The sequence below is a fragment of the Onychomys torridus genome, chromosome 5 (assembly GCF_903995425.1).
Source record: "Onychomys torridus chromosome 5, mOncTor1.1, whole genome shotgun sequence".
Taxonomy (NCBI): domain Eukaryota; kingdom Metazoa; phylum Chordata; class Mammalia; order Rodentia; family Cricetidae; genus Onychomys; species Onychomys torridus.
The window spans coordinates 32,632,254-32,698,647 of NC_050447.1; the positions used below are offsets into that span (position 1 = coordinate 32,632,254).

At 44.2% G+C, this 66,394-nt stretch overlaps 2 protein-coding genes and 2 pseudogenes across 3 annotated transcripts in view; 3 read left to right on the forward strand and 1 right to left on the reverse strand.

Moving 5' to 3' along the window:
- The first annotated feature begins 5,881 nt into the window (after positions 1-5,881).
- On the forward strand, positions 5,882-10,812 carry LOC118584556 (annotated as a pseudogene).
- A 7,081-nt stretch (positions 10,813-17,893) lies between these two features.
- LOC118583954 (acylcarnitine hydrolase-like) lies at positions 17,894-25,302 on the forward strand. Of its 2 annotated transcripts, XM_036187795.1 has the most exons (12): positions 17,894-17,966; positions 18,685-18,895; positions 20,296-20,437; positions 21,088-21,221; positions 21,303-21,561; positions 22,289-22,387; positions 22,648-22,788; positions 22,909-22,989; positions 23,743-23,887; positions 24,118-24,255; positions 24,632-24,704; positions 25,116-25,302. In XM_036187795.1, exons 1-12 carry the CDS (start codon positions 17,894-17,896, stop codon positions 25,300-25,302), a joined length of 1,683 nt encoding a protein of 560 aa, XP_036043688.1. The 2 variants fall into 2 exon arrangements, with proteins under 2 accessions (XP_036043688.1, XP_036043689.1); XM_036187796.1 differs by lacking the exons at positions 21,088-21,221; positions 21,303-21,561.
- Positions 25,303-32,826: 7,524 nt separating this feature from the next.
- On the forward strand, positions 32,827-37,310 carry LOC118584557 (annotated as a pseudogene).
- Positions 37,311-60,996: 23,686 nt separating this feature from the next.
- Positions 60,997-66,394, reverse strand: part of LOC118584558 (pyrethroid hydrolase Ces2e-like) — a 5,949-nt gene continuing 551 nt past the window's right edge. Inside the window, exons 2-9 of the mRNA XM_036188852.1 lie at positions 66,055-66,265; positions 64,311-64,452; positions 63,531-63,664; positions 63,191-63,449; positions 62,406-62,472; positions 62,044-62,181; positions 61,618-61,690; positions 60,997-61,183 (exon numbers count right to left, since the gene is read on the reverse strand). Of these exons, the coding sequence (XP_036044745.1) occupies positions 60,997-61,183; positions 61,618-61,690; positions 62,044-62,181; positions 62,406-62,472; positions 63,191-63,449; positions 63,531-63,664; positions 64,311-64,452; positions 66,055-66,265 (1,211 nt within the window). The remainder of the gene's footprint in view (positions 61,184-61,617; positions 61,691-62,043; positions 62,182-62,405; positions 62,473-63,190; positions 63,450-63,530; positions 63,665-64,310; positions 64,453-66,054; positions 66,266-66,394) is intronic.

A 66,394-nucleotide genomic window follows, 5' to 3' on the forward strand; every position in this document is an offset into this window, starting at 1 on the left:
CACCACTTGGGAAAGACACAGATGAATGAATTGATTGACTTGAATGCCAATCATAGGTGTTATCTAAGTTGCCTCATGTATTGAAACCCAATGTGAAATTAAGAGTTGGGGCTGTTATTAGCTTGAAGTATCATGAGCACCATTGTTTATCTTGAGAACAGAAGGTAAAATCTTTAGTCTAGAGAGCTAGGCTTTGTTATCCAGTAAATCTACTGGCATCTTGACTCTGGACTTCTTTATCTCCAAAACTGAACACATTTCATTTGTTTATTAGCTACATAGTTTAACACACACACACACACACACACACACACACACACACACACACACACACATACTTACATATGTAATATCTATTATTGAGATGCAGTGCCCCTGTTACCAAATGGGTTATTTTTTTTTAATTAAATTTTTTTTCATTTTACATCCTATCCCCAGTTCCCCCTCCCTCCCCTTCTCTCATCTCCCCACCTCCTCCACATCCCACCCCCATGTACTCCTCAGAGTGGATAAGGCCTCCCTTGAGTAGTCAACAAAGTCTGGCATACCAAATTGAGACAGGGCCTAGCCCCTCCCCCCTGCATCAAGGCTGAGCAAGGTATCCCATTATAGGGAGTGGGCTCCCAAAAGCCAGTTCATGCACCCAGGATAAATCCTGGTTCCCCTGCCAGGGTCCCACAACAGATCAAGCCTCACAACTGTCACCCACATTCAGAGGGCCTAGTTCAGTCCCATGCAGATTTTATAGGTGTCAGTCCAAAGTCTGTGAGTTCCTACTAGCTCAGGTCAGCTGTCTCTGTGGTTTTCCCCATCATGCTCTTGACACACCTCACTATCTTCAACTGCTCTCCAGGAGCTCAGCCCAGTGCTTGGCTTTGGATCACTGCATCTGCTTCCATCAGTTAGTTACTGGAGAAGGTTCTGTAATGACAATTAGGGTAGTCACTAATCTGATTACAGTGAAGGCCAGTTCAGGCACCCTCCCCACTATTGCTAGGAGTCTTAGCTGGGGGCATCCTTGTGGAATCCTGGGAATTTCCCTAGCATCAGGTTTCTCCCTTGCCCAAAATGGCTCCCTCTATCAAGATATCTCTTTCATTGCTCTCTCTCTCTCTGTCCCTTCCCCAACTCAGCCTTCTCTATTCCTCATGTTCCTAGCCACCATCCCCTCCCTTTTACCTCCCCTCCCAGTTTACCCAGGAGATCTTAACTATTTTACTTTCTGGGACCCTCCATGCATGTCTCTTAGGGTCTTCCTTTTTACCTAGCTTCTCTGGGGTTGTGGATTGTATCCTGGTTACCTAGCTTCTCTGGAGCTGTGGATTGTAGTTTGGTTATCCTTGGCTTCATATCTAGTATCCACAATGAGTGAGTACATACCATATCTGTCTTTCTGAGTCTAGGTTACCTCACTCAGGATGATTTTTTCTAGTTCCATCCATTTGCCTATAAATTTCATGACGTCATTGTTTTTTACCTTTGAGTAATACTCCATTTTGTAAATGTACCACGTTTTCCTTATCTATTCTTCAGTTGAGGGGCATTAGGTTGTTTTCAGGTTCTGGCTATTATGAATAATGCTACTATGAACGTAGTTGAGCAAGCATCCTTGTGGTATGATTGAGCATCTTTTGGGTATATGCCCAAAAGTTATATTGCTGGGTCTTGAGATAGGTTGATTCCAATTTTTCTGATAACCTGCCATAGTGATTTCTAGAGTGGCTGTACAAGTTTGCATACCCACCAGCAGTGGAGGAGGGTTCCCCTTGCTCTACATCCTCTCCAACATAAACTGTCATCAGTGTTTTTGATCTTAGCCATTCTGACAGGTGTAAGATGGTATTTCAGTGTTGTTTTGGTTTGCATTTCCCTGATGGCTAAGGATGTTAAGCCTTAAATGTCTTTTGGTTATTTGAGATTCTTCTGTTGAGAATTCTCTTAGTTCTGTAACTCATTTAAAAAAAAAAACTGGATTCTTTGGTATTTTGATATCTAGTTTCTTGAATTCTTTATATATTTTGGAGATTAGCCTTCTGTCAGATGTGGGGTTGGTGAAGATCCCAACCTAAAGAAGGACATGCCTATGAAGGTACAAGAAGCTTACAGAACACCAAGTAGACTGGACCCTCTCCCTCCAAAGAATGTCCCTGTACCACATAATAATCAAAACAGTAAACATACAGAATAAAGAAGGAATATTAAGAGCTTCAAAGGAAAAAGGCCAAGTAACATATAAAGACAGACCCATCAGAATTACACCTGACTTCTCAATGGAAACTCTGAAATCCAGAAGGTCCTCGACAGATGTTCTGCAGAAACTAACAGACCACAGATGCTAGCCTAGACTACTATATCCAGCAAAACTTTCAATCACTATAGTCAGAAAAAAACAAGATATTCCATGACAAAACCATATTTAAACAATGCCTGTCCAAAAATCCAGCCATTCCAATATCCATTCCAATATAATATCTTCCCTCTGCATCAAAATACCTGTGGGGGAATGTCTGGAGGGGAATATGACAAGAATGCATTTAAGTTCTGGATCCACACGATCCACATATGTTTCTCGAATTGTCTTTTCTACTAGAGCCAATTCCTTCTCAGCTTCGGCTGATAATGTTCTAGGACTATTTAATTCTTTGTCCCATTTTAGAGTATTAGCTAAATTTTGTAGTCCATCTTTGGGTATTCCCAGGATACCCAATAAGTTGGAAATGCTTCCTAACAACTTTTGAAAATCATTAAGAGTCTTTAATCGAACTCTCCTCAGTTGTACCTTTTGGGGTCTAATTTTTTGTAACTCTATCTTATATCCTAAGTAATTAATAGAATCTCCTCTTTGTATTTTTTCAGGAGCAATTTGCAGTCCCTAGTGAGGCAAAACTTTTTTTTACTTCTTTAAACATGCTTTCTAATGTGTCTAACTTTGGATCAGCTAATAGATTATCATCCATATAGTGATAAATTATGGATTGTGGAAGCTTTACATGAATTATCTCCAATGGTTTTTGCACAGAGTATTGGCATAAGGTAGGGCTGTTTAACATTCCCTGTGGGAGGACCTTCCATTGATATCTCTTGACTGGCTGAGAATTGTTATAATTAGGAACTGTGAAGGCAAACTTTTCTCTATCATTTTCTTGTAAGGGTATGGTAAAGAAACAGTTTTTTTTAAGTCAATAACTATTATAGGCCATTCTTTGGGTAGCTGAAAGGGCAAGGGCATCCCAGTCTGTAGGGAACCCATTGGCTGAATTACTTTATTAATAGCTCTCAGATCTGTCAGCATTCTCCAATTACCAGACTTTTTTTTAATAACAAATACAGGAGAATTCCAAGGGCTGGTAGATTCTTCAATGTGTTGAGCATTTAACTGTTCTTGAACCAGCTGTTCTAAAGCTTGTAGCTTCTCTTTTGTCAAAGGCCACTGTCCAACCCAGACAGGTTTATTAGTTAGCCATTTTAAAGGTAAGGGAGTTGGTACTTCTGAGAGTTCAACAGCAGTTGTGATCTGTTTGTGTACAGCCTGAATGGTTGGTGACTGTTTTTTATAGCATGTTATGATATTATTCCTAGAAACATGCATTGGCCTGTATTCCTTTTCTGAGAGTGTAGGAATTTTAATCTGGGTATTCCACTGTTGTAACAGATCTTGGCCCCATAGATTTACTGCTACATTTGCTACATATGGCTTCAGCCTTCCTCTCTGTCCTATCTACTACACTCCAGTTTAATCTTCTCAGGGCTCCTTCTTCCCTCTGACTTGGAGAACTCATTTAAAGAAATGTCATGGATTAACATTGGCCCTCTCTCATTTGAGGGAGTCAGGGAGGGGACAGGTAGAAAGACCACAGGCTAGACTGGGAAGGATTTGGATTCTAACACTAGCGTGAGCTTTCAAGCTGTAAAATGGCTATAAGAGGCTCTTTAAGAGCCTCAGTTTTCTTAACTGGGCAATGGGCCCATTAAACCCTCAAGTACTCATTTGGGTTCCCATCTGGCTCATGAAAAGAAGACTCACATTTGGTGTCCCAGAAGGAGAATCCAAAGACAAAGATGATTTCCCATCACAGTTGGCCTTCACATGATGTTGTCTAATGTCTCTGGGGAGTTTGGCATAGAAGCAGACAGGGGCATGTGAACTGGGAGTGTGGACACATGGTGACATAGTGGCCTCTCACATGGAGCTGTCTTGCCTCACCTATTGTACAAGTGATACCTTGGCCTATATTTGTCAGGAATCACAATGGTTGGAGGGCTGTGGTGTTGAGGGAAAGCATGAATTTCAAGGCTGGACCAAAAGCCTGGGGAAAGGCTTGGGTTCAATCATGACCCTGGCTTTTGCACCTGAGTAGTTTGGGCAGTCATAGAGCATCTTTATCTCACTTTCCTCATCTTTAACTAGAGAGGACACCACTCTTTTGCACTAGACATAGGATGTACTTAGATGAGAGAGCCATCAGGGTCGTGATAAAAACATAGGCAGGGTACCACAGGACTCAACTAGTATCCACAACTCTGAGATGCCTCCTAGGAATCAGGTCTCTTTTTTATTTTTCCTTTCAGTATGGGGTATTCAATCTATGATATCATGCATGGAGAAGAATTTCTAATACTGAGCGAGAGCCCTAATCTGGTTCTCTTTACAGATGGAGTCACATTGCAAATGTACTGCTTGCAGAGCAGGGATCATGGACATGAAGTCTGGCACCACCTCCTGGAACTTAACTTGGAGAGCATTGGAGTCCTCAGTGTCTTTTCTATACTTCTCCATGAGCAAGTCACTACACCCAGCAGGCAACATCTATGTCAGGGGAATCAGACAAGGTTAGTCAGATCCAGAGCAGGAGAAAGCAGCCTAGGTTTGGAAGATTGAGTATGGGATGGCACAAGTCCAAGGGAGCCATGGTAATCCTACCCAGGAACACACACTAGGCTTTATTTCTGCACGTTTCTCTCTGAGCAGGATATGTGGGAGACCCTGTCTATTGGAGTACCTCAAGAAATCTCATTGTCAGTGCTGCTGTGCACTACAGAGCAGCCTGTGGATCCCTCCAATTCTTTCCTTTATGGTGTGAACAAAGTCTATGATCTGGGAAGCTAGGAAGAGCCTTGAATGTGTGGTGGATTGAACCTGGACCAATAAATCTCTGAGCTCCTACCACCCACTGGATGAGTTTTCAGGCCTAAAGAAACACATCTCATCATGGGGATGGTGCAGCCTTACTCACTAACATTGACACCAATGATGCTTGGGAGGGGGTGAAAATCAGCAAAGACCAACAGCTCCTGGGGGTCATGGATAGGAAATCCTCACCCACCACACCAGGGGTGATAGTGAAAATGTGAAAGGCATTCAAGATCAGTGTGGAAGGTCAAACAAGAACATATTTCCATGTACTCAGGTTCCTCAGCTCCTGCTAATTCATTCCAGTACCAATTAAGTTAATTAAAACATAGTTACATGTTTCTCCTCTGTTTCCTCTCTCCTATGCCTCTCCTGAAACATTACCCAAATTTGTGACCTCCTCTTCTTTAACTATTATTGTTAAGTATACACATAAATGAATGAAGATATAAATCCAACCTGCCAAGTCTGTTCAGTGTGGCCTGCTGTGTTCCTCAGACTAGGAAGCAACTGAAGAGCCTTCTACCTCCTCTACCTTACCAACAGTGCTATGTTTACCAGTTTGTGACAACACCCCCAGATTAAACCTCTCTTTTTTGATATTTATTTATTTTTAATTTTTATTATTCATTGTGATTTTTACATCAGGTACTTGCATCCCACTTATCTCCCCATTCCCTTACATCCCCTTGCAACCTCCTCCCCTCGTGTAGTGTTGATGCCTCATGGAATTTACCTATCCACTTCAGTATGTCTATTGATGCCGTCCTTATTCAGCTCATGTTCAGGCTTCGGTGTTGATGAGACTTTATGGGTATGTTTTCTGGTATTACTAAGAGATATAGGTTTTGATCTCTGAACATCTCTTGGGATCAACATCTATTATTGTCCACAGGTGTCTACAAAATGATGATATAATGAATTTAGAGGGTCTGAAGAGGATAAAGCTGATCATGCCTCCCATCTCTGTGTCTGAGGACTGCCTGTATCTCAACATCTACACACCAGCTCATGCCCATGAAGGCTCTAACCTGCCTGTGAGAGTTGGGCCATAGTCAACTGGTTGGGGGTGGAGATTTCTTTTCAGGAAAATTAGAAAGGACAGAATCACCTTGAGTTCCATTGCAGTGTAGACCCTGATGAGATGACTTTCCCTAGTGGGTCCAAGAAGGTTTCTTTTCAGTCATGGTGAACAACCTAAGCTACAGGTACAAAACACAGAGTGCTGGAACTTTGAGAGTTCAGGGACTGTGGTTTATGGACTAAGGAAGGACTCACTCTGTGATCGTGATCCCTAGACACCCAGGCAGTTGTCCGGGGGATGAACATTGAGATAAGCCAAATTTCCAGCTTGGGAATATTGGTTATTTCAATGAGATTTGCCGACCCTTTAGATTCATAATCAGGAAAAACTCTTATGGAGACACCTTTTCCACTTTTGAGGAGTCTGGTAGTGAGAGTGACATTACTCTGTACTTAAATCCATTAATCCAAACTGAGACTCCTGGTGTGACAGTGGGACTTGGAAATATGCTGATGAGACTATGTTCCTCACAGTCTGGGTCTGAGATGCTGGGGAGTCCTGATGTGTTTAGCTGCACAGATAGGAAGCAGTCCATAATCTGGGAGGCAGCCCCACCTGAGCTTGTGCCCAATAGAAGCCTCCTGACATCTCTCTTGATTTCTCCAGGTGATGGTGTGGATCCATGGTGGTGCTCTGGTTATAGGCATGGCTTCCTGGTATGATGGATCTATGCTGGCAGCCACTGAGGATGTGGTGGTGGTCAATATTCAGTACTGTCTGGGTGTCCTGGGCTTCTTCAGGTGAGACTAGGGCTGTGCTGTGCAATGGCAGTGGAGAAGAACCTAGTCAGCCCTGTGATCCATTTGCCTTCCACTTCTCAGCACCGGAGACGAGCATGCCAGAGGCAACTGGGGCTTCTTAGACCAAGTGGCTGCTCTATTCTGGGTCCAGCAGAACATCGCCTACTTTGGAGGCAACCCTGACCAGGTCACCATTTTTGGCGAGTCTGCAGGAGGCACAAGTGTGTCTTTCCATGTTGTGACCCCCAATGTCCCAAGGACTCTTCCACAGAGCCATCATGCAGAGTGGGGTGGCCCTGCTGCCTTGCCTTATCTCTAACACCTCTGAGATGGTCTTCATGGTGAGTGTCCTCCATCACCCCAGTCCTGGCTTTCTGCCTTAGGCCCGAGCCTCTGATACTCTGGTATTCTGTTCAGTGGTAAACAAGGGCCATGGGAAATAGCTTCTTTCCAATAATTTCTAAGAAGTTCAAGGATTAGAATCTACTTCCCTCTACTTTATGCATGCTGAATAAATTATATGGCTAGCAAAGCTGCTCCCAGCAGCTTCCATCTTTGGCAAAAAAAAAAAAAAGAAAGTATGCATGGTTTTGGGAGATGACTTAGTGGGTGAGAAAGCCTCCTGTGCCAGTGTAAGGACTTGAATTCAAATCCCAAAAAAAAATACATAAGACTAGATATGGCAGTACTTATTTGCAATCCCAATGTTCCTATGGTGAGGTGGATGGCAGAGACAAGAGTGCACTAAAGGTCAGCTCCATTGGTGTAGGCAGCAGCAAACAATAAGAGACCCTGTCTCACAAGGAGGAAGATGGCAAATTATATCCAAGGTCATCCTCTGGCTTTCATAGGCAAAATGTGCCACACAAAAGACATTGTCACACAGGAACACACACACACACACACACACACACACACACACACACACACACACACCAAAAAAAACCATGCAGATTGAATGCTCCCTTTCTCAATTGTCAACTCTGAGCAAGAGGAAAATGGGAACAATTTCACATTGTACTGTAACCTGTGCAAAACACACAATACGGTGTTATATTTAAGGACAGTGGTACCCACTTGGAACTGCTAAGATACTGCTCCCTGCCAGGGAGGATACGTCAACTCACACCTGCTCCCATTACAGACAGTGGCAAATCTATCTGGCTGTGCAACTTTGAACTCAGAGGCCCTGGTGCACTGCCTTCGAGGCAAGAGTGAAGCAGAAATTCTGGCAATTAACAAGGTTGGTAGAATTGTGTGGCTGGCAAGATAGGAGACAACAGGGTGTGTGACAACAAGTCCTTACTACTCTGGACAAATTACCCTTTCTACATGGCTTGGTATCCTTTTAGTCTTGAGTACAAAATGAACACCTACATAAGCTAATTTAAGTGTAGGTTTCTCTTCAAGGGTGAGATGGGAGAGGTGTGGTGGGGATGACGATCTTGAGACAAATTAGGAAATAGGAAAATGATGGAGAACATTCAATGCCCATCATATATATAAGATAAATCTTCAATACTGACCTTGCATGTCCCTCAGGCCTTCAGGATCATCCCTGGTGTGGTAGATGGGATGTTCCTATCCAGGCATCCTCAGGAGTTGTTGGTCTCTGCTGATTTTCATCCTGTCCCCAGCATCATTGGTGTCAACAATGATGGGTACGGCTGGATTCTCCCACTGGTAAGGCCCAGTTCTAATCTCCCATGTGCCTGGGGTCTTATATGGTGGTCAGTGGGAGCTCAAAGATTCATTGATCCATATCCAGCCCACTTCTAACTCAAAACATTCTCCACATTCCAGATGTTCAACTCTTCTCAAACATTAAAGAAAATAACATGAAAGACAGTGCAGGATATTCTGAAGAGCACAACAGCAGAACAGTTGGTGAGAATCTAAGACCTGTCCCCAATGAGAAGACCTCTCAATATCCTGCTCAGAAAGCATCCCTAGAAGTGTGTGTGTGTGTGTGTGTGTGTGTGTGTGTGTGTGTGTGTGTGTTTGGCTGGTTGGGGTCACTCAGAGATTTCCCCCTATACCAAACGTCATCTGTATTCCCCTACCCTAAGGATGTTGCCTGGCTACCCTAGTGCCTATGTTACCTCATTCTTCTGATCCCCTTGGTGTAGATGCTGCCTTCTGAGTGTAGTGACCTGATAATGGAAGAGTACATGGGGGACACTGAGGACCCACAGACCCTCCAAATACAGTTAACAGAGATGATGGGAGACTTCATGTTTGTGATCCCTGCACTCCAAGTAGCACATTTTCAGCGTGAGTACATCTATAACAAGGTTGAGGAAGGAAGCTCAGAGCTGTGGGTCCCAGGTGAGCTCTGTAGTGTCCAGGCTTGACCTGGATCTGAATCAGATCTCTGGTTCCAGACAACTGAGAGCCTTTATCTAGTCAATAGTTACACTGAGTGTGAGATAATGACAACTTATTTGGGTATAGCTGAGGAAACAGCTGAATGACACTCTATTCCCCTGGGGAGGGTAGAGTCAAGCCTTTGACATCAGGCTTTCCCACAGCCAATGCTCCAGGCTGGGACTCCACACTCAATTGTTGTGATTCCAGATAACGTGAGACCAAGTTCTCTTGTCACCAAATGTGGATCAGCACTGTATGAGGCAAGCTGTGCTGATATCACAATGTGTTCTTGTCCTCAGGTTTCCATGCCCCTGTCTACTTCTATGAGTTTCAGCATCGCCCCAACTTTCTCAAGGATTTTAAGCCTCAGCACGTAAAGGCTGACCACGGTGATGAGGTTTTCCTTATCTTTGGATCCTTCTTCTGGGGAGTCAAATGTGAGTCTCCCTTGTTTTCCATGAACAGAATGGAGAACCAAGTTTGTACCTGAAGGATGTCTGAGCTTCAAGTCCAGTTTAGGAATTCAAGGCTCTGGGGAAAAACAGGATCAAATGTGTACTATCTCACAGCTCTAAAACCTCCTCTGGGTCTTGATCTTTCTTAGTTTTGCTTGTGCTAGAGGAAATGAGGATTCGCTGGCTCAGGACTAAGCCTTGGGGCATTTACTTAGAGAACTAAATGGATCTTGGATGCTGGGTTGTAAGGGAGGGAGGGAATGAAGCCTGGAATTGAGTTTTAGACTGCAGCTGGCATGGTGAGTATGAAGCATGTGTTGAGCAGCTACACTAAATGCCTGGGATCTGACACTTGCTCTCTCACCTGCAGTTGACCTCACTGGAAAGGAGAAGCAGGAGAATGATGAAGTACTGGGCCAACTTTGCACGATATGGGTAAGGAGATGCCCTTCCCTCAGCCTCCAAGGGTTAAGTCTCCATCTAGGGATCCATTTGTGATTGGTGATCTCATTAGCATGCATAGATCCTACATATGATTGAGTCCTCGTACCCAAGATACACTGAGATAGACACTTTGTAGGTGCTGGCTACTGGTCATCTCACAGTGAGCTGTGGGTGGGTCACAGTACTATAGTACTGTTCTTTAGATCTTGCCTTTGAGAAGAAGGCACAAAACAGGCCAAGTAGCCTTCCCCCACATCGAGTAGAAACTAGCAGGTCACACTTGTATCCCTAAATTGTGACATCTGCCTCATCAGTCCCCTGGTCTGTTTAGTCCACTGCCCTGAGTCAATTGGAAGATTGAAAGTGACCTCATACTTCCTTGCTGGTTGGCATATCCACAGGAACCCCAACAGTGAGGGTCTACCCTACTGGCCAGTGTCAGACCAAAATGAACAGTACCTGCAGCTGGACATCCAGCCTGCTGTGGGCCGAGCCCTGAAGGCCAGAAGACAACAGTTCCGGACCAAGACTCTGCCTCAGAAGATTCAGGAGCTAAAAGGGGCTCATGGCAAAAACAAGAATGTGTAATCCCCAATGTAAGGAAAGGTACGTGAACTTCAGTAAAGTTGAGGTTAGCCTGAGGTTCTCACAGGCCATTTAGAAGCCTACATTGATTCCAACATTCATGTAACCATAACTGACCTTTATAGTTGTCCATTTTGCCAACATGTATGACAAACACTATACCTATCATTCCTTACTCAAAATGCTAGACAAATTTTTACTAGACATAATCCATAAAGGGTCTCATAAAAGTGTGGGTGAGTAAGTTCCAAAGTGCATCCATCTTCTTTCACACTCCTCTTGTACTAGGCTCCTTTCTCCTCTCCTCCCCTTATCTCCTTTCCATCCTCTTCTCTTCCCCAAGAACAAAACCCAGAAAGTTTGGGCAATGTTGACCACACAGGATGGACTTTATTAAAACCCCACCCTTCTCTCAGTAAGTTCCATGTTTCCACATATTTAAACGTGGCAAGTAGAAAATCTGATTACCCTAAGTCCTATTATCTTCATAAGTCCAAGCTTCTGTTCCATTCAGATCATGAACTGACTCAGATATTGTGATTGGCCTCTATGGGCCCAGCTACTCAGAACCTAAGACAGGAATATTGCATGAGCCCAGGAGTTCCAGACCAGCTTGGGCAACAGAGCAAGACCTACATCTCATAAACAAAAACAATCATAAGCTGTGTAATTTGTAAACAGCAGAAGTGTATGTGGAATTCTGTGGACCATGAAATACAGGGTCAGGTTGCCAGCACATCTACTGTGAGGCAAGAACTAGTTGTTTGGCCCAAACACTACACCCTGTTTACTCCCCTTGTAGAATGTGCAAACTATGGCCCTCTGGGCCTTCTATAGGTCCCAACTCTTAATATCAACATATTAGCAATTAGGTTTCTGCAAATGAATTTCAGCCACACAGGCTTTCAGAGCTCAACTCCTGGACCTCTCTGACATCAGCCACTGAGCATGTCAGCTTCTGAAAAACTCTGTGCAGATTGTCTCTATGAAGAAAATTTCATCTATTTCCTTCTCAATTTGCAAATGGTCCACTTTTATGAGAACCTGATTTGACATGTTCATAAATACCTCAAGCTGGGCCAGGAGTGGGGCTTGGCTGGCAGGTCCAGGTGGGCTTCCTCTAACAATAAATTTGCTCTTATTCCCAGTGTGTATTTGCAGGCACTGTGAAGCCCACACTTATATGAGCATGTGACATATGTGAAGATCTTCTGCTATAGTGTGTGGCATGGATGTGAGATGGGAGAGGTAGGAATGTGCACACATGTCTAGCAGAAGAGATTCCTGACCCTGGCAACCTGACCGGAAGTGTCGACATGTATGGGAGTGTCTTCCTGTTTTTAGGAAATCCTCCTGTAGCATCCTAGCTCTTCTTAGTAGTCCATGTGACTAGTTTTCATTCTTGCGTTAGTGTTGTCCTTAAAATTTTCAACCCCAGCAACTCAAGGTCTCTTGTGTATTATACCATTTACAGTGGTGCCACACTGTGCCTTTTCTTTCCCCAAAATCATCTCTGTCATTGAGAGAGTGTGTCCTGTTGTCCTATTGATTCTTGAATCTCTCATCCCTCTACCTCTGGCCAATTTACCTTCCTTGGGCACCAGTTTTCCCAAGACAAAGTTCCTTTTCATTCACAGCACCTTTGGATGAAAGTGAAGATTCCTATGTTGTCTGTTCTGGACACCAAGGCACAGATGAGGGGAGTACTAAGCCCTGGCACAGTGGCTGAGCCCATGGACACTTTTTCTTCACCCCAAGAATCCCCCATGCCATCACGCACCACTTTCTGTTGCTGTAGCTTGCACCTGGACGTGGCTTGGCAACACTGGAGCTCTTCCTGTCGTGTCCTGTAAGAAGAATCACTGTGTTTAGCTGCCATCCAGCATAATGCCCTTGAGATGAGATAAATGCTTCCATGTGTTATTAAAGAGTTCTAATCCATGTATAACATCCTCAGTTCCTTTTATCCTCCCAGCAGCTGCACATCTGAGTCACTTCCATGTTAAGACGCTTCTTTGGTTGGGAGAGGTCATGTTTTTTGGGACAAGGCTCTTATTATGTAGCCCAGGCTGGGATCACATTCACCATTCTCTTACCTCGACCTCTTCAGTGTGGGATTGCAGGCAAGCATCACCAGGTTGTTTCTAAGCAATCCATTATGGACAATTCCAAACATAACTTTGTGAGACCACAGGCTTTCAATTCTTTTGGTGAAAACAGATATGAACTTGTGTATGTTTAACTTTAAAAGATGCTGGGTAATTGGATCATTCAGTGGGAGTAAAGGCCCTTGCTATCAAACATGGTGACCTGAGTTCAATTCCTGGGACCCACATGATAGAAGAAAAGAACTGTCTCCCAGAAAGATTGTACCGAAGTGTCTTCCAAAATGACTGTATCATATTTCAACCCCTTTAGAAATGTGTGAGGTGCCAGTTGCTGCATATCTTGACCTACACTGGGACCTGGGAATCATCAATATGGCTGCATTGGATGACTGTGTATCTATGTATCTATGTCTCAGTGTAGATATTTTTCTGGCCTTTGTCTTTCCTTTTATTATCATTGCCATCATTTTGCTGTTCTTTCCTTGGAGAGACATGGGGCCTTGATGTGCATTCCAGGCTGTCATTAAACTCAAGATCACCAGCCTCTGCTTCTCAATTGCTAGTACTTGAGTTTGCCAACATTCCCACTTTCCTGAGACTTTTAGCCTCTGCCTTCATCTTCCTCTTTGTTCCTATCTCGGTCTTTCTCCACTCTGACTCTGCTTCCATTTCTTTCTCTGACTCTGTCTGACTCTGTCTGCCCTCACCTTCTCTCCTGCATATGTATTTTTCCTTCAGTTGTAGTGTGGCACACTCCTGTAAACCCCAGCACTACAGAGGCTGAGGCATGGATTTATTGAATATGATTACTATATTGTGCGTAATATTAATCAGATACTAAATCATGTGCAGACAAATTGATGAAATAAGAAAATATACTGAGTGAAGTAACCCAGACCCCAAAACACAATGTGCTTCCTTGTTTGTGGGCCATAGCTCTGAATCTTTAAATGTGATTATAATAATGTAAGAATATAAATATTGGAGGTGTAAATAGTATCAGAAGGTCCAGAAATGTCCAGCAGAACAGATGCCTGTTCCTTGTCCCTGAGCAAATCTGCCCACGGTTAAAGGGACACATCTGCCTCCTGAGACCTTATAGATCCTCATGGAACTACTACTATTTCATCTCCTGTGGTTTCATTTTCATTCTTACCTTATTGCTGTCCCTAAACCCTCATTTATATTTTATGCCATATTTTCCCTCTGTCATTAAGAGGCTGGTTCCTTCGTTCACTAGACCCTGATATTCCCATAGATGCCTACCTATGACCAACTTGCCCCTCCAGAGTACAAGTATTCAATCCTGGGTTGTCAAATTCCTTCTTCTTCCATTTATTTTGTTGAAGACCAACCACAGAAACTTTATCATCAGTGAGGACTCTTACATTGCCCATCCCAAACACCAGAGGGCAGAAGAGATGATACATTTAGCCTTGACTCTGTAGCTGGGCCAGGAAGAATGCTTGAGTCCTTGAGTGCAGGACTGTCTGATACTTGTACTGGGGCCTCAAGGCATTGTTGTTGATCTCCTGTTGCATACATGTATCTGTAAGGTCCCTGTTTGTGCTGACATACAGGACACTTCACCAAATGACCTTTAAAATGTCAGAATCTGTATTATTTCTTTAAAACTTTGATGTCAAATGATTCCTTTGGAACCAAATTTGCCAACATAGATGGGTAAATTTTATGTAAAATATGAGCTATGTAACCACATGCACCTAAGTATGAGACTACTTCTTTCCCTGGAAAAAGTTCCCTTGAGATCCTTTATGTCAATCATTGCCTGTCTCTGCTCCAGGGCAACCACTTTCTGATGCTACAGTTTGGAAACTGCATATAATTTAGAAACATCAGAGCTCTGGTTATCTTGTCTCAGAAAAGGAATTGTTTGTGACTGATCCTGTTACTAAGTACAACACCTTTGAGAGTCAAGTGTGCTGTATTTGTTTAACAGTGTCACTTTATATGTGCATACGACACATGTTACCCAACCCTGGTTAATGCACATCTATATGGCCTGTTTTTGACTACTTTAAATTAAACTCTTATAAACTTGTTGAAGTATGAGTTTTTGTAATTGGTGTTTTCAATTCCTTGAACTAAAGACCTGGGAGAATTACTCACACAGGACAAATATGTTTAACTTTAAAGAAACTGTCTAACTGTCATCTATAATGACTATATCATTTTGCATCTCCTCCAGCCATGTATGAGTGTGCCAGTGGATCCATGTCTTAGCCAACACTTGGCTTTATGGGTCTTAAACCTGGTTATATTGAACAAGTGTATAGTGGTATCTCGCTGCAAGTATTTTCACGGAGTTGAGCCTCTAATTTCCTTCCTTCCTTCCTTCCATCCTTCCTTCCTTCCTTCCTTCCTTCCTTCCTTTCTTCCTTTCTTTCCTTCTTTCTTACTTTCTTTCTTTCTTTCTTTCTATCTATCTTTCTTTCTATCTACCTACCTATATATCTATTACACACATTGTCTCTCTCTCTTTCTCTCTCTCTCTCTCTTTGTCTCTGCCTCTCTGTCTTTAACTCTCACGGTCTCCCTACTCACTCCCTGCCTCCCTTGACAGGACAGAACCTGAGTGTCTTCCTCATTTCACATTTTTACTGTGGCCACGGCCATCATTAACATGGGGACCCTGAGTGATGGTGCAGTGAGCAGCAGAGCACAGGGATTTCCCTAGCTGAGCTACAAACATGTCTGGGATTGAGAAGCACAGGGATGCCCATTTGGTTCTTCCTTTCCAAGACTGAAGGAACTTGGAACTTCTGAGCCCTCATGGTCCAGCAGTTGCTTTGGTTGGGAACTTAGAGTGGAGAGAACATCTGCCAAGAAAGACTAGGACCAGAGATAGGAGAAAAGTGCATTGGAGAGGTGACATGGAATCAAAGGAGCCCTTGTTTATCAGAGGAGGCAGGAAAAGCCTAGCTGTGCTGTGCCAGGGAAACAGCCAGTGAGACACCAAGGCAGAAGTCCTACAGTGCCATGCTGTGGTTCTCTAGTCTACTATTTAGATGATAATGAAGATAATTTGGAGCCAAGGTCAGTTCTCAGGTGGCAGTAAAGGCTGTCTGACACTGATCCCCACACCACTCCCTTCAGGAAGTCAGTCTGGACTGAGTATGGACTCCAGATCCTGCCTTCATTAATTTATCCTGTGAGGGTTCTTTGTGATTCCGAGACTCTTATCAATTTGTATCTCAGCTTTATCATAAGTTCTAAGAGTCCAGATTGACCCCAGTGTTGGAGCCAGCAAGACTCCATTAAATGCTTGTCATATAGCTACATATGATACTGATGAGAAGGTGGTAAGAGAACTTTCCCCCGATCCTGAGGACCTGAATTCCTCTTTGGGATCTAAACAATGGAAGGAAAATATGGACTTAAACAAGTTGTCCTTTCACCTCCATATGTGAGCCATGGCCTGGGAATGCGTGCATGCACGCGTGCGCACACGCGCACACACACACACACACGTATATGAGCACAAATACATATAAACAATTAAAAATATTTGTTAAATGGCTAAATGACTGTAAAGTTGATCTTAGTAGGAGCTGGCCACTAGAAGAGACACATCACAAGCATGGAGTGAATAGGGACTGTGGACTTTAAAAGCAACAGAATTGCACTCTGTTTTGATGAAACAACTGTGACCTACCAGGAAAATGTCCATGTAGATCCTAAGATTATTGCAGGGACTAAGGACTCTGGAAGCAGGCTCAGTAAACTGAGTCTTCAAAGCACAGAGGAGTCTTGCGGATGAAGATCACACTCAGAGTTCCTGCATTTACCTGTCTCTCCTGTGACATCTTGAGTAAGTACCTACTCACAGAAGCCCTGTCTCTCCTGTGACATTGTGAGTGTGTACCTACTCACAGATGTCCTCTGTCTCTCCTGTGACATTGTGAGTGTGTACCTACTCACAGATGTCCTCTGTCTCTCCTGTGACATCTTGAGTAAGTCCCTGCTCACAGAAGTCCTCTATCTCTTCTGTGACATCTTGAGTAAGTCCCTGCTCACAGAAGCCCTCTGTCTCTCCTGTGACATTGTGTGTACCTACTCACAAATGTCCTCTGTCTCTCCTTTGACATTGTGGGTATGTACCTACTCACAGAAGCGCCTCTGCCTTCTTCTGTTACAGCTTTCTGTCTAGGAGTGAGGACAGGGTTCCTGGTATCTCAGAAGAGCTTTAGAATCCATGCTGTGTCTTTCCAGAAGGCAAAGAGGGAACAGAAACAGCAGAAGTATCAGTGATGGCTAGTCTTGGCTGTCAACTTGACTACATCTAAAATTACCTGAAATCCAGAAATGATGGGCACATCTATGAGGGGTTTTATGCTTGGTTTGAAGTGGGTGAATTTACTTCTTCTCCAGACATTTCAGGCAGGAAATAACATGCCTTTTATCCAGATCTTAAGGTAGGAAGACATACCTTTAATATGGGCCAAGCTGCTAGAAGCCTATATAAGGTCATGGGAGACAGAGGATTTGGCTCTTTGCCTGCTGGGTCTTACCTTGATAGCAAGTCCATTCCTTCACTGGCATTAGAGCCTACTTCGTTGGGATTCCAGCATGTACAGATGAGACATCCAACCTCATGGACTGAGCAGCTTCTGGATTCTTGGACTTTGTATTCATAGCCAGCCACTGTTCAATTAAGCCGAACCTTTAACTTATTCTAATAAACCCCATTTCTCTGTATTTATATACATATAAATCCTGCTACTCCAGAGAACCCAGATTAATACAGTGATTTTGCCCTGCCTCCAGGCTATTGGCTCCTGTCATTTCTGACTAATCAGTTCTCCTACAGTGAGAACTTTGCCCCACCACACCAAGTTCCCACCTACATCCTTTTGATTTAAATTCCTGCCTGGGCACACTGCACAGTTTCTGCTTCCTGTTTGTGAAACGTGGGTGTCCTATGTAGCAGCACAGACTCAGGCCTGAGATCTGTCATGTCACTGAATCAACTTCATAGCTGGCTGAATGCTGTGGTCTTTGGGCTCCTGCTTCTCCTCCACGTGCAGGGTGAGGCTCACTAAATTGGCAATGGGGATTGACTAGAGTCAGAGCTGCCAAATTCTGCATGTCAGAGGCTGAGCCTGTGGGAGGGATGGCCCAGGGATGGGGCTGATGGAAATGATAGAATCTAGCAGTTAGATACAAGTGTGGGAAACGTGTGCCTCCCAATCCCCTGGCCACAGATTTTGTGGACCCACAAATGGTCAGAGATGTCTAAGATCATACCATATTGAGAAGACAGTTCAGTGTAAGGAGCTCTGGACAAGGAAAAGTGGGCGGAAGGTATTTTTCCCTCCTCAGTATATGGCTATGACTGTAGCTACTATTGACCTTTGGATGAGAACTACAATAATCATCTCTGTGAGTTCGAGGCCAACCTAGTCTTCAGAGTAAGTTCCAGGACATCTGGGTCTACACAATGAAACCTTATCTCAAAATAATAATAATAATAATAATGGCAATGATCATAAATTCTTGTGGCCAAGTGGCTATGAGTGTGTGACATCTTTGGCCAGAGAAATGCTCTGACACCATTCAAAGGGGCAATAGGAAAGGTCCCTGGCCCTAAGAGATAGGGAAGCTCACACACTCACACCCAACAGCTGAACTAGGAGGACCTGGGTTCCCTTCCTGTGTGCCCTGGTAACAATGAGGTGGGAACTCCCAAAATCAGCTGTGGGAGTTGATTGCACCAAGCTAACCTTGATGGCATCTCTCCACCCAGGTCAAGACTCATCAAAGGCCAGCCCCATCAGAAACACGCACACAGGCAAAGTCAGAGGCAGCCTCATCCAAGTGAATGACACCAAAGCTGGTGTTCACAGATTCCTGGGAATCCCCTTTGCCAAGCCACCTGTGGGACCACTGCGCTTTGCACCCCCTGAAGCCCCTGAACCATGGAGCGGTGTGAGAGATGGGACCTCATATCCAGCCATGTAAGTTCTGGATGCAGAGGATGTCTGGCCCTGTGGTGAACAGTTGTTCTGAGCTCTGAGCCATGCTGAAGTCTTTCCTCCATCTCAGCTCCATAGCAGTTTTCTCTCATTGTGGAGAAGCCTGCCATGCATTTTTCTGATGCATGTGCTAAGGTTGAGTAGAACGACCTTGCCAGTCTCCTGGGTCAGATTTCGGCAACCACAGGTTGTTAGGTGCAGATACTATAGAGAGGAACAAAGGTAAAATTGTTCACAGATTCAAACTGAGCCCAGTGTTCTCTGCCATGATGGGAGGGATCTCTAAGCATGAGTTGTGTGACCTATTAAATAGAGAGGGCCCCTGAATCCAATAGCATACACTTCAATATCTATGATGGATGCCTGCTAAGCCCACCCTCACAGTCACTGTGACAACCTATAGGGCCAGGCACCATTGATCAAAAAACAGGGATAGGTAACTAATTCCTTTTAGAGACACTGTAGGAAAAAGAAGTTCCCTGAGAGCCTATACATGAGATAAAGAATTTCTCACCATCCTTTGGGGCAGTATCAGCCCTGATTCCTTTAGTACCTGTGGATACAACTCTACAAATGTGCAATCTTAGTTTGTTTTCTGTTGCTGTAATAAAATATCAACAAAAGCAACTTAGGGGAGAAAGCTACTATTTTAGGCTCCAGATTACAATCCATCATGTGGGGGAATTCACAGTGAAAAAGAATTACAAGAACTGGTCACATCACATCCACAGCCAGGAACAGAGAGTAGAAAAAGCTTGCATGCAGCTAGCTAATGCATAGTTCACTTTTCTATTCTTATGCAATTCAGTGAATGTGACCACATACAGCCAGTCATTCCAGAGATACCTGAAAGTGTCTATATACTAGACTCAGAAAGAATAACATCCAGGCCCTACCCAACTGGAGCATAAATCTAATTAGTCTTATCAATAAAAACCAGGAGCCAGATATTGGGGTAAAAACCTGAAAGATTGGAGAAACAGGGGAGCAGCCACCAGTGACTTCCTATCTCTTCTGTTCCTCTGAAGGAAAGATCCTGTCTCAGCCCCTCTTTACCATGTCCTTTCCTTCTCTCTACAATCCTCCAAACCTCTAAGGTTAACTAGAGGTTAGCTTCGCCCTCTGACTCCAAGCAAGTTTTATTTGTCAGAACACAATCAAAATATCACACAGCATTAAGGACTCTCTAGAATTCTGGCTCCATCCCAGCTTTCAAGGAGCCTGTGGCCATTACCTTGGTGGGAAGGTACTTTAGAGGGGAATATGTTTTAACAAGGCATCATGTGGAGCAGGAACTGAAGGTGGCTGAGAAAAGATCCACACTCACATTTGGTTTTGACCACCATACATCTCTTGGAATAACTGTCTCCCTTTTTCACCAGTTGCCTGCAAAATGTTGATATGATGAATTCAGAGGGCCTGAAGAAGCTAAAAATGATGATGCCCCCCATCTCTGTGTCTGAGGACTGCCTGCATCTCAACATCTACACTCCATCACATGCCCATGAGGGCTCTAACCTGCCTGTGAGTGTCAGGCCATGGTCAGCTTAGGGACAGGGCATGTTTTTATAGATGATTAGAAGGGGCAAAAGCAGCCTGAGCTCCATTGCACTGTGGGCTCTGTTGAAAAGCCTTACACTATTTGGGTCAAAAGAGGCCTTCTCAGCCACATTATGCACCTGAAACCTGGGTAAGCAACACAAAGCGCTGGAGCACTGTGTTCTAGCTATTTGATAAAACCAGGACTCATTCTACAACCTGAGCCTGCAGAACCACTTGTCTGCTCAAGACCAAAATGTTGAGGTCACACATTCACACTTTTAGGTTATCTGTTGTGCTAGTGACAGTTGATGATCCTTTTCTTTTTCAATCTGAAGAAATATCCATGGAGACACCCCTCTTTCTTCCACTATGAAGAGCCTGAGTGATGATGACATTACTCTGTACATAGCATCATTAATTCAAAGTGAGATACATGATGAGGATAGGGACTACAAACAACCTGATGGGGCTGCTACAGGACCCTGGCCATGACCAAGGAGGGGCCTGAATTGCTGAGGATTTGGATGTATTTGTGGAGCTGCACAGAGGCATAGAAGTTGATACTCCAGTAAGCAGTCCTGCAGTGCTTGGGCTGGTTAGCAGCTTCCTGGCATCTCCCTTGACTTCTCCAGGTAATGGTGTGGATCCATGGTGGTGCACTGGTTGTAGGAACAGCTTCCATGTATGATGGATCCATGCTGACAGCCATTGAGGATGTGGTGATTGTCACTATCCAGTACCGCCTGGGTGTCCTGGGCTTCTTCAGGTGAGACTAGGGTTGAGCAGTGCAATAGCAGCTGAGAAAAACCTAGACAGCCCTGTGATCCATGTTCCTTCCACTTCTCAGCACTGGAGACCAGCATGCCAGAGGCAACTGGGGCTACCTGGACCAAGTGGCCGCCCTACGCTGGGTCCAGCAGAACATCGCCCACTTTGGAGGCAACCCAGACCAGGTCACCATTTTTGGTGAGTCAGCAGGTGGCACAAGTGTGTCTTCACTTGTTTTGTCCCCATTGTCCAAAGGACTCTTCCATGGTGCCATCATGCAGAGTGGAGTAGCCCTGTTGCCTGGTCTCATCTCCAGCTCTTCTGAGGTGGTTTACCAAGTGAGTGCCTCCAACTACTTCAGCCCTGTATCTACTGCCACAGCACTATCCTCTGGCACTTTGGGGTAAACAAGGATCTGGGGAAAGGACCTATCTTCATTTTCTCTGAAAGACTCAAGGGTTAGAATCCACACCTCTGCTTCCTACAGGCTGAATATGTTATGTGGACAGCAAAGCTTCCCTTAGAAGCTTCAATCACTGACAAAATTGAATATGTAAGGAATAGGGAGATGGTTCAGTGGGTTTTCTTAAAGTGCTCAGAGTACAAGCTGAGGGCCTACATTATAATCCCCAGAACCTACAGAGGGCTGGAGATAGTAACATGTATCTGTAATTCCAATGTCCCTGTGGTCAGGTAGAAGGCAAAGACCAGGAATCCCTGGATGTCCACAGAGCAGCTCAGCTAGTGCAGGCGGCAGCAGCAAACTAAGAAGACATCTTGTCTCAAATACAGGGAACGGTGAAGTCTGAGACTTTGTCCTCGAACCTTCATAACAAACTTTGTAAACTTGCTCCTTCTCTCATACATGAAGCACAGAAAGATGAGTGGAGGGAAAAATTACCCTAAAGAAAAAGAGCAAGTATGCAGCTATAAAGGATAGTGCTTGCTATCTGTCACCTATGAGCAATAGGACTTGGGAAATTTTTCAGATTTATTCCAATCCACACACAACACACTTGGAGTTGGAATTGAGAAAACTCTTCTCCCTGCTTGTTCCCTTCATAGACGGTTGCCAACCTATCTGGATGTGAAGCCATGGACTCAGAGGCCCTGGTACACTGTCTGAGAGGCAAGAGTGAAGCAGAGATTCTGGACATTAACAAGGTTGGGAGAATTGTGTGTCTGGAAGGACCTGGTCAACAGGATGTGGGACTCTGAACTAAATGCCTCATCTCTGTGACTTTGCGTCCTTTAGTTCTGTGTGCAGTATGAACACCAAGATAGGCTAATCTAAGTGTAGGTTCTCTTCCAGAATGAGCAGACCACCCTGAGGCTAGTAACTACTGAGAAAATGGTGAAAGTAACTCAGTGGATCAGCATGTGTATTTCAATGACCTTCAGCATTGACTTTTAATGCCCCTCAGGTCTTCCAGGTCATCCCTGCTGTGGTGGATGGGGAGTTCCTACCCAGGCATCCACAAGAGTTGTTGGCTTCTGTGGATTTTCACCCTGTTCCCAGCATCATAGGTGTCAACAATGATGAGTATGGTTGGATCATACCAACGGTAAGGCGCACTTCCAATATTCTGGGGGCCTGGAGACTCATACGTTAAGCATGGGAACTCAATACATCTTTAATCCAAGTCCATCAGATCCACACTTAAGACCTAACTTCTGCCTCCCAGGTCATAGGCTCTGCTCAGACAATAAAGGAAATAACGAGAGAGAACCTGCAGGATGTTCTGAAGAATACAGCAGCTCAAATGGTGAGACACCTCTGGTCTTGTCCATATAGAGAGTTCCCTCATATTTCCTCCTCAGACAACATCCCTGTTAATAAAGGACCACATACATGTGTGGTTCTGTGTAGTGTCACCTTGGAGTGTAGCAGGCTTTTCTTTTTGGAGGTCACCAACCAGCTCCCAAATCATGACATGGAGACTTCTTATTAGTTATGAATGTTAGGGCTTATCTTATGCTTGTCTCACTAGCTATTATAGTATAACATAACCTGTTTCTTAACACTTAACCTGTTTCTGGTCCTCTATATTTTGCCTCAGAGATTTTTACCTTTCCCTCCTTCTGTAGATCTTCCACTGCTCCTCGTGTCTGTCTGTTGTCTGTCTGGCTTCTGGCCCCTGGCGTGTCCTTCTCTTTCTCCTCATTCTCTTCTCCTTCTTCTCTTCTTTTTCCTGGGCCTAATTTTTCCTCTTACTTATTCTCTCTGCCCACCAGCCCTGCCTATCCCTCTCCTGCCTAGCTATTGTCTGTTCAGCTTTTATTAGACAAATCAGAAGCCTTAGGCAGTCAAGGTGAAACAACAACACATCTTTATTATATAAACAAATGCAGCAGAAACAAATGTAACACATCTTTACACAGGTAAAGTAATATTCCACAGCATAAACAAATGTAACACATCTTTGCCCAATTAAAGTAATAGTCTACAAGATTGGAGGTTGAACCTTTTTGAACCAAGAACATGCCTAACCTCATTCTTCCTGATCTCCTTGGTGTAGATGCTGCCTCCTGAGTATAGTGACCTGCTAATGGAAGAGTACATGGGGAACACTGAGGACCCCCAAGCCCTCCAAATACAGTTCACAGAGATGATGGGAGACTTCATGTTTGTTATCCCTGCACTCCAAGTAGCACATTTTCAGCGTGAGTACATCTATAACAAGGCTTAGGGGAGCATCTCAGAGAAGTGGGTCATGGGTGAGCACTGTGGAACAATGTGGTATCCAGGTCTCCTCATGTCTACTTTAACAGAGTGATATCTAAGTACAGAGTGGGAAATGAGTTGCTAGTAACTCTATGAACTTGACACCAAACATGTATCAGAAAAGCTCCAGATATGGGACCAATAATTCACCATCTGTCCTTACCTCCAGGTTCCCATGCTCCTGTCTACTTCTATGAGTTCCAACATCGGTCCAGCTTCTTCAAGGATATCAAGCCATCCCACGTGAAGGCTGACCATGGTGATGTGGTTCCTTTTGTCTTTGGATCCTTCTTCTGGAGTACAAAATGTGAGTCTTCCTTATTTTCCTTGAGCTGAATGAGGTCTCAGATGGCTCTCTGAGGATCTCCTGAGCTCTCAGTCCATTTGAGGAAACCTGTAGGTAGATAGATAGATAGATAGATAGATAGATAGATAGATAGATAGATAGAGCCAGTTTAGAATCTGGACCCTCCCCAGTCTAGCCTGTAATGTGGGAAATGTCAGCATATTGGGTCAAGAATTCAATTAGAGGATTACATGGATCTTGGATACTGTATTTAGTGAAGAAGGAAGGTAGCAAAGCCCATAGTTTGGGGTCAGACAACAGCTGTGAGTCTGAATCATGTGTTGGCAGTTGCATGATGTGTCATATACTTGGACCTTTGTTTTCCTATTGACTCCAGTTGACCTCACTGAAGAGGAAGAGCTGCTCAACAGGAGGATGATGAAGTACTGGGCCAATTTTGCAAGACATGGGTGAGAATATACCTCCCTCTATCTCAATCTTCCAGGTATGGGTCCCTATCTAGGACTCCCTTTTGGATGGTGGCCTTCTTGTCATGCATTGACATTTCATAAAGTCTCCTTACCCCATAGCACATTTATACAGATACTTTGTAATTATCAGTTACTGGTCACCTCACAGTGACCTGGATCAGAAGTGCTAAGGTACTGTTCTTTAGATCTTGCCTCTCTGATGGAAACATAAAACAAGTGAGGTTTGGAGTAGAAACTAGTTGGTGAAACTTGTATGACTATATCAAGACACCTGACCCATCAGCCCCCTTAACCAATGTCCTAATCTTTCTACTGTGCTGACCCAAATCAGAGGGTCAGACTTTGGATCAGAGTGACCTCACACTTTCCCAATGTCTGGCATATCCACAGGAACCCCAACAGCGAGGGTCTACCCTACTGGCCCATGTTGGACCATGATGAGCAATACCTGCAGCTGGACATCAAGCCTACTGTGGGCCGAGCCCTGAAGGCCAGAAGGCTGAAATTCTGGACCAAGACTCTGCCCCAGAAGATCCAGGAGCTAAAGAGATCTCAGAACATGCATAAAGAGCTCTAGTTCCCTGTGTGAAGAATGGTGTGTAGCATTAGCTGCTGTTGTGTTTAGCTTGAGGTTCAAAAAAAACACATTGAGGACACTGAGTTGATTCTAACATTCACATAACCTCTGTACTTGTCTATTCCTCTACATTTATCACAAATCCTCTGCATGTGACTCTTTATCCTGCTGGGTCATCTTTTGCTACACCCACTCAATAAATGCTCCAATAACAGTGTGGATTTGTGAGCCTCGAAGTACCCATCTCTTTTCACACTCCACTGGGACTAGGTCCCTTCTTTCTTTCCTTGCCCCATCTCTCATCTTCACTGTCCTCTTCTCTAAGACCAAAAACGCCTTTAAGTGAAGCAGAAGCTTTGGAAAAGGTTGATATGGGTTCTTTGGAGAGAATGGTGGACTATATCAAAAATACATGACCTTTCTCATCAAGTTCATACTTTTGGAGACCTTGAAGTCAAAGGTTAAGATACCAACAGGTGTGCTGTATTTTGATGGCTAGCTATCTGACCCAAAGATGATACCTTATATGTGATGGGATAATTAATAGTTCTCATGACCCAAGCCTCAAATAGGCCTAACTCTTAACATCATCATATTGGAGTCTAAGTTTCAATATAGAAATCTGATTCATAGATATTTTCAAAACGCACCACATAAAGATTCCCAAGTCAGTCTCTGGATTTGAAAACATCTGAAAGTATCTCTATCTATTGTGTTTGTAGATAAAATGTCAACTACAAATTATTTTAAGATTATCTGTTCATTTATCAATATTGATGTCTTTTTTCTTCCTCTTCCCAACATTCAACCCCATTCATCTATTTCCATCCCAAAGAAGCTAGTGGCACAATTTTATATTTATATGAGACATAGGTTTCAGTATATATTATCTCAAATCTGGGAGAGTGTGTGTGTATGTGTGTGTGTGTGTGTGTGTGTGTGTGTGTGTGTGTGTTTGTCCAGAACTAGGTTGGTTACATATAGTGTGTCTACTGAGGTTTGTCTTGATTTCCAAGGGTTCTATAGAGATGGCAATGCCCTCATTTGGATGATCACAGCACATCTGTGAATATGTACGATTATTGGGTTAGTCCTAGTAGCGGGCTACATGGGGTGGTGCCAGAGGGTCTACACATGTACAATAGAGGTTCTGTCCCCTCTCCCCCTGAGCACTTGTCCATGTATAGGGGTGTCATCCTGACTTCTGGTTCCCCTGCAACCTTCTGGTCTGTATGACAACTCTCTTCCCCTTGATTGTCCATATGCACGGCTTTTATTCTTACCTCTTTACTGTTGCTAAACATTTTGGCCTTTCTAATAAATAACCTCTCTTTTACTTTATGTCATTATACAAAGCTGCCAAATTCTGCTGAAGCTACCTGAATTCTCCAAAAACATTTTCTCTCTGTCATTAAGAACCTGGATCTGCTGGGTAGAAGTGGTGCATGCCTTTATACCCAGCACTCGGCGGGGCAGAGGCAGGTGGATCTTTGTGAGTTCGAGGCCAGCCTGGTCTATAGAGCAAGAGCCAGGACAGGCACCAAAGCTACACAGAGAAACCCTGTCTCGGAAAAAAAAAAAAAAAAGCCTGGATCCTTCATGCTAGAGACACTGACATATCATATCCCCTTATCTCTGATCAGCTTGCCCTACAAATCAAGTTGTCCTAAGTTGGCAAACACCCCCTTTTAAAATCCAGTGCAAGGAATACCAACTCCAGGACAGCATGACCTTTGGGGTCAAAGTGAAGATTATTGGTTGTCCATCTTGGGCAATGAAGGATGTCCTCCAGGAGGGTTGCTGCCAGATTCTACCACTATGTCCTGAGCTCATTATTGGGCTCCTGCTGCTGACAATTAAGACACATCAGGCTGTTCAGGTAACACAAAAATCTAGTTCCATGTCTTTGTTCTTAGAAGAGCTGAGACAGTCCATATCCCAAAGCCCAGCTGTTACTTCAGAGGGGAAGTTGAGGGAAGAGAGAACATCTGCCTAGGTCAGGACTAGGAGCACAGATAATCTGAAGGGAGACACTGAATTGACATCATGCCTTGCTTACTGGGGGGGATGGGTGCAGCCATGGTTGTACCATGCCCTTGGAAACATTCAGAAAAGTATTGAGGAGAAAGACCTTCTGTGCCAGGCTTTGAGTACTCTAGATTTTTGAAGGCTGGAGATATGGAACCAGATTCTCAAGTGGCATTGATGGTTGTCTGAAGTAAACACTCATACAGTTTCCTCCATGAAGTCTGCCTTAGCCAGATCCTGTACTTCTGATCCTGTATTCATTGGTGAATCCTGACATGGTTCTCTGGGATTCTTAGACTTCTGTTCATTGCCTAGTATCTCAGTTTTATCATAGGCTCTGAGAATCCAGAGAGTCTCAATGTTGGAAACAACAGGGCCTAAAACTGTTTGTCAGGTGGATAAATGACTCTAAACCTGTTCTCAGTAGGAATTGCCACCACACTAGCCACAATATAAAGAAGAAATGAATAGGGGAAAGGCACTTAAAATGCCACACTAAAACAGAGTAACATCTAAATTAAAGATATTATAGATCTAGCAGAATTCATAGACACCCACAGAACACTCCATTAAACACTACAAAATACACCTTCTTCTTGGAAATCCATGAGAATTTTCTACAAAAAAGTTGTGTATTGGGACACAAAAGAAGTTTTAAGAAATACAGGAAAATTGGAATATTTGATTATAATAGAATAAAACTCTCAGTCCACAGTAAAAGAAACTATAGAACACATACAGTCTTGTGGGGTATATAACATGCTACTGAACAATGATTACATAATTGAGTGAAATCAAGAAGAAAATTTAAAAATTTTTAGAATCAAATGAAAAAGAAAAGGCAATGCCAAACCCTAGAGGACACACTCAAGGCAGTGCCAAGCCTTAATGACTAAATTAAATACTCAAATGTCTGCCCCTTCTTCATCTGAGTGATGATCTTCAACACACATCTCTTTTTATAGCTTTCTGCACCCTGCTCTCCACTACAAAATCAACATTTGACCTGTGAATCTCAGGATCATAAACACAGTGACTCTAGGTCGGGGATAATGGTTGCTGGTATCTAGAATGGCTCCAGAGGCGATGCTGTGCCTTCCCAGGGAACCAAAGAGTGAGAAAATCCAGCAGATATGGTTCCACCATCTGCTAAATACTGGCTCTCCAACACTGGTCTCCTGTCTAGTCAGTGCAGCCCTCCTGCAGCTGCCACTTTGCCCTTCCCCCAACAAGCTGCTTGCCTACACCTCTGTGAGTGCAAATTCCTGCATGGACAAGGCCTGAACTATCTTCCTGTTGGGAAACATGGTACATCCATTGCAACTCAGACTGAGACTGTGAGGAGGAGATGTAAACTGGGGTCTAGGAGAGACTGAGAAGGCTGGTGGCAAGGAACAAGGGAGGAGTAAACTAGCAGAGATAACAGATGGCAGTGAGGAAAAGTGGGTGTCTTAGTTAGGGTTTTCATTGCTGTGAAGTGACACCACAGCAACTCTCACAAAGAAAACATTTATTTGGGGTGGCTCACTTACAGCGTCAGAGGTTCAGTCCATTATAATCATGACAGGCAGCATGGTGGCATGCAGGACGATACGGTGCTGGAGCTGAGAGAGCTACATCTTGCAGGCACCAGGAAGTCAACTGACACACTGGGTGGTATCCTGAACAGGAGAAACCTCAAAGCCCAGCCCCACAGTGACACACTTCCTCAACAAGACCATAGCCACTCCAAAAATGCCACACCTCCTGATAATGCTACTCTCTATGAGATTATGGGGGCCAATTTCATTCAAACTACCACAGTGCCCTCCCTACCCAGTGCCCACACCATGGGGTGATCTCTGTGGCACACTAAGGAGTCAGTGATGAGTGAGAACACTCAACACTAAGGAACCTGCCCAGTAGAGGTGTTTTCAGGAGCTGCACCTGCAAGTCAAAGGCAGAAAGTTGGAACAGAAGAACATATGTGACACTCCCTCCTCTGGGCTTGATTGTGGCTATGTCTGTCTCGGGTGTGCTCTTAAGTTGCTAGTATGAGATTTCTTCAATTTTTTTTATTATTTTTAAGAAATTTTCTATTCATTTTACATACCAACCACAGACCCTCCTCCTCTCATTCCTCCCAGCCCTCATCCTCCCCCCCACAACCCACCCACACCCATTCCTACCTCCTCCAAGGCAAGGCCTCCTATGGGGCGTCAACAGAGCCTGATACACTCAGTTGAGGCGGATACAAGCCCCTTCCCCTGCACCAAGGCTATGTAAGATGTCCCAGCATAGGCAGTGGGCTCCAAAAGGTCTGTTCATGCACCAGGGATGCATGATCTCACGGTGAGGGGCCCCTTAAGCAGATCAAACCACAGAACTATCTTGCCTATGCAGAGGGCCTAGTCCAGCCCATGGAAGCTAGACAGCTATTGGTCTACAGCTCATGAGTTCCCACGAGTTTGGTTTCGTTGTCTTTGTACATTTCCCCATCATAGAGATCTCTCCGATTTTCTTATGTAGGCACTTATTGCTGTGATCTTTCCTATTAGCACCACTTTGATTTTGTCTCATAAGTTTGGGTATGCTGTGTATTCATTTTCATTGAATTTCAAAATGTTTTTTATTTCTATCTTTATTACTGTCTTTACCCACTTTTCATTCAGTAGAGAGTTGTTTGGTTTCCATGAGTTTGTAAGCTTTCTCTTGTTTCTGCTCTTGTTGACATCTTGCTTCAATTTATGATTATCTAATATGATGCATGGAATTGTTTCAGTTTTCTTGTATCAACTGAGACTTGCTTTGTGACCAAGTATGTGGTCAGTTTTGGAAAAAGTTCTATGAAGTGTTGAGAAGAATATATGTTAGGTTCATTTAGTTTATAAAGGCAGTTAGTGCCAGTATTTCTCTGATTAGTTTTGTTTGGATAACCTGTCCATTGATGAGAGTAGGGTATTGAAGTCTCCCACTATCGGTGTGTGAGGGTCAATAGGTGGTTTAAGGTATTAGTGCTTCTTTTACTAAAGTGGGTACCCTTGTGCTGTGGATGATTGATTGGTAAATAAAACACTGACTGGCCAGTAGCCAGGCAGGAAATACAGACAGGACTAACAAAGAGGAGGATTGTGAGAACAGGAAGGCAGGAGGGGACACTGCCAGTGGCTGTCAGGAAAACATAAGGTACTGGTAAGCCACAAGCCACGTGGCAAGGTATAGATTAATAGAAATGGGCTGAATATAAGAGTAAGAGCTAGACAATGGTAGGCCTGAGCTAATGGCCAAAGCATTTTAAATAATATAAACATCTGTGTGTTTATTTTATAAGTAGGTTGTCGGACTGACAGGGCTTGGCAGGGGCTGGAGAGAAGGTCTCCAGCTACCCCCTGTGTTTGGGGCATAGATGCTAATCATTGAAATGTCATCTTGGTGGATTTTTTTTTGATGAATATGTAGTATCCTTCCCACCCTTTTTGATTAATTTGTTAGATATTAAAATGCCTACACCACATTGCTTCTTAGGTCCGTTTGCTTAGAATATCTTTTCAACCCTTTACCCTGAGGTAATGTTGACCCCAATGCTGAGGTGTGTTTCTTGTATGCAGCAGAAGGATGGATCCTGTTTTTGCATCCATTCTGTTAATCTGTATCTTTTTATTGAATAATCAAGTCCATTGATATAGAGAGATACCAATGAACAATGATCGTTAATTCCTGTAATTTGTTGTTGTTGTTGTTGTTGTCATCGTTGTCAGTGGTGGTGGTGGTGTGTGAACTTCCCTTCTTTTGGTTTTGTTGGTGTGAGATTTTTTATTTCCTGTGTTTTCAAGTGTATAGATAATGTCCTTGGTTTGGAATTTTCCTTCTAGCTCCTTCTGTGGGACTGACTCGTATATAGATATTGCTTAAATTTCACTTGATCAAGGAATATCTTATTTTCTCCATCTATGGTGAGTGAAAGTTTTGCTGGGTATCGTAATCTGGACTAGCATCTATGGTCTCTTAGAGTCTGCAGCACATCTGTCTAAGACCTTCTGTCTTTTAGAATCTCCATTAGGTAATCAGGTGTGATTCTAATAGGTCTACCTTTATATGTTACTTGGGCTTTTTCCCCTTGCAGCTTTTAATATTCTTTCTTTGTTCTGTATGTTTAGTGTTTGATTATTATGTGGTGAGGGGACTTTTCTTGTCCAATCTATTTGGTGCTCTGTATGCTTCTTGTACCTAGCTAGGCATTTCCTTCTTTAAGTTAGGAAAGTTTTCTTCTGTGATTTTGCTGAAGATATTTTCTAGGCCTTTGAACTGTTTTGTATTTTCCTCCTTCCTCTATTCCTATTAGTCATAAACTGGGTCTTTTCACAGTGTTCCAGATTTCTTAGATGTTTTGTGTCAGGAATTTTTTAGATTTGACAGTTTCTTTGACCAGTGTATCCATATCTTCAATTTCTGAGATCCTCTCTTCCATCTCTTGTATTCTGTTGGTGAAGCTTGCCTCTGTAGTTCCTGTTTGCATTCCTAAATTTTTCGTTTTCAGGATTCCCTCAGTCCATGTTTTCTTTATTATTTATATTTCCTTGAAGTGATTTATTCATTTCCTCTTTAAGGACCTCTATCATCTCCATATAGTTAGTTTCAAGGTATTTTTTCAGCTATGTTGGAATATTCAGAGCCTGCTGTGGTAATATACCAGGTCTCTGCTGGAGACATGTTGCCCTGGCTCTTTCGATTGTGTTTTTATGCTGGCATCTTGGCATCTGGGTTTGGGGTTATTATAGGTCTAGGTGTTTATTTCTGGGTTTACCTTTGTTTGGTATGTGTTTTGTTCCTTAGTTCCTGTTTCCTCTCTGGATTTTCAGAGAGTGTATTTGCTGTGTGCTACCTGTTTTTCTGACCTGCTCAGCAGGTGTGTTAACCAGGAATGCTTGCTGGTGTTGGAGGCTGGAGGAGGGGATACAAGAGGGGAGATGATCTGTTGTGGTGCTAGGGATGACTCTGAGAATTGAGTCTAGGGGAGTGTAGGGAGTGAAGATGATCCACAACAGTCTACTGGGTCATCTAGCAGGGGTGGCCTGTGGTTGAACAGGGGCTATCTGACCAAGTGGGGGGTTGAGACACAGTGACAAGGTTAGAATGGAAGGCCTGGAGGTGGTACGAAGGATCCACAGGAGTAATGGACAGGTTGGGGGGAAGCTGCAGCTGGTGTCCTCTTGTAGTTTGAGGGGAACCCTGAGAATCTGGTCTGGAGTAATGGAGAGTGGGGAAAGTCCACAGGCAGCCTACCTGGTCCCAGAGTTCTGGTATTAAAGGCATATACCACCATGACCAGCTATGTGCCAATGAGTTTTTGTTAATAATCAGGAGAGTCACTGATGAAAATACTCCCTTTTCATTCCATTTCAGAGGAGTCTGAGAGTAAGGGTGTCATTACTACAGATTTAGAGCCATTAACCCAGGCATGGTTCCTTAGAGAAGTAGAGAGACTAGCAAGTATAATGATGGTACTAGGGCCCTGTCATGGTCCAGGTGAGGATGTCCTGAGGAGCTTTATCTGTGTGTCTAAGTACACTGAGGCAAAGCATTAGGTAAAGGAGAAGATACCCCACGTGAAGCTTGAGCTGGGTGGGAACCTCCTAGCATCTGACTTGATTTCCACAGGTGATAGTATGGATCCATAGTGGTGCATTTGTTATGGGCATAGCTTCCATTTATGATAGATCCAGGCTGGCAGCCATTGAAGATGTGGTAGTGGTCACTGTCCTGTACCGCCTGGGTATCCTGGGCTTCTTCAGGTGATTCTGGGACTAGCATGTGCTATGCAGTAGGGTATGAATAGAAATAAGAGAGCCTTGTGATTTCTTCTCTGCTACTTCTCAGCACTGGAGATGAGCATGCCAGAGGTAACTGGGGCTACCTGGACTAAGTGGCTGCCCTACGCTGGGTCCAGCACAACATTGCCCACTTTGGTGGCAATCCTGACCAAGTCACTATTTTTGAACAGTCTGCAGGAGGCACAAGTGTGTCTTCACATGTTGTGTCCCCCATGTCCCAAGGACTTTTCCACAGAGCCATCATGGAGAGTGGGGTGGTCCTGCTGTCTTGACACTATCTCCAACACATCTAAGGCGGTCTACACAGTGAGTCACTTCAGACATCCTATTGATGATCCTGCAACCTCAGCCCCCACTCTCTGATATTCTGGGAGTTTTCTCAGTTGGGGAAACAAGGAGCATGGGAAATAGCTTGTTTCAGTAATTTCTGAAAGATTCAAGGGTTAAAATCCACTTCTCTCTACTTTATGCAAGCTGGGAGTAATAAGCATGCATAAGTAACTTATAGGGCCCATCATTTTCAGAAACAAACATGTGGGATAAAGATATGGCTCAATAAGTAAAAGCATAAGGGCCTGAGTTCAAATTCCCCAGACACCACAAAAAGCTGCATGTGATAACAAGTTTGTAATCCTAATATTCCAGTGGTGAGATTGGAGGCAGAGACCAGAGAAAGGTCTCTGAAAGGTCACAAATAAAATGGACTCTTGTAGGCAAGAAGAAATAATAAAAGATCATTTCTCAAACAAGATGGAAAGTAAAGACTAGCAACCAAATGTTGTCCTCTAATCTTTGCACACAAACCATGGTACAGGCACTCCTGAAGTCATGTGCACTCACAGACATACACACATAGCTTATTGTTTTAAGTGTTGAGGTAGATGACCCCTCTGGCTGTCACATGTGAGCAACACGAAAGTGGTAATTTCATACTTATTGTAATCTGCCAGCACAAAGTGTGATGTGATATTTGGGCACGATGCCTTTCAACTGGAATTGGGAAAACTCTTCTGCTTGCCTGAAAGGATGAATCAAGTCCTGCCTGGTCCCTTTACAGATGGTGGACAACTCATCTGGTTGTGAGGCTGTGGACTCAGAGACCCTGGTGCACTGTCTGAGAAACAAGAGTGAAGAGGAGATTCTGGCTATTAACAAGGTTGGGAGGATTATGTGGCTTGGAGGACTTGGTCAAAGGGATGTGGGAGAGTCAGTCCTTACTATTATAAACAAATTACTTCTGCTCCATGGTTTGGTACACTTTTAATCATGTGTGTAAAGTGAAATCCAAGATATCCTAATATATGAAGAATTTCTGTCATGGGTGGAGGAGCATCCTGAGACAGTAAAATGGGGGTGGTGGTGGAAATGGTTAGGGTTTCTCAGTGGACATCAGAATATGTATAGAATTGACCTTCACCACTGACCTTGGATGTCCCTCAGGTCTTCAAGATTATCCCCACTGTGGTAGATGGGGAGTTCCTACCCAAGCATCCCCAAGAGTTGTTGGCTTCTGTGGATTTTCACCCTGTTCCCAGCATCATAGGTGTCAACAATGTTGAATATGGTTGGCTTCTCCCCATGGTGAGGCACAGTTTCAGTTCTCTGAAAGCCTGGGGACTCATAAGGTGAGTAGCGGAAACTTGATCCATATCAATCCCACCTTACACTTAAAACTGTCCTCTGTCTCCCAGGTCTTAGGCTCTGATCAAACAATAAAGAATATAACCAGAGAGACCCTGCAGGCTGTTCTGAAGAGCACAGCAACACAGATGGTGAGTATTTTGAGTACTTGAGTACTGACTCCAATAGAAAGGACCCCTATATATCCTTCTCAGGCAGCATGCCTAGACACAAAGGTTTGTGTATGTGTAGCTTGGGGTGAGCTCACCCCAGGACTTATACCTTTCTCTCTATACCATATCTATCTTATCCCTGGCCACATTCTTCACACTGAGGCTGCTTCCTGTCAAAACAAGAGCCTGCCTAACCCAACTCTTGCTGTCCCCCTGGTATAGCTGCTGCCTCCTGAGTGTAGTGACCTGCTAATGGAAGAATACATGGGGGACACTGAAGATGCCCAGACCCTCCAAATACAGTTCAAAGAAATGATGGAGGACTTCTTGTTCATTATCCCTGCACTCCAAGTAGCAAATTTTCAGTGTGAGTACATCTATAATGAGGCCAAGTTTCAGGTAGCTCAGAACCATGTGTCCCAGATGAGTTTTATAGTGTCTAGTCCCCTCCCATGTCTGGGCCATGTCTCTGGTACCAAATACTTGAGGACTGTTACATCGATATTTATTCCATTCTAGTGTAAGAGAGTGGAGTGACATCTTATCCAAATATAGATAAGAAAACACATTGCTAATACTCTATTGATTTGCCAAAACAACTCAGCTGGTAAGGACATGGTCATTGTTCAGCCAAAGGCTTTCTCATAACTAGTGCTCCAACCTGGATCCACACAATTGATAATTATAACACCAGATAACGTTATATCAACACATCTTATGAACAAGGGTTAGGCAGGAATGCTCCAGGTGAGAGAATACTATGTCACCAGGTGTCCTCACTTCTAGGTTCCCACCCCCCTGTCTACTTTTATGAGTTCTGTCATGAGGTCAACTTCTTCAAAGATGTCAGGCCACCCCAGGTGAAAGCTGACCATGGTGATGAGGTTCCCTTTGTCTTTGGGTCCTTCTACTGGGGTGTGAAACGTGAGTTTTTCTTGTTTTTCATGCACTATATGGGGCCCAAGGTTGGTACCTGATGGGCAACTGAGCTCCCAGTCCAGCTGAGAAAAATAAAGGTTCTGGGAGAGGATATGATCAAGTATGTACTTTTTCCCTACTCAAAAAGCTACACCCAGATTAGAATTTGAACCCTTCAAGTATAATCTATTGTCTTAGTTACTTTTCCATTGCTGTGATGAGATAATGACCACGTCAATTAGTAGAAGAAAGAATTTGTTGAGACTTACAGTTTCAAAGGGTTAGTTAGAGGCCAAGACCATCACAGATAGGAGAATAGCAGCATTGAGGCAGACATGGGATTGGAACCATAGCTAAATAAAAGCCTACATGCTGATCTACAAGCACAAAGCAGAGAGAGCTAACTAGAATAGACTGGACTTTTAAACCCCAAAGCCAACTTCTAGTCATACACCTCCTTCAACAAGGCCATATCTACTAATTCTTTGCAAACAGTTCCACTAACTGGGAACCAAGCATTCAAATATATGAGTCCATAGGAGTCCTATCATTTGAGCCACCACACCTATGCTAGATAGAATGAGGACACACTGGAGCAGAACTGAACCTGGAGGCATGCAATGAGAGGTGTAGGTGGCTCTCAGATCCTGAGTGGTGAAGGGGGTAGGGAAAGAGACCTAGTGTCCAAGATCAGGCTGCAAGAAGAATGGTGATTGTAGAGCATAAGTAGGCAGCTGCATTAGGTGGTTGGGACCTGGACCTTTGTCTTCTTCATGGTTACAGTTGACCTTACTGAGGAGGAGGAGCTGCTAAGCAGGAGGATGATGAAGTACTGGGCCAACTTTGCACGACATGGGTGAGAGCACACCCCTCCCTCAACCTCCTCAGTGGTGGGTCCCTATCTAGAATTCTAAATTGTGGTTGATGACTTCATTAGTATGCATGGATAACCCATCACATAATAGAGTTCTCCTTACCCCAGGGCACACTTAGATACATTATACATATTGGATACTGGTCATACTGCAGTGACCTGGACGGTGCTATGGTATTGTTCGTTAGATATTGTCTCTGAGAGGGAGATATGAAATTGCCCAGATAATCTTGCCCCACATGGAGCAGACACTAGTTGGTGATACTTGTATCACTATACCAGAGCATGTGTTCCATCAGCCTCCTCAACCATTGGCCCAATTGATCCACTGCCTTGACACAAATTGGGATATGATAAGAGTAACCTACACACTTACCTGCTGGGTGGTATATTTACAGGAACCCCAACAGTGAGGACCTACCCAACTGGCCTGTGTTTGACCATGATGAGCAGTACCTGCAGCTGGACATTCAGCCTACTGTAGGACGAGCCCTGAAGGCCAGAAGGCTGCAGTTCTGGTCCAAGACTCTGCCCCAGAAGATCCAGGAGCTAAAGTGGTCTCGGGAGAATCACAAAGAGTTGTAGTACCCTGTGAGAGAAATGGTGTAGAGGGTTGAGTATACATGGAGTCAGCCTAACATTCTTAGAAAATCCTGGTTAGAAGCTAACAGTCATGTAACCACCCCTTATCTCTACAGTCATCCATTTGACCCACATGTATGACAAACCCTTAGTGTGTCACTTACTACTCAACATGCTGAGACCCACTCAGTAAATGCTCCCATGACTATGTAGTGTCCCAGTCTTCTTTCACAGTCTACTGGGGTCAGGCTCCTTCCTTCCTTCCTTTAATCTTCTCTCATCATCTCCTCTTCTCCAAGCCCCAGATTCTCTTCAAATGGAACAGACGCTTTGGAAATAGTGACTCTATGGAAGTGAGCTATGTCAAAATCCTACATTCTCTCAGCAAGTCTCATGGCTTTCTTATTTGTAAGCAGCTAATAAAGAAACCTAATAACTGGAAGTCCTATTGTTTTCATGTGTTCAGTCAGGCTGTGGTTCCAAAAGTTCAAAAATTGCAAGCTGAGCTCTATTGTAGCTTTCTGTGGCCCCTGCTATTCAGAGACCTAGACGGAAAGATTAGTTGATTCCAGCAGTTTCAGGTAAGCCTCAGCAATGCAATAAGACCAACATCTCTAAACAAAGTATGATCTGGATAACATACAAATAGCAAAAAGTTTGTATACATGTTTATAAAGCAAGAAATCCAAGGTCAAATGCCATCAGATTTGCTGTGTGTGAGAGTTATGTCTCTGGCTCAAAAGATTTCACATTGCACCCTCACTTAATAGAATGAGCAAACATTGACACTCTTGGATCTTCCCAGAGTCACAACTCTTAATAGCATTGGATTAGATATTAAATTCCAGCGAATAAATTTGATCCCATGGCTTTCAGACCGCAGCTCATAGAAGTGTTTGACATCAGCCACAAAGGATGCCAAGTGATGAAAAAAATCTCTACATATTGTCCCTGTATATGAAATTTTACAAATACCTGCAGAAGCAGAACTAGGCATTTTCATGAGACTTTCAATCTGGGTAAGGAGTTAGGGAGTTGACCAGAACTACATGGGTTACTCAGTGCCCCATTTTCTGAAGTTTGCTCTTCAGATCTGGAGTTCTGCAGACAGTATGTAGCCCACACTTGCTTAATTCTACTGCCTCTCTGAAAATGTTTGTCTATGGGGTGTGTCCTGGAAATGGGATGATGTCAGAAGAGATTCCTCTCCCTAGAACCCTGAGCAAGCTTCTCCTTGTATCGAAGTATCTTTCTGCCCTTCATGAATCCTCCCTGAAGCCTCTTGACTCCTTGGTCATCCCATAATGTTCTTGGTAATCCACATGACTGATTTCCTTAAATGTTTCAACCTCAGCAGTACAAAGTCTCTTGCACTTTACAATTAACAAAGGTGCCAAATTCTGCTCTGTCTGTACTTTTGCTCCCCCAAAGCACTTTCTCTGTTATTAAGGGTTAGTGCCTTGTGTTCTGCAGGCCCCAGGACCTCCCCCATCCCTCTACCTCTTACCATCTTGCTCTACTTGGACCAGTTTTCCCAGAGCAAAGTCCCCCTTTCCCAACCACTGCACTTAATCATAATGCACTGCCCCGGCCATCGGGGTTTCAACAGGGGCAACCCACCTGTGGGAGAGAATGAAAGGGAAGGGCGACACAAGAGAGGATAGCAAGACAGAATTCTGGTCAAGCTGCCAATCTTTATTTTTTTCTGCATGGCTTATATAGCATGAGAGGGGAAGGAGCAGGAAGGAGGGAAAGGGAAAAGGGGCGTGTAGAACATGGAAGGGGTGCAAGACGTGTGAGTCAGATCGTGCAACTGTGAGATGTCAGCTAAGTCACTGCTCAGGGGCAGTTTATTCTGTTGCTAGGCTACCTGACCATGGAATGCTCTTTATGTTCTGTTGTCAGGGCACCTGACTGTGGGATGTTCTCTTATCTTTGGGGGCCTCTGGTTACTGCTCTGGGAAAGGGCTTATGACTTGTTCTCTGGTCTAGTTAGTACTTTACATGGTTCATGTTTGGTTCCTGACATCTTGGTCCCTAACAATGCACCATGACCTTTGGGTTGAAAATGAAGATTTCTGTGTGGCCTACCCAGAACACTAGGGAACAGATGAGGTTAATGTTGAGCCTTGGTTAAGAAGATGAGCAGGAGGATACTCTCTCACTGGGGTCTTACTGCATTGTTGAGACCCTGGTGAGACCAGTAGTTGGCTGCACCCCACCAGGCACTCAGGTTGAGGCTTCATCCCTGAAGGCTTTCATCGTTGAGAGCTTGGTGTCTGCTAACAACCACTTGCCCAATGCAGCTGAAGACTTTCCTGGTTCCTAGAAAAAAAATCAGAGGCAGACAGACAACAGTGTGCTGTCTGGCAGCTCTTGCTTCTTGCCCTGCACCCCCTCCTCTTTGCAAGCTCCTTTTATACTGTAAGCAAAAACAGCACAGTGTGAACCAATCTTTGGGCCCTTCTGTTGGGGGGAGCCCTGGCAACCTGAGTTTGTTCAAAGTCAGGGACCTTTGTGCCAATTGCACTCTCAGGCCTCTCCTTCCCTGGTGATAAACTGTAACTTTCACCCTCACTCAGTGTCTGTGGGGTTTCATTTGGCACCTTTGTGAGACATGAGCCAGCCTGGGCCTCTGGCGTCGGGAGCTTATGTGACTGATTGTCCAGCACCTTTGTTCCAACAGCAACCCTTCAGAGTGTTCTGAGGAGACTCTGCTGCAGTGAAGGGATGACTGAGTCTCACTACTGTAAACCCGCTACCATGTGGCTTTCATTTCTCCAAATACACATGATATTTCACCAACAGCAGTCTCAGGGTACTTCTTAGACTTTCCGTAGTTACTCTGGTTTGATTTAAAATGTGACCTACTCATGTTTGAGTGCCTAGCCATAGCTGGAGAACTATATTGAAGTGTGTGGATCCTTTAGAAGGTAGGGCCTAACTGGAAGAATTTTTAGAGGCAAGTGTGCACCTATATTGTATTGCAGATATTTGCCTAGACTTTTATTTGTGTTATTGTTGTTGTTGTTGTTGTTGTTACTGCTATTATTTGCTTATTTGTATTTTGTTGGTTGATACACAGTGTTCCTGTATAACCCATGCTGTAATCAAACTCAGGAACCACCTGCTTCAATCTCCCAAGTTCTGGAAGTACTTATGTTAGTCAACATACCTGCTCTTCCTAAACATCTTTTTTATTTTATTCTCTCTCTCTCTCTCTCTCTCTCTCTCTCTCTCTCTCTCTCTCTCTCTCTCTGTGTGTGTGTGTGTGTGTGTGTGTGTGTGTGTGTGTGTGTGTGTGTCTGGGGAGCGGCACATACACACGTGCACATTGTGCACACATGCCATGTTACACAGGTGGTAGGCAGAGGAAAACTTTTGAAAGCCAGTTCTCCCCTCCTTCCATGAGGATTATAGGGATCAAACTCAACTCATCCGTCTTGGTGGCAGGCATCCTTACCCACTAAGCCATCTCCATAGACTCTTTTTTTTTTTCCTTTTCAAGACAGGGTTTCTCTGTGTAGTTTTGGTGCCTGTCCTGGATCTTGCTCTGTAGCTGGCCTCGAACTCACCAAGGTCTGCCTGGCTCTGTATCCCAAGTGCTGGGATTAAAGGAGTGTGCCACCACTGCCCTCCTTAGACTCTGAAATTTGGCCTCCATCTTCTTTTCCATTTCCATCTCAGTCTTTCTATACTCTGACTCTGCGTGTGTGTTTCTGTTTCTCTATTTCTCCAGGTTTCTATGGCTGTGAGTTTTCCATCACCCTGCCAATATACACATAAATAATCTTGAGTTTCTTCATTCAATAATGTATTTATATATGTTTGTGCATGTGTGTGGAGGGGTGTGTGTGTGTGTTTGTAGACACACATACAGAAATGTCCATGAGACCAAAGAAGAATCCATACAGATTATCGGACCATGACTATGAGGATTAAGGGACCTGGGCAGAGAACAAAGTAAATCGTGAGTCCAGAAACTAAGGAAGAGTTTTCCGAATTAAGGGAAAAGTTGTAACCTCATGTATTTGCTCTCCAAGTTCCCTTCACCCCATAATAAGTGTGTTCATTCTCTAATGTGTGTCACTGAAAGTGTGTCACTTCAGAGAAGCCCTTCTGTCATCTCCAGTTACAACTTTCAGCTCTCTTCTTTCATCCCCAATGTCGTGTTTGGACCTGTGGCTGTCATGTCAGTAAACTTAGTGACTGCAGGTTTCATGTGCAGGTCACTGGATTTAAGGGGCTACACAGAAAGTGTGGAGGTGATCACGGTCCCTGTCTGTTGATTAGGGCTTTCACAAGCCCAGCCTGCTCAGTGTTGCAGTCCTGAAACACCCACTTCCCGGGCCCCACCCAGATCCCTGCCCACACTCTGCTGGGTCCAAACTCCAGCTCTGGTCCTCAGATGCCTCCTGGTAAAGATTGACCTGCCCTACAGGATTCAGACACACTCCTGTGAATCAGCCATGGGACTGGAACGAATTCCCGATCGGCTGACCACCATGGCCTATGGGCTCCTGCTTCTCCTCCAGGTTCAGGGTGAGGCTCTCGTGGGAGTGACAGGGAACCATGTCAGAGCTGCCAATTGTGCAGAGGCAGAGTGGAGGCTAAGGGAGGAAATGGGCAAGGAATGGCTGAAATGGTGGAGTTCATTGCTCAGAAACCCTGCACTTGTATGATGCCCCCCAAGAGTCAGAGTGGGCCCCCCTAAGCCATAGAGCAGAGAGGCTACCTAAGGATGCCCACCTTCCAAAAGGGGCTGAGAATGACGGGGGTCTGAGGAATGGCAAATGGACAGGCCAGACAGCAAGCAGCTTCTAGATGGGGAGTCAGGACATTCCCTCCTGGGTTTGGGACTGGAGCTAGAGCTATGCACATATACTAAACAACATGCCATACCCTCCATGCCCATTAGACTTTGATGTATCATTTCCCTGGCCAGAGGGGTAGCATGGCTTTCTCAGAGGTATTCAAGTGAAGCTGCTTACTCTTGAGGATATAGGAGCTCAGTCCTGTACCTAAAATTGGCTCTGAGAAGACCCAGGGTGCTTTTTACATCATATATCTGGCCTAGCCTGAGGTAGCGGTGTGACTTGGCTTCCAGGGAAAAGGTGATAGCAATCTGGGCCTGCCAAACAGTTTCCACCTTATTTGGAGTTAAATGGACAGAATTCCTGAACATGTGCCTCAGTCTTCATCCTCTCCCCTCAAGGGCCCCTCCTGAAGGCCCTAATTCATGCCACTCTTTTCTTGTTTTCCAATTTCCACATACCTATTCTCCATGCCTTACCTATAAAGGCCTTTCTCCCTCAATTGATGTGACATTGCTCTCAAAAGTCAGCAGGACCCACCAGGCAAGAGATCTGCCTACTCTCTTTAATGGCTCCCATTTTTGGCTATTTAACTCATATCAGGAAACATCATTAACAAGTCATAGGAGAGCACAAAAGTAGATCTCACCCTCTTCTATCTCATTCACTCCTGGTTCTTCTACAGGAAACATCAAGGTCCCTGGATCTTTTACAGAGGGCTCAGGAGTTTGTCTTAGAATAGATGAAGGCTTTGGCCCCAGATTTCAACAAAAATAATTCCAAATTCACTCCATTTCTGGCACCACAAGTTAACTCTTCCTAGAAAGGAGATCACCTCACACGGCTATGTATTAGAGTTCCCTAATACCACCCAATGGAAGGCTTTCACTTCAAAAATACTCAGTTAATGTAACAAATCTAAAATCATGGATATTCTAGCATATTCTTGTTCACTGCTGTAACAACACAGCATGAGGCCTCAGTAGCTGGTAACTCAGGTGAAATCACATGGACAGAGATCTTGTTCCACATGAAACCCTGTGTGAGCAGCAGATGACAGAAAAGGGGAGTGTGCCTTCTGACTTGGACATCTTAGTAGATTGGATAGTTGTGCCAAAATACTTGAAGCCACATAATGATCAAAGGAAATGGTTTTGTTCAGCTCGAAATTGAGAGTTTGAAAATTAATTTTAGAATGAGTAATGGCTCACTCTAGTGAGGCTCTGTTCAGTGACTTCTAACTATGTTACAACATGCCAACAACATTTCACAGTAGGTATACATGGGTGAGAGATCACATGGTAAAAGAAGAAGCAATATGCATGGGAATGGCCATAGTCACTCTTGACTGACAGCTCACTCACTGTCACTGCAAGACCTAACCTGTTTCAAAATTCCAGCCATTCCTGTATGAGGGCTCCCATGACTCAGTCACCTCCCACTATATCCTGCTTCTTAAAGGTTTCACTATCTTAACAGCAGTACCCTAGAGTAAGCATCCAGTATATAACTCTTTGGTGGTACAAAACAAGTACAAATCAGTGCATTCTATCCCAACCCCAACATTCTTGTCCTCACAAGGCAAAGTATGATCATGTCATACTTTCAGTCCCAAAGACTTAACTCCTTTGGGCATGATTCCAAAGTGCCAAATTCCATCTGAAATTCAAGGAAAATTCCTTCTAGCTGGGAGCCTTTAAAGTAAAAAACAAGCTTGATGATTTTAATAATTAATGTTGAAACAGGCACAAAGTAATCCTTGTGCTGGTTGTTTTTTTTGTCAACCTAACACATTCCTAGACATATCTGAGATTTCTCAACTGAGAAATCAATTCCAGGAAACTGGCCTGTAGGCAAGTCTGTGGGAGCATTTTCTTGATGAATTATTAGTGTGGGAGGGCCCAGCCCATTGTGAGTAACACCTCCCCCAGGCAGGTGGTCCTTCGTTATATGTGAGAAAGCAGACTAAGCAAGCCTGGAGAACAAAATCAGTAAACGACATTTTCCACGGCCTCTGCTTCAGTTCCTGCCTTGAGTTCCTGCCTTGCCTTCCCTTCAGGACTGTAGTCTGTAAGATGAGATAAACCCTTTCCTCCCTAAGTTCCCTTCAGTCATAGTGCTTTCACAGCCATAGAAACCCGACTAGGACTTTTCCATGGCAAGACGGATGAACAGGCAAATAGAAAAGAGTGTCAGGGGCCAAGCAAATTCAAAACCAAGCAAGAGTAAGAGCCTCTCAAAACGGTAAGCCCAGAATACTGTGCCAATGAGAGCAGGCAGTGGACCCAGGGACTCAGCTGTCCCCACTTCTGTGATGTCATACTGCTTGCTATATAGGTTACTTTTTTGTGTGTTTGTTTTTGTTTTTCGAGACAGGGTTTCCCTATGTACCTTTGCACCTTTCCTGGAGCTCACTCTGTAGACCAGGCTGGCCTGAACTCATAGAGATCTGCCTGCCTCTCCCTCCCGAGTGCTGGGATTAAAGGCGTGCACCACCACCGCCCGGCAAGTTACTTTTATTATTTCTGTGATGAAACACCTTGACCAAGGCAATGTATAGAAGCAAGGGTTTATTTGGGCTTATGGTTCCAGAAGGATCTGAGTCCAGAATGGCAAGGACAGCATGGTAGTCAGCAGCAGATACGGCGAGAGACACAGTTGAGAGCTCACATCTGAAACTGCAAGAGAATGAAACTGGGAATGATGCATAGGTTTTGAAGCCTCAAACCCTGTCCCCAGTGACTTCCTCCAGCAAGGCCACACCTTCCAAAAGTCTCTAAAAGAGCCACCACCTGGGGACCAAATATTCAAGCATCTGAGCTTTATGGAAACCATTCTCACTCTATCCAGCACTTTGGCTGCAGCCTACCTGAACGCTCTCAGGTGTACACTGTTGCCTCTTGGCTTTCACAGGCTGCTGCTGCCGATTGCCTGTATTCGTACAGTTCTGGAACCTCAAGATCCATGCTCCCACTCTCACAGCTTTCGCAGGGCATTCTAGTGAGAAATCTTGGCAGTGCTGGTGGGGTAGGGCCTCCCAGATCTTTTCTTAGAAATCTCAAAGGAACCTGCTACGACCTTGTAGTCCTTGGATTCTGTGACCAACGAGTTCATACCATATAAATACCTCCAAGATATGGTACTTGACCCCTTTAGATCACTGTCAAGAGCCATCCCTAGACTGGCTCAACCATGGCTAGAGCAGATGTACACTGTTATAGCAGACTGTGAGAAGCAGAATCCTAAAGCTAGCCTGAACAACGAGCATGTGAAGAGCATCTGAACCCTCCAAGCTTCTCTGCTCGTGATAGGAGGTTAGAGGAGGAAGATGTTGGCAAAATGGAAAGTTTCTATTTTGTCTCCAGAGTGCCTTTCCCATTGTTCTGGGGCATTCCTCTGAGCCTGGCTTCTCTTACCCATAGTATTTTCTTTTGTGCCTTCGCATTCTTACCAAAGACCTTTCTGCTCTTTACATGGACATGGTGTGACTTTTCAGATTTCTAAACTCTGCCTCCCTCGCCAGGGATTATTTATTGTGAATTTCACTGGATGTGGCCCAGAAGACTCACACAGTTCCTTCTACAGTTTATTTGGAAATTTATTTCTCCAAACACTTTTGGGCATCACTCTTAAAGTTGGCTTTCTATGAGCATTAGAGTATGGATGCAGGGCAGCCAACTTTTCGTTATACTGTAGCACAGGTGGCCTTCACTCTAGTTTACAATGGGACGGTTCTCACCTTCTTAGAGTGTCTTTACTGTCAGCGTTGATATTGGCATTCTGGACATGATCATGTCAGTCATCTACGAAGTGCAAGCTCCTTTCTAGTCTTTTGTCATCAGAGCCCTCACTAGAACAACTTACAATGTCCACTTTACAGTAAAATAGGACTCTTATAGATTGGCCCTCCAAACTCTTCCAATATTTGGCCACTATTGTGTTCTGATCCCATTTCCATATCTTCAGGTATTATTATGAAGCAACCTCATGTTTGTTTTGTATTGCTATGACAAAATAACCAACACTGGATAATGTATAAAGAAAAAATGCTTCTTTAATTCATAGCATTGAAGGCAGAAAATGCATGATGAATGATGCTCTCTGGTGATCCCCCAGTAAGAGTCTTGGAGCTCTGTCACAACTCTTAGCAATGACATTCCATGGATGGACAATATGGACAAGGATCAACCAATAGAGAGAAGAGGGGCCCAGCTGACTGTGATTACAACCTGCTGACAATCTCAAAAAAAAAAAAAGTAGTCCACACCTGTAAGATTAATTTAACTCCAAAAGACTAGCATAGCGCCTTTTCAAGGGCAGCCACGATCCAATCACCCTCCACTGTCCTCCCTCTCTACAGACCTACCACCTCGGTGCTGCCATTTGATCAAACAAACCACATCCAACCACAGCAAAGAGAAAGTACAGACTTGCCCTCTCTGGTACCTGTGAGTGACTGCCAATTCTGGCCTTTCCTGTAGCAGGTGACTTGAAACTGGTGGATCCATGTGAAACTATAGTGAGTGATGTTCAATAGCTCCCTGAGTTCTTTGTTTCCCCAGTAATCCTGGCTTAGATCAGCCAATTCCATACAAGTGAAACAGGAAACTAGACAGAAGGTACAAGAGAAGTGAGTGGTTTTGGAGAAAACAATAGCAAGGGAAAGGGGCCTGACTGGATACATCCACCCTGCCTGAAGCACATAGTGGGCCAAGGGCTGCCTGAGGCCTGCACAGCATGGAAGAATGAGATGCTCTAAGGCTGGAAGAAATAATTAGTGAGGCAATAGTGTCCAAAATCCACCTTCAGCAATTTCAGGTCTGGCACAACCTAGTGGTATTTGGATTGCAGCCTGCTCTTTCTGCCATTATTTGATGCAAACCCCAGTTATCACATATGGTAATATTCTCTGTAAAGATAAGGAAGGAGAAGAAAAAACTGACAAGTGATAGATGCATACATACATACATACATACATACATACATACATACATACATACATGATAGATAAATGAGAGAGTTTGATGTTTCAACAGTTAATTGTCACAATAATCAATTTTCTTTTCAAATTTTTGACTTGTCTATATCCTTGTGGTTTCTTTAGATTTGTTATTGTTGTTGATTTGTTTTATGTTTTAAGACACAGTCTATCTATGTAACCCACGATAATCTTGAACTCATCTATAGTCAAGTATGACCTCAAACTTTTGAATCCTCCTGATTTAGCCCTCAGAGAGATGGAATTACCAGCAGGTGCCATATTGCCCAGCTGAAACATATCTGTTTGGATTTCTTTGTTTTATTTTGTTTGTTCTTTCTATGATCCAAGAGGTAAAAAACCAAGGCCTCTTGTATTCCTGGCAAGCACTGGAATACTAAGATACACTTCCAGCCCTTTGTGTGGCTTCAGGGTTGGGGAAGACTGATGCAGAGTCTCAGGATGTAGCCCAGGTAGCCTCAAACTCTCCATCATCCTCCTGCAGCCCCATGAGAGCTTGGTCAATTACTGTTAAAATATCTATTCCAAATTATATTAATATGAAGTATTTTAATTAAGGTTTAAATAAGATCAGGACTTTATAAATTAGTTGGTTATGTTTATGGGGCTTTTAAGTTTGATTGGCCCCTTGCAATGTTTTTATTGAAAATAGATTTTTTTCATGCAGCATATTCTGATTGTTTCCCCTTCCCCAACTCCTCCCAGCTCCTCCCTACCCACTCTAATTCACATTCTTTTGTTCTCTCTCTCTCTCTCTCTCTCTCTCTCTCTCTCTCTCTCTTATTAGAAAACAAACAGGCATCTAATACTAACAATGATTTTATTATTTTATTATTATTATTACTTATTATTATTAAAACAAACATGAGTAGAACAAAACAAACTAACAGGAAAAATAAAAGCCAAAGAAAACACTCAACACAGAGACACACATATTCAAACACACTGAAATCTCATAAAAACACAAAACTGGAAACTATAATATATAAGAAAAAGAACTGTAAGGTTGAAACAGAGAGGGGCGGCATTATGAAAAACTACTTCAAAAATACCATTGCATTCATTTTGTGTTGGGCATCTCCTGCTTGGTATGGGCCCTGAACTTAAGTGTGGTTTATATGCCCAGTGAGACTCCATTGGAGAAAACTATTTTTCCCTTGTGAGTGATTATCAATTGGATATGGTTTCTGGGTTAGGGATGGGGGCTGTGTTCAATTTCCCTCTCACTACTGGGACCCCATCTGGTTTAGACCTGTGAAGGCCCTGTGCATGCTACCACAGTCTCTATGTGTTCATATGTGTGTCAGTTCTGTGTGTCCAAAGGCCTTGTTTCCTTGGTGTCTTTCATCCCCACTGGCTCTTACAATCTTTTTGCTTCACCTCCTGCAGAGTTTCCTGAGCCCTGAGGGGACATATTTGATGGAGACATGCCATTAAGGACTGAGTGCTCCAAGATCTCTCACTCTGCATATTGTACAGTTGTGGATCTCTTTTATTTGTTCCCATACAGCAGAAGGAAGCTTCTCTAATGATGACTAAGCAAGACACTGATCTATTAGTACAGTAGAATGTCATTGGGAATCATTTTATTGCTACATTCCTGAAGAACAGAATTTTGTTTTCCCCTAGGTCCCTAGGCAATCTAGTCTCAGGTTCTAGGCCACCCAAGCGGTTTCTGGCATGGGTTCCATCTCATGGAATGGGCATTGAATCCAATCAGATAGTGATTGATTAGTCCCATAACTGTTGTGCTACTATTACAACAGCATAACTTGAAAGCACATCACCATTGTAATGCAACGTTTGAGATATAGTTAAAATATCATAACTACCCATTTCAGGGGTCACTTCAGCGATTTTTCATTATTTGGAGTTCTCCCAATGTATCTCCAAATCTTAGCATTTTATACTCAAGAGCCCCTCTGGTGTTTTAAATTCAAATCAACAGAGTCATGAATAGTGGTGACTTGAGGCCACTGTGACAAACAAGAAAGAAGTGTGTGAAAGTAATGGTTGCTGTCCTTGGTCCTTGGAAAAGTCTGAGCTGAGGGTGACAAATCTTAGTATGGTGGCCACTGATTGTGCAAGCCCAACCCTGAAGTCACCTCTCCATCCACAGGCCAGGACTCAGCCAGTCCCATCAGGACAACACACACAGGCCAGATACAAGGCAGTGTCATCCACGTGAAGGACCTTGATGTGGGTGTCCACACTTTCCTGGGAATTCCCTTTGCCAAGCCACCTGTAGGACCACTGCACTTTGCACCCCCTGAGCCACCTGAACCGTGGAGTGGTGTGAGGAATGGGACCTCCTATCCAGCCTTGGAAGTTCTCCTGAGGCCCTGGGATGATGAGTGCCGTGAACTCCAGGCCAGACAGCTGTGGTTCCTCATCTCAACCTCACAGCATTTTTCCACTCTGCAGGGGGATGCCCAAGAGTATTCTCAGAACTTGCTAATATTAAGTGAGTGAAATGACTCTGCCAACCTCTTAGTTCAGGCTTGACATCTGGATGGCACTGATCAGACTATTTCTAGTGTTTCCCAACATCCAAGGAAAGGTTTCTGGGGGAGGTTGGAGTTGACTCCCAGAGCCTGTACGATCCCCAACTAACATCAGAAACTAGGTCCTTGAAGAGGATCTTGCAAATTTCACCTTCCACTCCCACTTCCCCTACAGGGCTGGATGTCACTGGTCAAGAAACAAGTATATATGCACGTTAGGTACTTTTCTTATTGCTGGGACAAAATGCATGGCAAAAGCAACTTCACAAGGAAGTTTCTTTTGATACATAATTCAAGGGTAATGTCCATTTGGTGGGAAAGTCATGACAGCAGGAATGTAGAGTGACTTGTCACACACATTACACCTACAGTGAGGAAGGAGAGAGAGAGAGAGAGAGATGCTGATGATAAACTTACTATCTTTTTCTATTCAGTTCAAGGCACCAGCCAACAGAGTAGTACTATCCACTTCTAGGCCTTGTCTTCCTATCACAAATAACCTAACCTAGAAACTCCCTCACAAACAAGCCTAGAGGTTTATTTCCATAGTGATTCTAACTCTCATTAAGTTTACATTCAAGATGTCACAATATGCTTCTAAGTGGAGATCAAAGAAAAGATGAGGATCCCAAGAGTCTGGACTTGAAATGAGGGAGGTCTCCACTACCTTATAGGAAACTAGCCTCCACTCACTCATGAACTCCAGTGTGACACAGCTGCCCTGTCAAGAACTGGTTGGCTAGAGGTAGAAATGGTGAATGTCAACACCTTCAATCAAAGGTTGTCCAAAGGATTCCAAAAGGTCATGACTTCCCACCCTCAGGAAGAGTAGGATCCAAGCCCCTCAACAACTTTGAGACCTTACTGGAGGTCTGGGCTTCATCTCAGCTTCTCCAGAGCCCATAGTCTGGCCTTGATAGACAAGAACTTAGAGAATGATCATGTGGAAGAAAGACATCAGGGAGGAAGTGCATAGGGATATTTGGAAGCATATTTCCCTGAGGGTCTGTCTCTGGGCTTCTTATGTCCCCAAGCTGACTCTCTGCCATGGTTGGTCACCAGATGTCTGCAGGACATCACTGCAATGAATATGCAGGCTCTTAAGCTGTTGAAGCTGACCTTGCCTCCCATCCCCATGTCTGAGGACTGCCTGTACCTTAACGTCTATACACCAGCTCATGCCCATGAGGGTTCCAACTTGCCTGTGAGTGTCAAGACATGCTCATTCTGGGGTAAAAAGGTATTTCTGATAAAGAAAGATTAGATCAGCCTGGGCTACACTGCAGTGAACCCTGATGAGAAATCTCTTCCTATAATCTAATCAAACACCAATGTGTGTCTAGATCTATTGAATGCACAACAGTGGCACTTTGAAGTCACCAAAGACCTAACCATTGATTTTTATTGAATTGATAAGACTTGAGAACACTTTTGGGGTCTGGAGATATGGTTCAGTGGCTAGGAGCACTTTGTTCTTCCAGATGACCCAGGTTCAATTCCCAGCACCTACATAGCAACTCACACCTGTCTGTAACTCCACTTCTAGGGCTTCTGACACCCTCCCACAGACATACATGCAGGCAAAACACCAATTAAACATTTTTTAAAAACGAGTTTATTTTTTATAAAAGAACACTCTTGACTTAAATTCATGGAATATAATAAAGGAAATAACCCTATTATTTCCCCACAAAGGTTTCTGAGAATAATGCAGTCAGACTTTGATGCGGGGTGAACTCCAAACAGAAAGGAAGGCTTTAACTGTGCTTGAACCTCTCACACAAAAACTGCCAGTATATCCAACTGGGCAGTTGTCTACATGGGCATCTGCTCAAAGAAGAAGTACTAACTCTGAAGGGAAGCCAGCTGGGCTATATGGGAGACACATGGCACCTATCTTGATTTCTTCAGGTGATGGTATGGATCCACGGTGGTGCACTGGTTATAGGCATGGCTTCCTTGTATGATGGATCCATGCTGGCAGCCATGGAGGACGTGCTGGTGGTCACTATCCAGTACTGCCTGGGTGTCCTGGGCTGCTTCAGATGAGTCTGGGGCTGGGCTGGGATATGGGGCCTGAAAACAATAAGGACAGCCCTGTGATTCCTGTCCTTGCTGCTTCACAGCACTGGAGACCAGCATGCCAGAGGCAACTGGGGCTACCTGGACCAAGTGGCCGCCCTACGCTGGGTCCAGCAGAACATCGCCCACTTTGGAGGCAATCCTGACCGGGTCACTATTTTTGGCGAGTCTGCAGGAGGCACAAGTGTGTCTTCACATGTTGTGTCCCCCATGTCCAAAGGACTCTTCCACAGGGCCATCATGCAAAGTGGGGTAGCCCTCATTCCAAGCCTCATCTCAAAATCCTCTGAAGTAGTCTATAGAGTGAGTGCCCCCAACCACCCCATCCCTGAGCTGCTGCCTCAGCTTTCACCCTCAGAAACTCTGGTTCTCTGTCTGACTAATGTGAACAAGGACCACAGAGGTACCAGGCAGCCGCCTCCTGTACAGGAATCTCTAAAGAGCTAACGGTTAGAATCTACTCCCCTCTGCCTCCAAGACCCTTACCGGGGGATCACCAGAGAGCATCATTCATCATGCATTTTCTGCCTTCAATGCTATAAATTAAAGAAGCATTTTTTCTTTATACATTATCCAGTGTTGGTTATTATGTCATAGCAATACAAAACAAACATGAGGTTGCTTCATAATAATACCTGAAGATATGGAAATGGGATCAGAACACAATAGTGGCCAAATATTGGAAGAGTTTGGAGGGACAATCTATAAGAGTCCTATTTTACTGTAAGGTGGACATTGTAAGTTGTTCTAGTGAGGGCTCTGATGACAAAAGACTAGGAAGGAGCTTGCACTTCGTAGATGATTTGCATGATCATGTCCAGAATGCCAATATCAACGCTGACAGTAAAGACACTCTAAGAAGGTGAGAACCGTCCCATTGTAAACTAGAGTGAAGGCCACCTGTGCTACAGTATAACGAAAAGTTGGCTGCCCTGCATCCATACTCTAATGCTCATAGAAAGCCAACTTTAAGAGTGATGCCCAAAAGTGTTTGGAGAAATAAATTTCCAAGTAAACTGTAGAGGGGACTGTGTGAGTCTTCTGGGCCATATCCAGTGAAATTCACAATAAATAATCCCTGGCGAGGGAGGCAGAGTTTAGAAATCTGAAAAGTCACACCATGTCCATGTAAAGAGCAGAAAGGTCTTTGGTAAGAATGTGAAGGCACAAAAGAAAATACTATGGGTAGGAGAAGCCAGGCTCAGAGGAATGCCCCAGAACAATGGGAAAGGCACTCTGGAGACAAAATAGAAACTTTCCATTTTGTCAGATTCTTCCTCCTCTAACCTCCTATCACGAGCAGAGAAGCTTGGAGGGTTCAGGTGCCCTTCACATGCTCGTTGTTCAGGCTAGCTTTAGGATTCTGCTTCTCACAGTCTGCTATAACAGTGTACATCTGCTCTAGCCATGGTTGAGCCAGTCTAGGGATGGCTCTTGACAGTGATCTAAAGGGGTCAAGTACCATATCTTGGAGGTATTTATATGGTTTGAACTCGTTGGTCACAGAATCCAAGGACTACTAGGTCGTAGCAGGTTCCATTGAGATTTCTAAGAAAAGATCTGGGAGGCCCTACCCCACCAGCACTGCCAAGATTTCTCACTAGAATGCCCTGCGAAAGCTGTGAGAGTGGGAGCATGGATCTTGAGGTTCCAGAACTGTACGAATACAGGCAATCGGCAGCAGCAGCCTGTGAAAGCCAAGAGGCAACAGTGTACACCTGAGAGCGTTCAGGTAGGCTGCAGCCAAAGTGCTGGATAGAGTGAGAATGGTTTCCATAAAGCTCAGATGCTTGAATATTTGGTCCCCAGGTGGTGGCTCTTTTAGAGACTTTTGGAAGGTGTGGCCTTGCTGGAGGAAGTCACTGGGGACAGGGTTTGAGGCTTCAAAACCTATGCATCATTCCCAGTTTCACTCTCTTGCAGTTTCAGAAGTGAGCTCTCAACTGTGTCTCTCGCCGTATCTGCTGCTGACTACCATGCTGTCCTTGCCATTCTGGACTCAGATCCTTCTGGAACCATAAGCCCAAATAAACCCTTGCTTCTATACGTTGCCTTGGTCAAGGTGTTTCATCACAGAAATAATAAAAAGTAACTTGCCGGGCGGTGGTGGTGCACGCCTTTAATCCCAGCACTCAGGAGGCAGAGGCAGGAGGATCTCTGTGAGTTCGAGGCCAGCCTGGGCTACCAAGTGAGTTCCAGGGGAGGTGCAAAGCTACACAGGGAAACCCTGTCTCGAAAAAAAAAAGTAACCTATACAGCAAGCAGTATGACATGACAGAGGTGGGGACACCTGAGTCCCTGGGGTCCACTGCCTGCTCTCATTGGCACAGTATTCTGGGCTTACCATTTTGAGAGGGTCTTACTCTTGCTTGGTTTTGAATTTGCTTGGACCCTGACACTCTTTTCTATTTGCCTGTTCATCCGTCTTGCCATGGGAATGTCCTAGTTGGGTTTCTATTGCTGTGAAAGCACTATGACTGAAGGGAACTTAGGGGAGGAAAGGGTTTATCTCATCTTACAGACTACAGTCCTGAAGGGAAGGCAAGGCAGGAACTCAAGGCAGGAACTGAAGCAGAGGCCATGGAAAATGTCGTTTACTGATTTTGTTCTCCATGCTTACTTAGTCTGCTTTCTCACATATAACGAAGGACCACTTGCCTGAGGGAGGTGTTACTCACAATGGGCTGGGCCCTCCCACACTAATAATTCATCGAGAAAATGCTCCCACGGACTTGCCTACAGGCCAGTTTCCTGGAATTGATTTCTCAGTTGAGAAATCTCAGATATGTCTAGGAATGTGTTAGGTTGACAAAAACTAACCAGCACAAGGATTACTTTGTGCCTGTTTCAACATTAATTATTAAAATCATCAAATTTGTTTTTTACTTTAATGGCTCCCAGCTAGAAGGAATTTTCCTTGAATTTCAGATGGAATTTGGCACTTTGGAATCATGCCCAAAGGAGTTAAGTCTTTGGGACTGAAAGTATGACATGATCATACTTTGCCTTGTGAGAAGGACATGAATGTTGGGGTTGGGATAGAAGGCACTGATTTGTACTTGTTTTGCACCCCCAAAGAGTTATATACTGGATGCTTACTCTAGGGTGCTGCTGTTAAGATAGTGAAACCTTTAAGAAGCAGGATATAGTGGGAGGTAACTGAGTCATGGGAGCCCTATATAGGAATTGCGGCTGGATTTTTGAAACAGGTTAGGTCTTGCAGTGAGAGTGACAGTGAGCTGTCAGTCAAGAGTTGCTATGGCCATTCCCATGGCATATTGCTTCTTTTCTTACCATGTGATCTCTCGCCCATGTATACCTACTGTGCAATGTTGTTGGCATGTTGTAACATAGTTAGAAGTCTCTGAACAGAGCCTCACTAGAGTGAGCCATTACTCATTCTAAAATCATTAATTTTCAAACTCTCAATTTCGAGCTGAACAAAACCATTTCCTTTGATCATTATGTGGCTTCAGGTATTTTGGCACAACTCTCCAATCTACTAAGATGTCCAAGTCAGAAGGCACCCTCCCCTTTTCTGTCACCTGCTGCTCACACAGGGTTTCATGTGGAACAAGATCTCTGTCCATGTGATTTCACCTGAGTTACCAGCTACTGAGGCCTCATGCTGTGTTGTTACAGCAGTGAACAAGAATATGCTAGAATATCCATGATTTTAGATTTGTTACATTAACTGATTATATTTGAAGTCACTCGGGACAGGGTGGTAGTGCACGCCTTTAATCCCAGCACTCGGGAGGCAGAGGCAGGCAGGACTCTGTGAGTTCGAGGCCAGCCTGGGCTACCAAGGGAGTTCCAGGAGAGGTATTCGTTTATTGTCTGCTTCCTTTATTGTCTGAATGGCCAAATGTTCTGGTGATTGGCTGGTTGTCAGGTCATGTAGGGTTGTCTCAGCTGAGATTTGTCTGGGGTTGGGTATGCATATGTAGCATATCATACAGTTCTTCTGGCTGGTGTTGGTTTAATTGTGCCTAAGAGGTCTGTTTTTCCAACTGGTGTGGGTTGTACCTGTGCTTATAGAGTCTGTTTTTCTGACTGGTGTGGATTTTGCCTGTGCCTGTTCTTCCAAGTGGTGTGGGTGGCACTTGTGCTTATGGGGTCTGCTGATGTTGCTGAAGAGGGTTGTTCATGGGAGGCTGCTGGGGTGGGTGGGATTGGGCAACAGAGTGGGTCTCTTCTTCCAACTGCTGTAGGTGAAGCTTGTGCCTATGGGGGTTACTGTTCTTCTGACTGGTGTAGGTGGAGCTTCTACCTCTAGAAATTGTTGATGTTTCAGGGGATGGTTGGCCAGGGGAGGATGATGAGATCAGTAACTATGGGCAGCAGAGTTGGTCTTGTAAGATACAGACTCCAGTGGGTGGTGAAGTGGCCTGCCCTCAGGTTCCTTACCTGCTGACTGGCTGCTGGGGGCTGCACCAGAATGGTAGAATTCTAGCAGTTGGGGTCAGGGCCTTGCTGGGGCTGAGAAGGGAGGGAGAGGAGCACGGGATGTGCTCTGGAGCTAAGGGCCTAGAGATTGGGGACTTTAGCTGAGAGATGAGTCACTCACCTCTTCTTCCAATTGGTACAGGTGGTGCTTGTGGGTGGCATAAAGTTTAAGTAAAAGGTTTTAATAGAGGGACCAGAAAAGTTTTAGGGACAGCAATAAGTTAAGAACATAAATTAATAATATGGAAGATAAAGAATGATTGTGTAACAAGGAACCAAGAAGTTGTAGGGGGATCTGTGAAAGTTAGAAATAGCTTTCCTTACATGGATGGGTACTCAGGAAGACAGGGATTGGATGCTCTTCTCCTGGATATTTTTGGACCTTCTAATGCTCCCATCCCACCTCCAGGGCACACTTCATAGTCAAATATATTCACACATGTTCTGAGCATGTGAATATGAACCCCATAGTATCTCCAGGCCCTAGTGGGTGGGGAGAAACTAAACAGACTCCACCATGTGTGTGTGTGCGCGCGCACATACACACACACACACACACACACACACACACACACACACTATCTCAGGCTACAGTGACTGATGGACATGTTCAGATCTCCTTAAAAATATGTCACTCAACACTTCTGAAATAAATAATTGAATGAGTAGATTGTCTTGAATGTCAGTCATAGGCGACACCTAATTGTGTCATATGTTGAAGCTGATTCTCCAATGTAATGATTTTTTTTTTTTTTTTGGAACTAAGGATTGAACCCAGGGCCTTGCGCTTGCTAGGCAAGCGCTCTACCACTGAGCTAAATCCCCAGCCCTTCAATGTAATGATATTAAGAACTGGGACAGTTGGAAGGTTGTGAAGCCTTGGGCACCATTGTTTGTACCTTCTATCCTGTGAGGACAACAGTTACAATCTTTGAGCTAGATAATTAGCCCTTGCCACACGGCAAATCTACTAGCATCTTGGACTTAGACTTCTATATCTCCAAACTTATGAACAAATTTTTATTGTTTATAAGCTAAAAACTTACAATATACACATAGCCATACTAGCATGTTTATATATAATTATTGATATGCAATGCCTAATGTCCCTGTATCATATGTGTTGTTCTTGGAATCCTGAGCTCATGCATCCTCCTGTCTCTGCCTTCCAAGTAGCTGGGCCATAGTCATCTGCCTCAGCAGAGCTCACAGCCTAAGATGATTTTCTATAGCAGCTGTATTAGGCAGAGTTCCCTAAAGGAGTAGGAAAGATAGAATGTGTATATGTCATAAAGGGGGATTTACAGCCAGGAGGTGGTAGCACACACCTTCAATCCCAGCCCTTGGAAGGCAGAGGCAGGTGACTCTTTGTGAGTTCTCCATGAGTTCGAGGTCAGCATGGTCTATAAAGCAGAATGAAGGACAACCTGGGCTAGTACACAGAGAAATTCTGTCTTGAAAAACCAAACAAAGGTGGGGTGGGGTTGGCTTTACTAGAACGGCTGGTTTACGTGACGAGGGCTGGTGCTCTAATAATAGCCATCTGCTCCCTAGAGAGCTCAGAACACCTGTAGTTGCTTAATCCATGAAGCTCAGCATCATAGTTCCAATCTATCATTGAAGTCTTGGAAGACCCTTGGAGTCTCTAGTCTTCAACACACATTGGAAGGCTGAAGATATTGGAGTCTGATGTCATCAACAGATGGTAGCATCAGCAGCAGAGCCAGTTAGATGTATTCACCAGGAAGAGGCAGAGGCAGGAAGGCAAGGAACACTGCTGTTTACATGGACCCTTTATGTGTGGGACACACTGTGGAGGAGGTTCTTCTCCCCTCAGCTAATCCTTCTTGGAAATTCTCTTCAAGATCCACCCAAAAGTGTATCTTTTAGTTGATTCCAGATGCTAGGAAATTGGGAATTCTTTGAATGTTTCCACCATGGCTGTGCCTGACTCTCCCAGTCAGCAAGGCATGATGTCAAATTAGTGTTTCCCTTCAAATTATCTGTGCTCCTATTCCCGGCCTAGGAAAATGTTCTCTCTTCCCTCAACTTCCCTTCTGAAGGAACAGCTAAGCTTTTGGAGATGGACTGTCCCAGCTCTTCTAAGAACAAAGACATACACTAGATTTTTGTGATACCTGAACAGCCTGATGTGTCTTAATCACTGGCAGCAGGAGCCCAGTAATGAGCTCAGGCTGCAGTGGGAGAATCTGGAAGCAGCCCTCCTGAGGGTATCCTTCGTGCCCATGGTGTCCAGGATGGACAATCAATAATCTTCGCTTTGACCTCAATGGTCAGGCTGTCCTGTAGTTGGTCTTATTTGCACTAGATTTTAAAAGGGGGAATTTGCCATCCTGGGAGAACCTGACTTGGAGGGCAAGCAGATAAGAGGAAATGGGCTAAGACATATCAGAGTCTCTAGCACAAAGGATCTGGCCTCCTAAGCACAGAGAGAAAATATTTTGGGAGAATTCATGAAGCTTGAGCACAATTTGGCACCTTTATATGATGATATAAAGTAAAAGAGAGGATATTAATTAGAGAAGTCAAAAATATCTAGTAACAGCAAAGACATAAAAATGAAAATCATATAGAGAGAGACACTCAAGGAGAAAGGGGTTGTCCCAGGGGCCAGGAGGTTTCAGGGAAACTGTAGAAGTAAAGAGAAATCCCTCATACATGAACAAGTGCTCAGGGAGACAGGGGATAGAACCTCTATTGTACATATGTGGATCTTCTGACATCTCCTCCCTGCTACTAAGGACTGACTCCATACTCAAACATCTTCACAGATGTGCTGTGATCATGCAAATGTGAGTGTTACTATATTTACAAAACCCTTGGAAGTAAGGACAAACCTCAGCAGACACAAAGTAACTCACCTGGTTCTTCTGGACACACACACAGACACACACACAAATGACTCACATATAAACTCACACAAATGTGGCTCATGCATTGCACAAAACATGATGCACACCTATGGGCACACAAATGTATGCATGCACATAGGCTTACATGATTTTATACAAACACACACACACACAAACACACAAAGCTTCATATACACACACATATGCTCCAAAATGTATGCATGCATGTACATAAATGCATGCCTGGTGTCCATAGAACTTAGAAGCGGGAGCAAGATCCTTGGAACTGGAGTTATAGACAGTTGGAAGTCACCATGTGGGTGCTGGGAGTCAACCCTGGGCTCTTTGAAAAGCAGCCAGTGCTTTTAACCTTTGAGCAATATCTCTAGCCCCAGGTTGGAACTTTTTAATAAAAATTTGTTGGGCGTTGGTGGAACATGCGTTTAATCCCAGCACTCGGGAGGGAGAGGCAGGTGGATCTCTGTGAGTTCGAGGCCAGCCTGGTCTACAAAGCGAGTTCCAGGAAAGGCACAAAGCTACACAGAGAAACCCTGTCTCAAAAAACAAAAACAAAAAAAAAAAAAACAAATTGTAAAGATCTCAATTAGCTTATCTAATAAATAACAACACATTCAAAAAAACAAAACCAAACAGGCATTGGGGCCTGGATAGATGTTTCAGCAGTTTGCAGTACACACTGCTTTTAGAGGACCTGAGTTCTGTTCCCAGCACCTGTATCAGCTTATAACCACTTGCAATTGTAGCTCCAGGGAATCTAATGCTGTCTTCTGGGCTCCAAAGACCCCATAATACATGTGGCACATGTGGCATCTTCTTACACAGACAATATACATATTCATGAATAAAAATAAAAATAAAACCTTCAAAAAGTAAGACAGGCATATTCTGTCTATAATACCAGCACTGGGAAAGCCTAGGCTAGATGATGGTAAGGGCAATGCTAGCTTGAGCATGCATGCAAACACACATGCACACACACACACACACACACACACACACACACACACACACACACACACACACACACACACACATGAACACTGTCCCAGCTGGAGGAGATCAACAGATACTTAAACCTACTACTCATACAAAATTGTGCCAGTAATTCCTTTGGGACAGAACAGATGAATGATGCAAAGGGTAGGGAAAAGAAATCAATATTGATGAATGGACAGATTGTCTTAACTGAAATTGTAGTTGACATTTAATCCACAAACACAACAAGTAGAGACACTTTAGGATGTTTTCAAATCCAGTGACTGATATGCGAACCTCTACATGTTATGTTTTGAAAGCATCTATGAATCATATTTCTATACTGAAATTTAGACTCCAATATGATGTTATTAAGAATGAGGCCTATTGGGGACCTGGATCATGAGAACTACTAATTATGCCATCTATCAGTGAAAACACAAGGTATCATCTTCGGGTCTGAGAGCTAGTCATCACAATACAGCAATCCATTTGTATCTTAACCTTGGACTTTATGTTCTCCAAAAGTATGAGCCTGATGAGAGAGGGCATATGATTTTGAAACAGCCCACTCATATGATAATGAGTTCTTCTAATAACCTACATCAACATTTTCCAAAGCGTCTGGCTTTACTTTAAGAGGGTTTTGGTCTTAGAGAAGAAGACAGTGAGGATAAGAGCTTAAGGAAGGGAGGATGGGAGGGTCTTGTACCAGTGGACTGTGAAAGGAGACGGGTACTTTGGGGCTCACATCCACACTGTTTTTGGAGCATTCACTGAGTGAATCTAACAGAAGATTGCCCAGCAGGATAAAGAGTCACATGCAGAGGACTTGTCATAAATGTAGAAGAAGAACAGACAAGTGCAGAGACTATGAGAATGTTAGAATCAACTCAGGTTTTTCAATATTACTGGGAACCTCAAGCTGATCCATAAGCAGGAAACCCCACATACCATTCCTCACACAGAATGCTAAAGCTCTGTGTGATTGTCCTGAGTCCCCTGTATCTCCTGGATCTTCTGTGGTAGAGTCTTGGTCCAGAAATGCAGACTTCTGGCCTTCAGGGCGCAGCCCACAGTAGGCTTGATATCCAGCTCCAGGTACTGCTCATCATGGTCCAACCTAGGCCAGTAGGGTAGACCCTCACTGTTGGGGTGCCTGTGGATATGCCAGCAAGTGGGGAAGGGTGAGGTCACTCTGATCCAAAGACTGATCCCCTTATTTGGTTCATGGCAGTAGAACAATTAAGAGAAAGGTTAAGAGGGCTGATGGAACAGGTATACTGATAAAGGGATAGAAGTGTCACCCACTAGTTTCTGCCCATATGAGGGAAGGGAATCTGAACTATTTTATGTCTCTCTCTAAGAAACAAGATCTAAAGAGCAGTACCATATCACTATGGCCCCCCAGCCAGGTCACTGTGAGATGACAAGTATCTGATAGCTAGAAAGTATCTGTATAAAGGTGCTATTGGGTAAAGAAAACTCTATCATGTGATGGAAGATCCATGCATGCTAAAGAGATCACCACATAAAAGGGAGCCTTGGATCGGGACCCACACATGGAGGGTTGAGAGAGAGGTGTGTTCTTACCCATGTCTTGCAAAGTTGGCCCAGTACTTCATCATCCTCTTGTTTAGTAGCTCCTCCTCCTCAGTGAGATCAGCTGGAGTTGTGAGGGAGGCCAATGTTCAATACCCTGTCACCTCACACAACTGCCACCTCATGCTTTACACTCACAATCCCAGTTGTTGTCTGACCCCAACTTTGTTACCTCCCGTCTTCACTATACAGTATCCATGATCCATGCATGTGTCTAATTGAATTCCTTCGCCAATTTTCTGTTGTCTCCATCACAGACTAGACTGGGATACGTCCAGATTCTAATCTTGGTTAATTATTTAGGCTGTAATATTGTACACATTTGATTTTAGTTTCCTCAAAAGGACTGAGAGCTCAGGAGACCCCAAGGAATCATCTGTGACCTCATTCACTTCAAGGAAAATAAAGAAGACTCACTTTTCATGCCAAAGAAGAAAGGCCCAAAGACAAAGGGAACTTCATGACCATGGTCAGCCTTCATGTGGGGTGGCCTGCTATTCTTGAGGAAGCTGGGTTGATGTTGGAACTCATAGAAGTAGACAGGAACATAGGAACCTGGAGGTGGGGACAAATGGTGATTTAGAAGCCCCTCACCTGAAGTTCTTCAGAAACAGATTTGATGACAAGATACCTTGGTATGAAGCTACCTGAAATCATCAAAGTTAAATAGGAGGAGCTCCAGGCTGGAGCACTAGCTGTGGAAAAGCTCTTGGCTAAAGGGTGCTCATGGTCTTCCCAGTTGAGTTGTTTCAAGAGTCAACAGAGTATCAGTCACCCACTTTCTCTCAGACAGTGAACCAGGGGCTCTGAGTCCATGGCTTCAAATCCAGATAGGTTGGCAACCACCTATGAAGGGAACAAGCAGAGAGTTTTCTCAATTCCAACTCCAAGAGTGTTGTGTGTGGATTAGAATAAATCTGAAATTTTTCCCAAGTCCTATTGCTCATAGGTGACAGATAGCAAGCACTATCCTTTATAGCTGCATACTTGCTCTTTTTCTTTAGGGTAATTTTTTCCTCCACTCATCTTTCTGTGCTTCATGTATGAGAGAAGGAGCAAGTTTACAAAGTTTGTTATGAAGGTTCGAGGACAAAGTCTCAGACTTCACCGTTCCCTGTATTTGAGACAGGATGTCTTCTTGGTTTGCTGCTGCCGCCTGCACTAGCTGAGCTGCTCTGTGGACATCCAGGGATTCCTGGTCTTTGCCTTCTACCTGACCACAGGGACATTGGAATTACAGATACATGTTACTACCTCCAGCCTTCTGTAGGTTCTGGGGATTATAATGTAGGCCCTCAGCTTGTACTCTGAGCACTTTAAGAAAACTCACTGAACCATCTCCTGATTCCTGACATACTCAATTTTGTCAGTGATTGAAGCTTCTAGGGGAAGCTTTGCTGTCCACATAAAATACTCAGCCTGTAGGAAGCAGAGGTGTGGATTCTAACCCTTGAGCCTTTCAGAAATAAAAGAAGTTCTTTTCCTAGATCCTTATATTCCCCATAGTGCCAGAGGATAGTGCTGTGGCAGTAGATACAGGGCTGAAGTAGTTGGAGGCACTCACTTGGTAAACCACCTCAGAAGAGCTGGAGATGAGACCAGGCAACACGGCTACTCCACTCTCCATGATGGCTCTGTGGAAGAGTCCTTTGGACATGAGGGACAAAACAAATGAAGACACACTTGTGCCACCTGCTGACTCACCCGAAATGGTGACAAGGTCAGGGTTTCCTCCAAAGTGGGTGATGTTCTCCTGGACCCAGCGTAGGGCAGCCACTTGGTTCAGGTAGCCCCAGTTGCCTCTGGCATGCTGGTCTCCAGTGCTGAGAAGTGGAAGGAACATGGATCACAGGGCTGTCTAGGTTCTTCTCGGCTGCCATTGCACTGCTCTACCCAAGTCTCACCTGAAGAAGCCCAGGACACTCAGGCGGTACTGGATAGTGACAACCACCACATCCTCAATGGCTGTCAGCATGGATGCATCATACATGGAAGCCGTTCCTACAACCAGTACACCACCATGGATCCACACCATTACCTGGAGAAGTCAAGGGAGATGCCAGGAAGCTGCTCACCAGCCCAAGCTCTGCAGGACTGCTTACTGGAGTATCAACTTCTATGCCTCTGTGCAGCTCCACAAATACATACAAATCCTCAGCACTTCAGGGCCTTGGTCATGGCCAGGGTCCTCTAGCAGCCCCATCAGGTTGTTTGTAGTCCCTATCCTCATCATGTATCTCACTTTGAATTAATGATGCTATGTACAGAGTAATGTCATCATTACTTAGGCTCTTCATAGTGGAAGAAAGAGGGGTGTCTCCATGGATATTTCTTCAGATTGAAAAAGAAAAGGATCATCAACTCTCACTAGCACAACAGACAATCTAAGAGTGTGAATGTATGACTTCAACAATTTGGTCTTGAGCAGACAATTGGTTCTGCAGGCTCAGGTTGTAGAATGAGTCCTGGTTTTATCAAATAGCTAGAACACAGTGCTCCCGTGCTTTGTGTTGCTTACGCAGGTTTCAGGTGCATAGTGTGGCTGAGAAGGCCTCTTTTGACCCAAATAGTGTAAGGCTTTTCAACAGAGCCCACAGTGCAATGGAGCTCAGGCTGCTTTTGCCCCTTCTAATTATCTATAAAAACATGCCCTGTCCCCAAGCTGACCATGGCCTGACACTCACAGGCAGGTTAGAACCCTCATGGGCATGTGATGGAGTGTAGATGTTGAGATGCAGGCAGTCCTCAGACAGAGAGATGGGAGGCATCATCATTTTTAGCTTCTTCAGCCTCTCTGAATTCATCATATCAACATTTTGCAGGCAACTGATGAAAAAGGAAGACAGTTATTCCAAGAGATGTATGGTAGTCAAAACCAAATATGAGTCTGGATTTTTCTCAGCCACCTTCAGCTCCTGCTCCTCATGATGCCCTGTTAAAACATAGTCCCCTCTAAAGTCCTTTCCCACCAAGATAATGGCCACAGGCTCCTTGAAAGCTGGGATAGAGCCAGAATTCTAGAGAGTCCTTAATGCTGTGTGATATTTCGTGTTCTGACAAATAAAACTTGCTTGGAGTCAGAGGGTGGAGCTAACCCCTAGTTAATCATAGAGGTTTGGAGGATTGTAGAGAGAAGGAAAGGATATGGTAAAGAGGGGCTGAGATAGGATCTTGGCCCTTTTGTTCAGAGGAACAGAAGAGATAGGAAGTCACTGGTGGCTGCTCCCCTGTTTCTCTGAGTCATTCAGGTTTTAACCCCAATATCTGGCTCCTGGGTTTTTGTTGTTGGTGTTGTTGTTTGTTTTGTTTGTTTTGTTTGTTTTGTTTTTGTTTGGTTTGGTTTGGTTTTTCGAGACAGGGTTTCTCTGTGTAGCTTTAAGCCTTTCCTGGATCTCAGTCTGTAGATCAGGCTGGCCTCATACTCACAGAGATCTGCGTGGCTCTGCTTCCTGAGTGCTGGGATTAAAGGTGTGTGCCACCACCGCCTGGCTGGCTCCTGGCTTTTATTGGTAAGATTAATTAGATTTATGCATTGGTGCTCCAGTTGGGTAGGGCCTGGATATTATTCTCTCTGAGTCTGGGGATAGAGACTTCCAGGTGTCTCTATGGAATGACAGGCTGTATGTGGTGATGTACATTGAATTGTATAAGAATAGAAAATGACCTAAGCATTAGCAGACATGCAAGCTTTTTCCACTCTCCGTTCATAGCTGTGGATGTGGTTTGACCAGCTCCTGTAATTTTCCTTCACTGTGAATTCCCCAACATGACAAATTGTAATCTGGAGCCTAAGTTGCTTTTGTCAGTATTTTATTATAGCAACTGAAAACAAACTAAGATTGCAATAGTGGAGTGTTGTATCCACAGGTGCTAGAGGAATCGGTGGACACTGCTGCCCCAAAAGATGGTGAGAAATCCTTCATCCCATGTACAGACTCTCAGGGAACTTCTTTTTCCCACACTGTCTCCAGGAGGAGTTAGTTACATATCCTTGTTCCTTGGTCAGTGGCACTTGGCCCTATAGGCTCTCACAGTGACTGTGAGTGTGGGGTTAGCAGGTATCCATAATGTTGCACTCCTCAGGATCTGAAGTGTATTCCACTGGATTCAGGGTCTCTCTCTGTTTAATAGGTCACATAACTCATGCCTAGAGACTCCTCCCATTGTCACAGATAACACTGGGCTCACTTTGAATCTGTGAACAATTTTACCTTTATTCTATTCTATAGTACCTGTATCTAACTCCCTGTGGGTGCCCAGCACTGACCCAGAAGACTGGCAAGATTGTTCTAGGACATGCATGGGGGACACCTCACACTGGGGAAAAAACTGCTACAGAGCTGAGATGGAGGAAAGATTTCAGCATGGCCCAGAGCTCAGAGCAACTGTTCACCCCAAGGACAGACATCCTCTGGGTCCAGAACTTACATGGCTGGATATGAGGTCCCATCTCTCACACCACTCCATGGCAAAGGGTCTTCAGGAGGTACAAAGCACAGTGGTCCTACAGGTGGCATGGTAAAGGGAATTCCCAGGAATCTGTGAACACCAACTTTGGTGTCTTTCACATGGACAAGGCTGCCTCGAACCTGGCCTGTGTGTGTGTTTCTGATGGGGCTGGCCTCTGATGAGTCCTGACCTGTGAGTGGAGAGATGCCTTCACAGTTAGTTTTGTACAATCAGCTCCCACAGATTGTGGGGGTTCCCTCCTCATTGTTATCAGGGCACACAGCATGTGAACCATGTGTGAGGGTGTGAGTGTTGGAGC

Excerpts from the sequence above, each read along its gene's own strand:
- LOC118583954 (XM_036187795.1), top strand. The coding sequence starts at position 17,894 with ATGTCACTGAATCAACTTCATAGCTGGCTGAATGCTGTGGTCTTTGGG. Across the intron at positions 18,896-20,295 it reads GGGACCTCATATCCAGCCAT|TTGCCTGCAAAATGTTGATA; the intron begins GTAAGTTCTGGA and ends CTTTTTCACCAG. Across the intron at positions 22,789-22,908 it reads ATGGTTGGATCATACCAACG|GTCATAGGCTCTGCTCAGAC; the intron begins GTAAGGCGCACT and ends TCTGCCTCCCAG.